Raw genomic sequence first — 72,089 nt, forward strand, 5'->3', positions numbered from 1 at the left:
AAAAAAGTCTGTGTCTTCCTAGATTTGCATTTGAAGATGGTGGATGATGGTGAAAAGGCAGAGTTAGATGGAAGGAGTGCTTTTTAGCTAAGAAAATTAGTATGATTCTAGACATGCTTGGAGATCACAATCCCTACATATAAAAGATCAGAGAAAGAAAAAGAAAAGGAAAGCTTCCCAAGTTACATGAAATTTCATGTACAGAGTATCATGAGGTAATTTAAAAGCAAAGACTCAAGGGAACATACCTTCACCAGGTAAAGCCCATACGCCAAAACAATGGGAGAGAAATTAACTGTGAAAACCTCTGCTGGAAGAGAGCAGGTGTTGGTGAAGTGAGACATGGGAAATGTATTTGGCAATTGAGGGGGAAAGGAAATGAAAGTGGGGAAAGGAAAGTATGGGGAGAGGAAATTCAAATTCACACTGTAGTCTGCCCGTGTTTTATTGGGTAAAATTTAAAAACTGGGAAACTGGCCATCACATTGTAGTCAGAAAATCATTTACGCACCTTATGGAATCCAATGACTCCTTGACAAAATAATAACAAATCTATTTTTATCTGCTCTTGGGGACTATCAACCACTTGGCTATTTCAGCTGTTTAATCACCTTCTAACTAATGTTAGTATTCTAAAAGAGGTAGTGCTGTTTGCTAGATAGCAATATTAATATCATTTTAAGAATAGGCTAGTGTTTTCACTGATCATTGCTCTTTGACTTTTCAGGTATTTTTCCTTTTTTAATGCAATTTCTCCAAAGTAATACATTTAATAAATTTAAATATTTTATTATTTATAAGAATTACTTGGGTATAATACATAAAAGCTGTTTCCAAAAATGAAAATTTTAATTACCTTTCAATGCCTGAGACTATTTAAACATCAAACATTTTATCTGTTAGTTAATAAATTTTTCAGAAAAAAATCACAGTTTTACTTACATATGATTCCAGTTGTTTCATCGGATATATCTAGGGGAAACAAATATGTAGGACGTTATGCCCACATTTAAATTTATATTGGAATTACTCCAGTGAGTTGTAATTACTTCTAATTATTCATTATATGAACATAATCACACTGTCCCTTATCTCAGTATCTTAAAGGAATGATAGCTGCTTATATTATAATTTAGTCATTAGAAGAATCTCTAGAAGATCCTAAGTAACTTTAGAAAATCCTCTTTTTTAAAATAATGACATGAATTCTAACATTTAAGTTATTTGTAGGAGCTTTTTATGATAGCTCACAATACAACTTGTACATTAAAATTGCTGGATTAAATATATGTGAGAATCAGTGAATATGATATACCTGGAGACCTACAATGTTCATTTGTATATTAAAGGCAATAAAAAGTTCTATCATAAATTACATTTAATTTTTTAAAATACAATGTTTCTCAAGCCTAATGGAACACTGAAAGCTTTTCTTATGCTACATGCACTAATATCTTATAAGACACAATTTGGGAAAAGCCAACTTGTTTCATAATAATATAATTAAGGGACCTAATATGATCCCCAGGAAAGTTAAGCAGCTGGCTCATGGTGGTGTCACAGGTTTATGCCAAGATCCAGAATCATCCGTACATCTCCCAACTACCAATTATTTACAATGTGTGTTACTATTGGCATAGTGACATTATGATTCTTCATTTTTTAGAAGTATTTTGTAACTTACTTTTCAATCTCCTGATAGCTGATGAAATAAGGTGATATCATACATTTCTCTTTCTACTTTTTCCATGTCATAAATGATTTGATAATATGGCTAAGAGACAAAAAATAATGGAAGATTTAACACTAAGCCCTGGTTTATCTGATCTAATTTAAAATGTCCCCTTCTTGTCCACATCCCACACTTACTCACATCCAACAGACACAAAGGCTTACTTAGATTTTCCCTTCTCTTTCCCTCATCCATCCCTGCACACATATCTGAGAAACACGTTAGCATTGGTTTCAGGATTTCCTCATGGACTGTGGAGCAGCTGTAAATACACAGTGGTATTCTAGCCAATTGCTCTAAACCGGGTGATATGATCATACTCGTTTCAATGACTTTCCCTGAGGTATGAGTTGAGATTTTTCCTAGGTCTCCTTCATCCTCATGCTGTATAATCTGGGGCTATGTTCAACATGACCGTTGAGCCTTCGCAGTGAATCTGTCCTGTGAAAAGATCAGTTGATACAGAGCATGGATCCCAGAGTCTCACCACAGAGTGGGCGCTCATTATTTGCACATCAGCATCTATCTCATCAGTTTCTAAGAAGCCACACTCACCCAGATGAAGCTCCAAACCCAGGTCTTGTGGATCACATATAACCCATTTTATTTATATATATATATATAAAATACATATATATATATATATATATATATATATATTGAGTCAATAAGCCTCAATTCCTGGACATCTATTTTAAACAAATTGAAAGTGGTGCTCTTTTTTCTGCAGGACGTGAATGCATATTGAGCTGAAACACCTACAGTTATTTTTTAACTATGAGGGGAGAATCTGAAAATCTGAGAAGATGAGAATGGAGCCAATATAGCATAAAGTGGATCCAAGAAATGGAGAGAAAGAAACTGAGTTTTGCTTATATTGTCTGATCAAGTGGTACTTGAGGCTAGTTGCTTCTAATCCCCCCCCCCCCCACCCCGAGACAAGAGTCTTGCTCTGTCGCCCAGGCTGGAGTGCAAACTGCGCGATTCCGGCTCACTGCAACCTCCGCCTCCTGGGTTCAAGCGATTTGCCTGCCTCAGCTTCCCAAGTAGCTTGGATTACGGGCACACAACACCATGCACGGCTAATTTTCGTATTTTTAGTAGAGACGGGTTTTCGCCATGTTGGCTAGGCTGGTCTATATCTCCTGATCTCAGATAATCCGCCTGCTTTGGCCTCCCAAAGTGCTGGGATCACAGACGTGAGCCACCACACCCATCCCCCTTCCTAACTTTTTAATAACATGAACCAATATATCTTTTTTCTCCCCTTTAGGGTATTTGGATGGGTTTTGTACTATCAGTAATGGAAAGTCCTAGCTAAAACATATTGCTTGCTGCTCTATCACGACATAGCTTTTTGCCATAGTATGGTCGTCAGCTTGGATTATGTCACCTTCAAAATAAAGGGGAAAGGGTAGTGCCTGAATGATGTATAATTCCCTTTGATTTGTAATGTTCTTTGATCCCTCCATGGTTAGCGGTAGTGGCAGGCACTCTGTAAAATAATGGCTTTTGACTTTGGAGTCTGAGCTCGGAATGTATTCTTTAAAAATCATTTTAACATGGTAAGAGTTATGAAAGACTTCTGCTTTACAAAGTCTACACGGTTCTACTCATTGATCCTTATATTAGAGAACTGAGGTTAATACATTTTGATATTTTTATCATAAAAAAAGTAGTTTTTATAAAGGTGTGATTTCAGGATTGCTTAGCCAGACCTCAGTCACGTCTGCAACTTGAGAAAATAAGAAGCCAAGGAAATTATTTCTTTTTAATAATGTTTAATATATATTCTGATTTTATGACACCAGTGAATCCACTTAAAGTAAACATATCCATGTTTAAGCACCTACCTGACAGAAGAAGAAAACGATATAATACATTCTGGGCAAGTGAGGTTATTCCTTCCCAGCCTGTCTCACTTTCTTCTTTCCTTCCTTCTACCCCTTGAATTTAGGGTGGTAGGTACTCTGCAAGGTATCAAAAATAATAGTGAAATATACTCAATGATATTTTTGTGGAAACATAGTCTAATAATGAAACTAGTTATACATCAAATAACATAAGATATGATTATTACACATAATGATAATTTCTTTGAGGGAAGTATACAGAGTGCCATGCTAGTGTGAAACAAGAGGCTCTGATCTACTGAGGAGGAAAATATCCCTAAAAGAGTGCTCATCGAACTCAGATCCATAGCAAAATTTGGAACTAAGTGGTAAAGGGGAGAGTGCTGCTAATGTACTTGTAGAGAGTAGAGCATGTGTCTGGCTCTGAGACAGGAAAGCACACAGCATGTTTAAAGGATTAAAGTAGGACAGTCCAGTGGGTTTGGAGTATAGACAATACCAGAGAGGCCAAAACTGAGGCTGGAGAGAGTTGGGGGCAGGTAGTCATGCAGAACTGTGTGTTCTATGTTAAATGGGTGAGGTCTTTATACTAAGGATAATGAGAAGTCACGAAAATAGGGAACTAGACCCGGGCGCGGTGACTCATGCCTGTAATCCCAGCACTTTGGGAGGCCGAGGCGGGCGGATCACAAGGTCAAGAGATCGAAACCATCCTGGCTAACACGGTGAAATCCCGTTTCTACTAAAAGTACAAAAAAAAACAAAAAATAAACAAACAAACAAAAATTAGCCGGATGTGGTTGTGGGCGCCTGTAGTCCCAGCTACTCCAGAGGCTAAGGCAGGAGAATGGCATGAATCCAGGAGGCGGAGCTTGCAGTGAGTCGACATAGCGCCACTGCACTCCAGCCTGGGTGACAGAGCGAGACTCCGTCTCAAAAAATAATAATAATAATAAATAAAAAATAAAAAAATAAAAATTGGAAACCAGAAGGAACATCATCAAATTGGGATTATAAAATATTACTTAGTAGTATGAAAAATGACTTAAGGGCATGTGTTGAGATCCATGAGAACATCCTAGCAATAGTTTAGACCAGAGGTAATGGGGGTTCATACTTGGGGATTGTGGGGTGGGTGGGAAGGAAATAAATCGATCTACACTGAGGGGTCCATGCAGAGGACTTCTTTGAGTTATATAGATCACTTACCTTTGACCCTCAGCATCTAGTACAATACCCAATTTTAAATAGCGAACAAAATAATTTTATTTATTATATTAATAACTTATGTACTATTTGATTTACAGAGAAGTGACTCCATAGAAATAATTATTTAAACAAATATTGACGTAGTAACCCATTCCTTCTCTCTCCCTTAGAAAATGTTGATATAAGCCTAGTAAAACATAGAATTGAGTAATTATTATGTGTAAGCAGCCAATGTAAGCTTATTTAGACTCAAGTCCCTGCATTTTACTTTGAGCTGTGTAGACAGTCATTGGCTGTGGTTTTTACTTAAGAACACAAGATTTTCTCACTTAAATGATGACTCCTGGAAACTATTCTAAATTCATTTACTTTAAACATCAGAAACCATTTCCAGGAAATAACTGAGTCTTTTTGACAGAAATTTATATCACCAGAAACTCAGACATTTTACAGAATGTAACAAATAATACAAATGTTGCATACTCAAAGGGAATTTTAATTTTAATTAAAGTCCACCCCCCCCCATTTTTAAACAAATCTTGTTAAAAGTATTTCATCTCCCTAAGATGTTTGTAATTTTACAGTAATATTCTCTAACAAGAGCCAGAAATGTCTGTGATTCAATGTCAATGTAACATCTTAAGTGCAAAAAGAAAGGCAAAAGTTATTTAATAATAATATGTTATGGCTGAAAGTGACCTGAGGTATTTTAATGAATAGATGTATTACATTTATTACTCTGATAAATTTGTGGAAAAGGAATCTCTTTTTTCCAATATTTATGAGATTTATCTCTAGTAAGAGACAATATTTAACATAAAATTATATTAAGTGTTAGATTAACTCCAAAGGCTAAATATAATATGAAGCCATTCATGCATATCTTACATTAAGACTTTAATGATTTCAGATCACCTTTGGTATACAAATTATCTCCTCTCACTTACTAGCACATCATTCCTTTTCCAGAATATCCTGTGAAATTTGGTTATAAAATATGCTGATTTTTGCCTATTCCCAAATTCATAGAGCATGTGCCTTCACTGGGTTAAAAAGCTGCACCAATGCTATCTACTTGCACACTGGAGAAACCCTACTTGCACACTAAAAAAACCCTCCTGATCCACCCTTGAAGATCTATTAGTTCTACTATTTAGGCTCTGCTTCCAGTTGGGAGACATGCCACCTGACATGGTTTGGATATTTGCCCACTCCAAATCTCATGTTGTAATGTAATCCCCAGTGTTGCAGGTGGGGCCTGGTAGGAGGTGTTTGGATCATGGGGGCAAATTCCTCATGAATGACTTAGCATCATCCCCTGGGTGATGAGTGAGTTCACAAGATATCTTGTTGTTTAAAAGTGTGTGACATCTCCACACTCTCTGTCTTCCCCCCTCTCTTACCATGTGACACGCCTGCTCCCACTTTACCTTCCATCACAATTGTAAGCTTTCTGAGGCCCTCACCAGAAACAGATGATGGAGCCATACTGGTACAGCCTGAAGAACTGTAAGCCAATTAAATCTCTCTTTGTTATAAATTCCCAGTCTCAGATATTCCTTTACAGCAATGCAAGAACAACCTAATACACCACGTCTTCATATTTTGCATCCTGAACCTCAACTCTGAGTGACCAATGGTAGTGTGGTCAAGACAACCGTTTTGGACATTAGCACACAGTATGAAATCTAATAACAGTTGCTGGCAAGTGCCCTCATATTTCCTCTTCATCCTTTTTAAAACCTTATAGTTCTCCAAGTTTGTCAACTAGAAAGGATGTACTGTTTTTCCCAGTATTTTTTCTACAATGTATCTACAGAATTTATCAACTGAGCAGCTTTCAAAATGCATGGCATTGAAAAAAATTTTATACAGTTTATGGCTAAAATCTTTCACATATTTTAATTCAATCTCTTCCATTTTTTTTTTCAATGAGGAACCATAGACGTGAAGAATGTAGATGACGCACTCCAAGTCACAGGGTAAATTAATGACAGGACTAGAACTGCAAAACATTTTAATGTCCTACAAAAGTAAAATTTTGTGCTCTACATACATAAGTAGGGGAGGGTTTTAAAGTCATAGTGCTAAGAAAAAAAGTTGAGAAACAGATTGATATGCACAACCGTATTTACATAAACTAAATTTCAGGCATTAAAGGGAACGTTCACATTAAATAAGTTAGGACATTTGCTTTTAGAGTGGAGGGAAGGAAATAAAAATGGAGCATAGGGAAAAAGTATAATAATTAAAAGCACAGTAGAGACTTTGCATGGATGAAATACAATAATGTGTCATGAACTGAATGTAATTCTCTTAATGATTTCTTCCTTGGGTGGCCTTTTATTTCCAAGACTAGAACTAACTAGCTTTCTGTCACTTGTAACCAAAACAATTCTACCAAATGCAACTTATTCCTAGAGGTTTTGTACACGTTTATAAAATTAATTGGTCATCGAAACCAAATGAAGTGTATAGATCTCAACTTGTCAACAGAGATAAATAATAGAAAGGTGCCAGTGAATACAGAGAGAAGGAAAATATCAAAAGCCTGAGTAGTCATCCTTTATAGCAGATAAACCATACTGTTATTATAACCAATTGGTGTAGTCGTGACACATGAACACAGAATCTAATTGTGAAACAGAATGATTTTGCTTGAAATGACATACTTTGGACCAATGTAGTCACAGATAGTTGTATGTGTTTTTATGAAGAGAAAAAAATACAACCATTTAATCAAAGGAAAAAGGTTAATTATGTTTGAAGATAGGCTTTTGAAGAACTTTTTGTAAACTAATATTTTTTACTTTTGTGTATCAGCGCAGAATTCTTTACTTCTACTTGAGAAATAAAGAAATAGATATAAAAATCTATTTAGAAGAAAAATAAATATAAAAATACCTTAATTAACATTGATTTTTTAATTAAAGTGACTTACATTGATATTTCACATTTAATATTTAAAAGTAGGCCATTAATGGACACTTTGCACATGATGTACCTCCATAACACTATTTTTGCTTTACAATTTATCAAATTAACAGATATTATTAACTATCTGAGGTTTTATAGAAAATGTAATTCAACATAAAGTCTCAAGATTATTTCTAAAATATCGTGTAGAAGTCCATGACATGATAGGAAATTAGTTCTCTAATAAAAAGATAAGACTTTTCTAGCTCCTTTAAGTTAGTGACTAGTTAGTCCTTTCTTGTGTGCTTTAAAATAATTTATAATCATATTATTGACATTGTAGATGCTGTATCAAAAGACTCAGTATTATAGAATTTGTCTCCCAAACACATTTCTACTTTATATTACCTCTGCTTAAAGTAACACTTATTCCTGGAAAATGCTGCTTCCAAATTTTACATTTTACATTTTAAATCCCCTCAAATTTATGTATTCAATGACTTTTAGTAAAGCCTTGGCATCAGCAATGTTGTCTGCTGGGCAAAGACACATCTATAACCCAAAGTATCTTTTATCAAAGGTAATCAAGGTGCAGAAAAGAAAAACAAGTTTCACTGGCAATCAAGACATGAACACTGGAAGGTCCATTATGCCGTTGGAACCAGCCTAAAACCATAACAGCTACATTTTTACTAAAAGCCCCTTATGCCAGTATGTGTGCATGTTGTTTCTTTTACTTATGCTACTTCCAGGGTCCTTTAGGTTTCCCTTCAGGCCCAATGTGCTTTATTTTGTTTGAGTGAGATTGTATGAAATCCTTTTGCAGACTCACTTACATATTCCCTAATCGCCTTTGGTTAAGTTTTGTTAAAATGATCATACATTATATGACATTGTAATATGAAACAGAAAAGAGACAAAATGATACTTTTGCTACAGAATTTAGAGATTTTGGCATACTTTTATATTCCCAAATGTTATTTATTTGTTTAGAGATTATTACCTTTTAATGGTTGTAGGGCAAGTCTGAAATTCCACTGGGTTTTGTACTTAAGTGCACTATTTTGAATCTGGAAAATTGTAAATAAGAGCATTCTGTATATCAAGTAACCTGATGAAAATCACTTATCATCTCTAAACTTCAGTCATCTCATTTTCCAAGTGAGGCAAATCCTTCTAATGGGATACTATGCATATTAGTTTTTAAAACCATTCATGTAATTTGTATTTATGCAAATAAATTTGGGGGTTTAAAATTTCCTTTCAAGATTATCTATTTCAAAAACCCTTATCTCAAATGAGATTGCCATCTAATTGCTAATAATGTATGTTTTTACACATAGAAGAAACTCAAATGATTTCAAGAATATTTGATTCAATAAGACCTTTATTGTTAAGTAAGCCCCCTTTATTTCCACTTGTGTCTTATTTCATAATCAATAGAATTTTCTTTCTTCTTCCCCACTCTACTCCATTGCTGTTTTAAAGAATATCAGCGTTTTTTTCCTGTTGCCAAATGGGTGACAGTGTTTTGCTGGGGAAAGAACACAGGTCCTCTGAGATTCAGTCCTGTTTGTCCCACTGTAGTTTTTTTTGTTTTTTAACAAGTTGCTTATCTGTCAGTGCATTAGTTTTTCTTCTCTATAAAATAAAGTTTCTCCAAAGGCTTTACACACACACACACACGTGCGCATGCACGCCTGTGCACACACACACAGTCTTTTTTTCCCTTCTACCCTTGCTCAGCTTCACTTATGGGAAGTATTTGGTGTTCTTTTTTAATCTTTTGCTTTCTTGACTCTACAGTTCTGTATTATTCTGGGTTATCTCATACCTTTCTGTTCCTGTCCTGGCTCTACCTCTCAAAGTCATAGGTTTTGTGAAGTTCTGTACTACTTTTTTACTCATTTTATCAAAATAGAATCTCAGCAAACAGTGGGAAGTCAGAAAGGAAGACTTGGACTGGGATTCTGGAAAAGCTGCAGGGTTGAGAAAATGCCAAACATTCATTATTCTAGACAAGATGGACATGGATGTCTGAAAGCAGGTGCTAAATCACAGGCCCATGGGAAAATAGTCATGTCCATACTGAAGGTACTTATCTGAACTTGGGTTTGGAGCTTGGAATATAGACACTGGACTTTACAGAAACATGTTTACAATGAGCAAAATGCAGAAAACTATTTCCCAGAAATCTGGATTACAGAGAACCAGTGAAAGTGAATAAAGTCAGATAAAGATCAACATCAACCTGATATGTACGGATCTCAATAATTACTGGCCAGGGTTGTGGCTTTTTCCATTACTATTTACCTCTACCTTACCTCAACCACCACAGCTGTGTTCTCACTCATGACATTGTCAATACCAAAGATCATCTCCAAAATATTGACTCTGTTTTCCAGTCTGTTCTACTGACTTCTAAATGTTTAGCTCACCTAATATGCTACTTCAACTCTTTGTGACCTCAGTCGATCTTCCATCCAGTGATAGTTTTACATTATTAAAATCATTTTCATGTATGTCATCTTCTCTCTTTCTACCAACTTAAGAGTCCATGGACTTTTATTGAAATTGCTCCTTTTTATACCCCATTAAATCCCTTAACCACTCTTCTCTTGTTAAATTCACCTGGAAATGCCTGAATTCTATTTAAATCTAACTATCTGTCTACCCTATGCCTACACACAAACACTGAACATCGTTATGTATATTCACGGTGCATGCAAGCATGTGCACACACACTATCTCTCTGTCTTTCTTTCTCTCTCTCATGCTGACTTATCTTACTCTAAGGTCATGACACAAATCATCAAAGTGGAAATACAACATGGCAGACAATCCTATTGTACTCATTTTGTATATTTTCTTTTATACCAAAATGATCAGTTTAAACCTCTTCTCTCCATAGACGCTGATGATTTGCATCTATCTCCCTTTTATGGTCTTCATTTACTCCTCCAAATTCCTGTCCCTTAGCCTGCCTTATATTTATTGGAAAATAAAAACAATCTAACAGGAACTCCTTCATATTCTGACCACCCATAAACCAACTCACATATAACTGCAACCATCTTGTTTCTGTGGATGAAATGTCCTATCCCTGCTCCTATCAATGCCAACCTGTCCATCTATACTTTCATTTTTCTCCAGACTGAAATTAAAACAATTCATTTATTCTTAGGCACAGAAATAAGAAGTTACTTCACCTTTAAGTTGAAATATTGTACAGTACTTTATGAAAGCATGTTTTCAATTGTGTCTGAGCTAGTAAATCAAAATTTCTCACTAAAATATGAAGCAAATAAATGTCACCTTGAGTTTTATCTAACTCTGATTGGAAACTCATAAAATATTTGGAATTTATTAATACTACTATTTATTTGTTCTATATTGAATTTCCATTTTTGAGTAAGATGTAATCTCCATGGTACTATAAAAGATCATATCGATTTTTGTTGTTTCTACTTTTGTGGTGGAAAAACAAAGATATTTTTGACAGTGTGTTCTAGTTCACATTGTTTATCACAAATTAAACTCAGGTTTCTTTTCTTACCTGGGCAAATTCCAAGTAACTTATTCTTCATTTTTATTCAGTCACCAAAACAATAACCTTGAACAACAGAGTGGGCTGTTCTAGAACAGTTCTGAAAGAACCACTCTAATAGTCTGTTCTCATACTGCTAATAAAGACATACCTGAAATTGGGTAATTTATAAAGGAAAGAGGCTTAATTAACTCAAAGTTCATCATGGCTGAAGAGGTCTCAGGAAACTTACAACTGTGGTGGAAGGGGAAGCAAACATGTCTTTCACATGTTAGCATCAAGGAAAAGTTAAGAGCAAGAGGGGGAAAAGCTCCTTATAAAATCATTAGATCTTGTGAGAACTCAGTCACTATCATGAGAACAGCAACATGGGGGTAACTGTCCCCTTGATTCAATTACCCTTCACTGGGTCCCTCCCATGACATGTCAGGATTATGGGAACAACAATTCAAGATGAGATTTGGGTGGGGACACAGCCAAACCATATCATTCTGTCCCTGGCCCTTTTCACACCACATTTCCTCACATTTCAAAACACAATCATGTCCTTCCAACAGTCCTCCAAAGTCCTTACTCATTCCAGCATTAACTGAAAAGTCCATGTCCAAAGTCTTATCTGAGACAAGGCAAGTCCTTTCCACCTATGAGCTTGTAAAATAAAAAGCAAGTTAATTACTTCCTAGATACAATCAGAGTACAGGCATTGAGTAAATACAACCACTCCACATTGAAAAAATTGGCTAAAACAAAGGGACTACAGGCCCCAGGTGAGTCCAAAACTGAACATGACAGTCACTAAACCTTAAAATTCCAAAATGATCTTTTTTGACTCCATGTCTTATATCCAGGTCACACTGATGCAAAAGGTGGGCTCCCATGGCCTTGGGAAGTTCCACCTCTGTGGCTTTGTAGGGTACAGACTCCCACCTGGCTGCTTTCATGGCTGGTGTTGAGTGTCTGGGGCTTTTCCAGGTGCACAGGGCAAGGTGTCAGCAGATCTACCATTCTGGGGTCTGGAGGATGGTGGCACTCTTCTCACAGCTCCACTAGGTAGTGCCCCAGTGGGGACTCTGTATAGGGGCTCCAAACCCACACTTCCCTTCTGCACTGCCCTAGCAGAGTTTCTCCATGAGGGCTCCACTCCTGCAGCCCACCTCTTGCCTGGACATCCAGGTGTTTCCGTACATTCTCTGAAATCTAGGAGATTCCCAAACCTCAACTCTTGACTTCTGTGCACCTGCAGGCTCAACACCACATGGAAGCTGCCAAGGCTTGGTGCTTGCACCCTCTGAAGCCACAACCCAAGCTGTACCTTGGTCACTTTTAGCCATGGCTGGAGCATCTGGGATGCAGCACGTCAAGTCCCAAGGCTGCACACAGCAGCGGAGCCCTGTAATAGCCCAGGAAATCATTTTTTCCTTCGTAGGCCTCTGGGCCTGTGAAGGGAGGGCAGCCATGGAGGTCTCTTGACATGCCTTGGGGCTATTTCCCCCATTGTCTTGGTGATTAGCATTTGGTTCCTCATTACTTATGCAAATTTCTGCTACCAGCTTGAATTTCTCCCCAGAAAACTGGTTTTTCTTTTCTACTGCATCATCAGGTGCAGTTTTTTCAAACTTTTATGCTCTGCTTTCTCTTGAATGCTTTGCCACTTAGAAATTTATTCTGCCAGATACCTTAAATCATTTGTCTCAAGTTCAAAGTTCCACAGATCTCTAGGGTAGGGTAAAAATGCTGCCAGTCTCTTTGCATGGCAAGAATCACCTTTACTCGAGTTCCCAACAAGTTCCTGATTTCCATCTGAAACCACCTCAACCTGGACTTTATTGTCCATATCACTATCTGCATTTTGGTCAAAGCCATTCAACAAGTCTCTAGGGAGTTCCAAACCTTCCCATATCTTCCTCTCTCCTTCTGAGCCCTACAAACTGTTCCAAACTCTGCCTGTTACCCAATTCCAAAGTCACTTCCACATTTTCAGGTACCTTTCCAGTAGCACCCCACTCCCAGTACTAATTTACTCTATTAGTCTGTTCTCATGCTGCTAATAAAGACATACCTGAGACTAGGTAATTTATAAAGGAAAGAGGCTTGACTCAAAGTTCAGCATGGCTGGGAAAGCCTCAGGAAACTTACAATCTTGGTGGAAGGGGAAGCAAACATGTCCTTCACATGGTGTCATCAAGGAGAAGTAAAGAGCAAAAGGGTGAAAAGCCCCTTATAAAACCATAAAATATCTTGAGAACTCAATAACTACCACAAGAACATCATCATGAGGGTAACTGACACCATGATTTAATTACCTCCCATTGGGTACTTCCCATGACACATGGGGATTATGGGAACTACATTTCAAAATGAGATTTGGATGGCGACCCAGCCAAACCATATGAGCCACTTTGCATTAAGGAGACCTGGCAAAAGTCCAAGAAAATCTAGTTGAGATGGCTAGTTAATGGCTCATAAAAAAAACTTAGCAATATGAAGTCTAAATGACTCTTATGGTAGAGGGGAGTAAAGAATCATGAGACACTGTCCATTAATGCTCCTTTTCTTATTTTTATGTTCTTCTTTTGTCTACAGTTTTAAAAAATGAATTATTGTGGGCTACTTAGGCACACATTTTTTAACATTTGTTTTAAGTTCAGGGGCACATGCAAGTTTGTTACATAGGTAAACTTGTATCATAGGGGTTTGTCATACAGATTATTTCGTATTTCAGGCATTAAGCCTAGTACCTATTGTTATTTGTCCTGATCCTCTCCCTCCTCCCACTCTCCACCCTCTGATTGGCACCAGAGTGTTTTGTTTCCCTCTGTATGTCCATGTGTTCTCATCATTTAGCTCCCACTTATAAATGAGAACATGTGGTATTTCGTTTTCTGTTTCTGCATTAGTTTGTTAAGGATAATGACCTGCAGCTCCATCCATGTCCCTGCAAAGGACATGATCTCATTCTTTTTTATGGCTGCATATAGGATTCCATGGTGTATATGTACCACAATTTTCTTTATCCAGTCTACATTGATGGACATTTCGGTTGATTCCATGTCTTTTCTATTGTGATAGTGCTGCAATGAACATATGCATGCATGTGTCTTTATAATAGAAATTTTTATATTTCATAGGGTATATACCCAGTAATGGGATTGCTGGTTCAAACAGTATTTCTGTCTGTATGTCTTTGAGGAATGGCCACACTGTTTTCAAAAATGACTGAACTAATTTACACTCCCACCATCAGTGTATAAGTGTTCATTTTTCTCCCCAACCTTATCAGAATCTTATTTTTTGACTTTTTTTTTTTTTTTTTTGGAGATGGAGCCTCGCTCTGACACCAGACTGGAATGCAGTGGCATGATCTCAGCTCACTACAACCTCTGCCTCCCAGGTTCAAGCGATTGCCCTGCCTCAGCCTCCCAAGTAGCTGGGACTACAGGTGTGCACCACCACACCTGGCTAATATTTTGTATTTTAGTAGAGTCGGGATGTCACCATGTTAGTCAGGATGGTCTTGAACTCCCAACCTCGTGATCCATCCACCTCAGACTCCCAAAGTGCTGGGATTACAGGCATGAGTCACTGCACCTGGCCCTGATGTTTTGACTTTTTAATTATAGCTATTATGACTGGTGTGAGATGGTATCTCATTGTGGTTTTGATTTGCATTGCTCTAGTGATCAGTGATGTTGAGCTTTTTTCCATATAATTGTTAGCCACATGTATATCTTCTTTTGAAAACTGTCTTTCATATCCTTTGCACACTTTTTCATGGGGTTGTTTTATTTTTTTTCTTGTAAATTTAAGTTCCTTATAGATATTAGATATTAGACCTTTGTCGGATGCATAGTTTGCAAAATTTTTTCCCCTTTCTGTAGGCTGTCTGTTTATTCTATTGATAGTTTCTTATGCAGAAGCTCTTTAGTTTAATTAGATCCCATTTGTCAATTTTTGCTTTTGTTGCAATTGCTTTTGGTGTCTTTGTCATGAAAACTTTGCCCATGCCTATGTCCTAAATGGTATTGCCTAGGTTGTCTTCCAGGGTTTTTATAGTTTTGGGTTTTATATTTAAGTCTTTAATCTATCCTGAGTTAATTTTATTATATGGTGTAAGAAAGGGGTCCAGTTTAAATTTTCTGCATATGGGCAGACACTTATGCCAGCACTATTTGTTGAATAGGGAATCTTCTCCCTATTGATTGTTTCCATCAGGTTTGTGGAAGATCGGATAGTTTTAGGTGTGTGGTATTATTCTGGCCTCTCTATTCAGTACCATTGGTCAATGTGCCTGTTTTTGTACCAGTAGCATGTTGTTTTGGTTACTGTTGCCCTTTACTATTGTTTGAAGTTGAGTAGCATGATGCCTCCAGCTTTGTTCCTTTTGCTTAGGATTGCCCTGGCTATTCAGGCTCATTTTGGATGCATATAAATTTTAAAATAGTTTTTCCAGTTCTGTGAAGAATCTCAGTGGTAGCTTAATAGGAATAGCATTCAATGTATAGATCGCTTTAGGCACTGTGGCCATTTTAATGATACTGATTTTTTCTATCCATGAGCATGGAATGTTTTTCCATTTGTTTGTGTCATTTCTGATTTATTTGAGCAGTGGCTTGTAGTTCTACTTGTAGAGATATTTCACCTCCTAGTTAGTTGTATTCTTAGGCATTTTATTCTTTTTGTGGCCATGTGAATGGGAGTTCATTCCTGATTTGACTCTCAGCTTGACTGTTGATGTTTAGGAATGCTAGCGATTTTTAAACATTGGTTTTATATCCTGAGACTTTGCTGAAGCTTTTTATCAGCTTAAGAAGCCTTTGGGCTGAGACTATTGGGTTTTCTAGATATAGGATCATGTTGTCTGCAAACAGGAATCACTTGATTTCCTCTCTTCCTATTTGGATGCCCTTTATTTCTTTCTTTTGCCTGATTGCCCTGGCCGGGACTTCCAATACTATGTTGAATAGGAGTAGTGAGACAGGGCATCTTTGTCTTGAGGCACACACTCTTTATTGAAGTTATTCTATCACCACATATACTGAGAGAATGGTTTACATCCATTTGATTGGCTTTTCAACTTTTGATCATAATCCATATAAAAATACTTTATGTACATAATCCATATAAAAATATTTTATGTAATTACAAACTAATACATACACACCTAAATATATTACTCTGTATATGTAAAATATGTATTCATATGTAATACATAATGAAAGAAAAATGTAAATTAAATATCATTACTATGTGTGATACAACTTTATATTCTCTATTCTATTCTTTTCAACTTTATATTCTCTATTCTATTGTATTAAATTATATTATATATACTGATAATAACCTACTAAACTAGTTGGTGCAAAATATGTCAGGTTGAAAGAGTGACCTCAATTTGAAAGAAGGGTATAGGAACCTCTTTCCCCTACAGCTAGAGAGACATTGAGCCTAAATAAAAATGTGAAGTTGGCCTATTTTGTGTCTAAAAACCACCTTTCCCTTTCTTTACTCAAAATGAAATTTTCCTTCTCTCCCTGTTTACCCCACTTAAATTCCAGAAACATACAGATGCCTCAAATGGAGAGCTGGGGTAGTAAGACTCAGATATCAGCCTTTGGCTCTTCTGCTGAAGGAACCTACGATCTAGTAGAAGAGACGGGAACAACACCCTGGCTGCTTTTCAGACTCTGAATAACGCAGTCATCTTCTTGCCTCAGAGCCTTGCAGTCTCTCATCACTCTATTGGGAAAACCCTTGCCCCATACTTTTCATTTTGCTAGGTAGTCAACATGATAAAATTCAGGTTTTGGTTTTAATGTACTTCTTCAGGAAGGTTTTCCCTAATACCACAGTAAAAACTATATCCTCTCTGCTAAACCATCCCACTGTAGCTATTTCCATGGTGTCACAGTGGCTGTGAGTTTAATATCCAGCTCCTCAACTATACTATGGAATATGTGATGACACACATCTTCTCTAATTGTCATTGTTTTATACCCACCATGTCACATAGTCCCTGGATTAATTGTAGTTAAGTGTTTGATAAATATTTGCTGAAAAAGTAAAGTTAAAACTATCATGCAACATTGAGGAAGGGGGTTCTTGAAGAGTAATATGTAGAGGTAAGGATTGTTAATGACCCTTTTTATTTGGATCCAAATTAGCTGCACAGTAGTTCATATTATTTGTTCTGTGGCTTCTTTGCAGAACTTCGGAAAATGCCTTTCCTTCTCATGATGGTAACCTCTTCTATTCTCACTCCTAAGTCTTTGCTTGTGTTTTCCGTCAAGCAGACATTTTTGAGTCATTTTAACTTTTTATTACCTCTTACTCCAACTGAAGACCAAATCAGTTTTTTCTACCTTTTAAATTTCTTAAACTGATTTTTTCTTTTCCATTCCTGGTGTCTATATCTTATTATCGTTTGCCTGAATTATTGCAAGTATTTTCTAACTAATCACCTTGTATTTCTTCTTATACCTCTGAAATAAATTTTTGTACTTCTTGTCAGAATTATTTTCTTAAAAATCAAATTATTTCACAATCACTTCCTTTTTCAAGATCCTGCAATGACAACTGCCTTTAGAAAAGCACAACCTCCTGAGTACTGCATATAAGATCTTCAGTGATCTGGCCTCTGCCTGTCATCCCAGTTCTACTCTCTGAGATATGTTCTGGGAATTTTTGACGTCCTGAAAATGCTACGAACTCTCAAATCTGTGCCTTTTTCATTGCCCTCTCTTTGCTTGGAATTGCCTTCTTCACTTTGTCCTAAAATCCCTCTTCATTCTTCAAAGGCCAGCTCAAAGGTCCACCTTCATAAAGCCATACAGTCCCTGTTCCCTTTAGAAACTGTTATTCTCCTCCTCCTCTTTGCTTCTGCAAATATTTTCAAATGCACACATAACTTCATTAAATCATGTCATATAGATCTTTTTCCATGTAAGCTGCTTGACATGACATGGCTCCCAGAATCTCAATCATTCTAGCTTTCTTTGGATGTTCCTTAAGAGTGTGTGCTTCAGAAAGAGACCACCTTAGTACAAATCCTGGCTTTGCCATTCACTACGCCTGTGATCCTAGGCAGTGTATTTATTCTATCTTCCATGTTTTCCTCTGAAAATGGGAATATTCATTATAATACATTTGGGACCCCTGATTATTGAATGAGATAATGCTTTGAAAATGCATAGAATAGTACCTGGTACTTATTAAGTGTTCAATAATATAATAATTATTAGCTATTTTATTATTGTTATAATTTTCATATTAAAATACGGTCCCGATAATTGATCAAAGCAAAGAGTAATAACAATGATTATCATCATCATGATTAAGACTATGATCATTGTTACTTCTACTACAAGCACTATTTTTTGAACATGAACCATGTGCCAGTCTTGGTGATAAGCATTTACAGGTGTTTCAATTAATCCTAAAATACATGGTGAGTGTGACTATTATTCTCTTTAGCAGAAAAAAAAAAACCACTTTGAGAGCTTAGGCAATTTTTCTAAGGACACATAGGTAATGAGTATGACAGCCAGGACTGAAGCTTTGGGTGGTCTCAGACAAACTTCTCTCATAACCTCTCTGTTATAATATCTCCCCAAGGGGCTAATACATTACTTCACCCAAATCTTAAGCTTCTGTGAATGCACTGAGAGCATCCTGTGACAAGTAGCAAAATATATTAAAAATTTAGGTGGGGCCATTTTACGTGAGTCCTCTTTGGCTAAATTTAAACCTAGTGATTCCAAAAATTATACTACTATATGTTCTTCCAGGGCCTAATGAGAGAGCCAGACTAAAAGGATTCTTCACTGTTACATGGAAATACAAAAAAGAGAATTACAAATAATGTAATGAATCATAAAGTCAAATATTTTTCATTCATGACACTAGTTGCTATTTCATTAAACTTTCAGTATTGACATAACTAATACCAATATATAGCTGTCGACCAATATATGAACAGTAGGAGGAAGAATAAGGCCAAATATGTTGAAATAAACTCTTAAATAATTGAGACTGTTACTACTATTTTTTAATAGACAGTTATTTCTTCCATGTTTATCTCTGGAAAGCCAGAACATTTTCTAGCAGCCAGAGAACAGTTTGAAATGACCATTTTCTTGATGACCGACAGCTGACCAGGAATGGTGACCCATGCTTAGAGCACTGGTCACTTTCTCATTGTTCACTTTGATATGAATGAAGGTCAGAGAAGTGTAACGCTATAAATCAGAAACTCCTATCATTTAAAAATACATTGAGACATATATAAAGTAAAAGTACATAGTTTACTACAGAAAAATGCCAATTCAACAAAACATCAAGAAACTTCTCAGTTCTATAAAAGCTTTTAAAAATCAGTAAACTATTTTTAAAACACAGCAATTTATATGTCCTGAGCAGTCTATTGCTATTGGAGATGTTGTCAAGGATACCATGATATTAAAAGATGTTATATGACACTGAGACTACTTCACTATTTCTTATTATATTGCTAATACCTTAATATGTGGAACTGTTGCTCACATATGCTTTATTGGAGGCGTTCCTGTCCCCAAGACGTACATATGCTTGTAGCTTAGCATTTCATAATAGCAAATAGTGCCCTTAAAAATTTTGCTTTAAACAATACGGCAGAAGTGATGGGAAAAAATGGCGGATAGGAGGCAGGGCTAATTTGCAGCTCCCACTCAGATGGACAGAGCAATGTGTGGAGACTGACATCATGAACTTTTCCTCCAAGGAACATACCAGGAAGGCTGAGAGAATCCACACACCCTTTGAAGGTAGTGAATTGCTACTCCAGGCTCCCTGGGGCAGCTGAAGAACTGTTTCTGCTTCCTTTTTCACCTGTGAGGCTTGTAGCCTGGAGTGAGTTCTCAGCTCAGCTCACAAGCTGCCTAGAAATAAACCTGATGCTGTTGTCGGTGCAGGCTGGGAGTGAGACTGGCCTTTCCGGCTGCAAGCTGCATAGAAGCTGAATGAGGCCTGTTGCTGTCAGCTTTTACCCACTTCCCTGGTGACCTGTGTGACAGAACAGAGACAGCCATAATCTCCCGGGAACATAACTCCATTAGCCTGGGAATCACACCTGCGTCCCCCACAGCAGCCGCAGCAAGCCTTGCCCAAGAAGAGTCTGAGCTCAGACACGCCTAACCCTGCCCCCACCTGACGGTCTTTCTCTACCCACCCTGGTAGCTAAAGACAAAGGTTATAATCTACTACAGCTGATGTGCTCTTGAAAGCGCCACCTTCTGGTTAGAGGCCAACCAACACTAAACCAGCGCTCTTAACAAAAATACAACCAAGGACCCTCACAGACTCTACTTCTCTCCCCCTGATACCTCCACTGGAGCAGGTGCTGGTATCTACAGCTAAGAGACCTGAAGAAGGATCACATCACAGCACTCTTTGCAGACGCTCCCCAGTATCAGCCCAGAGCCCCATAGCTCTGCTGGCTGGCTAGATCCAGAAGGTAAATAGCAATTACTGCAGTCTGGCTCTCAGGAAGCCCCATCCCTAGGGGAAGGGAGAGAGCACCACATCAAGGGAGCACCCTGTGGGACAAAAGAATCTGAACAAGAGCCCTTGAGTCCCAGATCTTGCCTCTGAAATAGTCTTCCCAAGTGAGAAGGAACCAGAAAATCAATTCTGTTAATATGAAAAAAACAAGGTTCTTCAACACCCCCAAAAGATCACAATAGCTCACCAGCAATGGATCCAAACTAAGATGAAATCTTTGAATTTCCAGAAAAAGAATTCAGAAGGTTGATTATTAAGCTAATCAAGGAGACACCAGAGAAAGGTGAAGTACAACTTAAATTTTTTTAAAAAATTGTATTGGATATGAATGGGAAAATCTCCAGTGAACTAGACAGCATAAATAAAAAACAATGACAAATTCTGGATATCAAAGACACACTTAAAGAAATAGAAAATGCACTGGAAATTCTCAGCAATAGAATCAAACAAGTACCTGAAAGAACTTCAGAGCTAGAAGACAAGGCTTTTGAATTAGCCAAATCCAACAAAAGCAAAATAATAATAATAAGTAAATAAATAAATAAGGAACAAAGCTTCCAAAAAGTTTGGCATTATGTTAAATGACCAAACTTAAGAATAATTAGTGTTCCCAAGGAAGAAGATAAATCTAAAATTTTGGAAAATATATTTAATGGAATAATCAAAGAAAACTTCTCTGGCCTTGCTAGATATCTAGACATCCAAATACAAGAAGTGCAAAGAAAACCTGGGAAATTCATTGCAAAAATATCACCCCCTTGGCACATAGTCATCAGATTATCTAAAGTTGAGCTGAAGGAAAGAATCTTAAGAGCTGTGAGGCAAAAGCATCAGGTGACCTAGAAAGGAAAACCTATCAAATGAACAGCAGATTTCTCAGCAGAAATCCTACAAGCTAGAAGGAATTGAGGTACTATTTAGTATCCCGTCTAACATTCATAAATAAAGGAAAGATACCATCTTTTTCTCACAAATGTTGAGAGAATTTGCCACTACCAAGCCAGCACTACAAGAACTGCTTTAAAATAACTCTAAATCTTGTAACGAATCCTCAAAATACATCAAAATATAATCTCCTTAAAGCATAAATCTCACAGGACCTATAAAACGACAACACAATGAAAAGAAACCAAGGCATTCAGGCAAAAAATAGTAGGATGACTAGAATAGTATCTCACATCTCAATACTAACATTGAATGTAAATGGCTTAGATGCTCCACTTAACAGACACAGAATTGCAGAATGGAAAAGAATTCACCAAACAAGTGTCTGCTCTCTTCAAGAGACTCACCTGACACATAAGAATTCAAATACACTTATGGTAAAGAGGTGGAAAAAGATATTTCATGCAAATGTACACCAAAAGTAAGCAGGAGTAGCTATTTTTATATCAGACAAAACAGACTTTAAAGCAACAGCTGTTAAAGAAGACAAAGAGCAGTTAAAGAAGACAAAATAATGTCCCTATCATGACTTTAATGATAAAAGGACTAGTCCAAAAGAAAAATATCACAATCCTAAATATACATGGACCTAACACTGGAGCTCACAAATTTATAAAATAATTACCACTAGACATAAGAAATGGGATAAACAGCAACACAATAATAGTGGAGGACTTTAATACTCCACTAACAGTGTAGCAGGATGAGCCACAGACAAAACTCCTCAGACACTGGGTTAAAGAAGGAAGGAGCTTTATTTGGCCAGGAACCTTGGCAGACTTGTGTCTCAAAAGCCAAGCTCCCCAAGTGAGCAATTCCTGTTCCTTTTAAGGGCTTACAACTCTAAGGGGGAAGGTCCATGTGAGAAGGTCGTGATCAATTGAGCAAGCAGTGGGTACATGACTGGGGGTTACATGCACCAGTAATCAGAATGGAAGAGAACAGTACAGGGATTTTCACAATACTTTTCCATACAATGTCTGGAATCTAGATAACATAACTGGTTAAATCAGGGGTCGATTTTAACCAGGCCCAGGGTGTGGTGCTGGGCTGTCTGCCTGTGAATTTCTTTTCTGCCTTTTAGTTTTTACTTCTTCTCTCTTTGGAGGCAGAAATTGGGCATAAGACAATATGAGGGGTGGTCTCCTCCCTTATCAGCACTAGACAGGTAATCTAGACAGAAAGTCAACAAAGAAACAATGGACTTAAACTCCACCCTAGAACAAATGGACTTAGCAGATGTTTACAGAACAGTCTACCCAATAACTACAGAATAAACATTCTGTTCTATGCAGAATATACATAATATACATGGAACAGTCTTCAAGGGTTTTTTTGTGATAGATCACAAAATAAGTCTCAACTAATTTAAGAAAATTGAAATTATATCAAGTACTCTCTCAGATCACAGTGGTATAAAATTGGAAAAAAGTCTCCAAAAGGAATCCCCAAAATCATGCAAAAACATGGCAACTAAATAACTTGGTCCTGAATGATCACTGGGTCAACAATGAAATCAAGATGAAAATTTAAAAACTCTTAGAACTGAATGATAATAGTGACACAACATATCAAATCCTGTGGGATACAGCAAAAGTAGCCATAAGAAGAAAGTTCATAGCATTACATGCCTACATCAAAAAGTTTGAAAGAACACAGAGAGACAATTTAAGGCCACACCTCAAAGAACTAGAGAAACAAGAACAAACCAAATCCAAACCCAGTATAAGAAAAGAAATAACCACAATCAGAGCTGAACTAAATGAAATTGAAACAACAAAAAACAATACAGAAGAAAAAATAAACAAAAAGTTGGTGCTTTGAAAAGATAAATAAAGTTGATAGATCATTAGTGAGATTAACCAAGAAAAGAAGAGAGAGAATCAAAAAAAGCTCAATTAGAAATAAAAATAAAACAGGTGATATTACAACCAATGCCATAGAAAGATAAAAGATGATTCAAGGCTAGTATGAACACCTTTACATGCATAAACTAGAAAACCTAGAGGAGACAGATACATTCATGGAAATATACAACCCTCCTAGATTAAAACAAAAGAAATAGAAACCCTCAGCAGATCCATAACAAACAGTGAGATTGAAATGATAATTTAAAAGTTATCAACAACAACAAAAAATTCCAGGATCAGGCAGATTCACAACTGAATTCTATCAGACATTCAAAGAAGAATTGGTAACCATCATATTGACACTATTCCAAAGATAGAGAAAGAGGAAATCATTGCTAAATCATTCTGTGAAGCCAGTATCTCCCTAATACCAAAACCAGGAAAAGACATAAAAAACAAAGAAAACTACAGATAAATATCCCTAATGAACACAAATGCAAAAGTTGTCAATAAAGTACTAGCTAACAGAATCCAATAGCATAGCAAAAAATAATACACCATGCTCAAGTGGGTTTCACACCAGATATGCAGATATAGGTTTACATATGCAAGTCAATAAATATGATACATCAGATACAGAATTTAAAATAAAAACCACGTAATCATCTCAATAGATGTAGAAAAAGCATTTGATAAGACCCAACATTCTTTTATGATTAAAAGCCTCAGCAAAATAGGCATAAGAGAGACATACCTTAAGGTAATAAAAGCCATCTATGACAAACTGACAGTCAACATTATACTGAACAGGGAAAGGTTGAAAGCATTCTCCTTGACAATGTCCACTTTCACCACTTCTCTTCAATCATAGTACTGGAAGTCCTAGCCAGAGCAATCAGACAAGAGAAAGAAATAAAGGGTATCCAAATCAGTGAATAGAAAGTAAAACTGTTTCTGTTTGCTGATGACATAATTGTATACCTAGAAAATCCTAAAGACTCATCCAAAAAGCTCCTAGAACTAGTAAATTAATTTAGCAAAGTTTCAGGATGCAAAATTAATCTGCACAAATCAGTAGCACTGCTATACACCAACAATGATAAAGTTGAGAAATCAAGAACTCAACCCATTTTACAATAACTGCAAAAAAAAAGATGGCCGAATAGGAACAGCTCCAGTCTCCAACTCCCAGCGCGAGCGACACAGAAGACCCGTGATTTCTGCATTTTCAACTGAGGTACTGGGTTCATCTCACTGGGGAGTGCCGTACGATCGGTGCTGGTCAGCTGCTGCAGCCCGACCAGCGAGAGCTGAAGCAGGGCGAGGCATCGCCTCACCTGGGAAGCGCAAGGGGGAAGGGAATCCCTTTTCCTAGCCAGGGGAACTGAGACACACAACACCTGGAAAATCGGGTAACTCCCACCCTAATACTGCACTTTAAGCAAACAGGCACACCAGGAGATCATATCCCACACCTGGCCAGGAGGGTCCCACACCCACGGAGCCTCCCTCATTGCTAGCACAGCAGTCTGTGATCTACCAGCAAGGCAGCAGCCAGGCTGGGGGAGGGGCGCCCGCCATTGCTGAGGCTTAAGTAGGTAAACAAAGCTGCTGGGAAGCTCCAACTGGGTGGAGCTCACAGCAGCTCAAGGAAACCTGCCTGTCTCTGTACACTCCACCTCTGGGGACAGGGCACAGTAAACAATAAACACAGCAGAAGCCTCTGCAGATGCAAACGACTCTGTCTGACAGCTTTGAAGAGAGCAGTGGATCTCCCAACACGGAGGTTGAGATCTGAGAAGGGACAGACTCCCTGCTCAAGTGGGTCCCTGACCCCTGAGTAGCCTAACTGGGAGACATCCCCCACTAGGGGCAGTCTGACACCCCACACCTCACAGGGTGGAGTACACCCCTGAGAGGAAGGTTCCAAAGCAAGACTCAGACAGGTACACTCGCCGTTCAGAAATATTCTATCTTCTGCAGCCTCTGCTGCTGATACCCAGGCAAACAGGGTCTGGAGTGGACCTCAAGCAATCTCCAGCAGACCTACAGCTGAGGGTCCTGACTGTTAGAAGGAAAACTATCAAACAGGAAGGACACCTACACCAAAACCCCATCAGTACATCACCATCATCAAAGACCAGAGGCAGATAAAACCACAAAGATGGGGAAAAAGCAGGGCAGAAAAGCTGGAAATTCAAAAAATAAGAGTGCATCTCCCCCGGCAAAGGAGCGCAGCTCATCGCCAGCAACGGATCAAAGCTGGACGGAGAATGACTTTGACGAGATGAGAGAAGAAGGCTTCAGTCCATCAAATTTCTCAGAGCTAAAGGAGGAATTACGTACCCAGCGCAAAGAAACTAAAAATCTTGAAAAAAACTGGAAGAATTGACGGCTAGAGTAATTAATGCAGAGAAGGTCCTAAACGAAATGAAAGAGATGAAAACCATGACACGAGAAATACGTGACAAATGCACAATCTTCAGTAACCGACTCGATCAACTGGAGGAGACAGTATCAGCGATTGAGGATCAAATGAATGAAATGAAGCGAGAAGAGAAATCTAAAGAAAAAAGAAGAAAAAGAAATGAACAAAGCCTGCAAGAAGTATGGGATTATGTAAAAAGACCAAATCTCCGTCTGACTGGGGTGCCTGAAAGTGAGGGGGAAAATGTAACCAAGTTGGAAAACACTCTTCAGGATATCATCCAGGAGAACTTCCCCAACCTAGTAGGGCAGGCCAACATTCAAATCCAGGAAATACAGAGAACGCCACAAAGATACCCCTCGAGAAGAGCAACTCCAAGACACATAATTGCCAGGTTCACCAAAGTTGAAATGAAGGAAAAAATCTTAAGGGCAGCCAGAGAGAAAGGTCGGGTTACCCACAAAGGGAAGCCCATCAGACTCACAGCAGATCTCTCGGCAGAAACTCTACAAGCCAGAAGAGAGTGGGGGCCAATATTCAACATTCTTAAAGAAAAGAATTTTAAACCCAGAATTTCATATCCAGCCAAACTAAGTTTCATAAGTGAAGGAGAAATAAAATCCTTTACAGATAAGCAAATGCTTAGAGATTTTGTCACCACTAGGCCTGCATTACAAGAGACCCTGAAGGAAGCACTCAACATGGAAAGGAACAACCGGTACCAGCCATTGCAAAAACATGCCAAAATGTAAAGACCATCGAGGCTAGGAAGAAACTGCATCAACTAACGAGCAAAATAACCAGTTAATATCATAATGGCAGGATCAAGTTCACACATAACAATCTTAACCTTAAATGTAAATGGACTAAATGCTCCAATGAAAAGACACAGACTGGCAAACTGGATAAAGAGTCAAGACCCATCAGTCTGCTGTATTCAGGAGACCCATCTCACACGCAGAGACATACATAGGCTCAAAATAAAGGGATGGAGGAAGATTTACCAAGCAAATGGAGAACAAAAAAAAGCGGGGGTTGCAATTCTAGTCTCTGATAAAACAGACTTTAAACCATCAAAGATCAAAAGAGACAAAGAAGGCCATTACATAATGGTAAAGGGATCAATTCAACAGGAAGAGCTAACTATCCTAAATATATATGCACCCAATACAGGAGCACCCAGATTCATAAAGCAAGTCCTTAGAGACTTACAAAGAGACTTAGACTCCCATGCAATAATAATGGGAGACTTCAACACGCCACTGTCAATATTAGACAGATCAACGAGACAGAAAGTTAACAATGATATCCAGGAATTGAACTCATCTCTGCAGCAAGCAGACCTAATAGACATCTATAGAACTCTCCACCCCAAATCAACAAAATATACATTCTTCTCAGCACCACATCGTACTTACTCCAAAATTGACCACGTAATTGGAAGTAAAGCACTCTTCAGCAAATGTACAAGAACAGAAATTATAACAAACTGTCTCTCAGACCACAGTGCAATCAAACTAGAACTCAGGACTAAGAAACTCAATCAAAACCGCTCAACTACATGGAAACTGAACAACCTGCTCCTGAATGACTACTGGGTACATCACGAAATGAAGGCAGAAATAAAGATATTCTTTGAAACCAATGAGAACAAAGATACAACATACCAGAATCTCTGGGACACATTTAAAGCAGTGTGTAGAGGGAAATTTATAGCACTAAATGCCCACAAGGGAAAGCAGGAAAGATCAAAAATTGACACTCTAACATCGCAATTAAAAGAACTAGAGAAGCAAGAGCAAACACATTCGAAAGCTAGCAGAAGGCAAGAAATAACTAAGATCAGAGCAGAACTGAAGGAGATAGAGACACAAAAAACCCTCCAAAAAATCAATGAATCCAAGAGTTGGTTTTTTGAAAAGATCAACAAAATTGACAGACCACTAGCAAGACTAATAAAGAAGAAAAGAGAGAAGAATCAAATCGATGCAATTAAAAATGATAAAGAGGATATCACCACCGACCCCACAGACATACAAACTACCATCAGAGAATACTATAAACACCTCTACGCAAATAAACTGGAAAATCTAGAAGAAATTGATAATTTCCTGGACACTTACACTCTTCCAAGACTAAACCAGGAAGAAGTTGAATCCCTGAATAGACCAATAGCAGGCTCTGAAATTGAGGCAATAATTAACAGCCTACCAACCAAAAAAAGTCCAGGACCAGATGGATTCACAGCTGAATTCTACCAGAGGTACAAGGAGGAGTTGGTACCATTCCTTCTGAAGCTATTCCAATCAATAGAAAAAGAGGGAATCCTCCCTAACTCATTTTATGAGGCCAACATCATCCTGATACCAAAGCCTGGCAGAGACACAACAAAAAAAGAGAATTTTAGACCAATATCCCTGATGAACATCGATGCAAAAATCCTCAATAAAATACTGGCAAACCGGATTCAGCAACACATCAAAAAGTTTATCCACCATGATCAAGTGGGCTTCATCCCTGGGATGCAAGGCTGGTTCAACATTCGCAAATCAATAAACATAATCCAGCATAGAAACAGAACCAAAGACAAGAACCACATGATTATCTCAATAGATACAGAAAAGGCTTTTGACAAAATTCAACAGCCCTTCATGCTAAAAACGCTCAATAAATTCGGTATTGATGGAACGTACCTCAAAATAATAAGAGCTATTTATGACAAACCCACAGCCAATATCATACTGAATGGGCAAAAACTGGAAAAATTCCCTTTGAAAACTGGCACAAGACAGGGATGCCCTTTCTCACCACTCCTATTCAACATAGTGTTGGAAGTTCTGGCTAGGGCAATCAGGCAAGAGAAAGAAATCAAGGGTATTCAGTTAGGAAAAGAAGAAGTCAAATTGTCCCTGTTTGCAGATGACATGATTGTATATTTAGAAAACCCCATTGTCTCAGCCCAAAATCTCCTTAAGCTGATAAGCAACTTCAGCAAAGTCTCAGGATACAAAATTAATGTGCAAAAATCACAAGTATTCTTATACACCAGTAACAGACAAACAGAGACCCAAATCAGGAATGAACTTCCATTCACAATTGCTTCAAAGAGAATAAAATACCTAGGAATCCAACTTACAAGGGATGTAAAGGACCTCTTCAAGGAGAACTACAAACCACTGCTCAGTGAAATAAAAGAGGACACAAACAAATGGAAGAACATACCATGCTCATGGATAGGAAGAATCAGTATCGTGAAAATGGCCATACTGCCCAAGGTAATTTATAGATTCAATGCCATCCCCATCAAGCTACCAATGAGTTTCTTCACAGAATTGGAAAAAACTGCTTTAAAGTTCATATGGAATCAAAAAAGAGCCCGCATCTCCAAGACAATCCTAAGTCAAAAGAACAAAGCTGGAGGCATCACGCTACCTGACTTCAAACTATACTACAAGGCTACAGTAACCAAAACAGCATGGTACTGGTACCAAAACAGAGATATACACCAATGGAACAGAACAGAGTCCTCAGAAATAATACCACACATCTACAGCCATCTGATCTTTGACAAACCTGAGAGAAACAAGAAATGGGGAAAAGACCCCTATTTAATAAATGGTGCTGGGAAAATTGGCTAGCCATAAGTAGAACGCTGAAACTGGATCCTTTCCTTACTCCTTATACGAAAATTAATTCAAGATGGATTAGAGACTTAAATGTTAGACCTAATACCATAAAAATCCTAGAGGAAAACCTAGGTAGTACCATTCCGGACATAGGCATGGGCAAAGACTTCATGTCTAAAACACCAAAAACAAGAGCAGCAAAAGTCAAAATTGACAAATGGGATCTCATTAAACTAAAGAGCTTCTGCACAGCAAAAAAACTACCATCAGAGTGAACAGGCAACCTACAGAATGGGAGAAAATTTTTGCAATCTACTCATCTGACAAAGGGCTAATATCCACTACCTACAAAGAACTCAAACAAATTTACAAGAAAAAAACAAACAACCCCATCAAAAAGTGGGCAGAGGATATGAACAGACATTTCTCAAAAGAAGACATTCATACAGCCAACAGACACATGAAAAAATGCTCATCATCACTGGCCATCAGAGAAATGCAAATCAAAACCACAATGAGATACCATCTCACACCAGTTAGAATGGCGATCATTAAAAAGTCAGGAAACAACAGGTGCTGGAGAGGATGTGGAGAAATAGGAACGCTTCTACACTGTTGGTGGGATTGTAAACTAGTTCAACCATTATGGAAAACAGTATGGCGATTCCTCAAGGATCTAGAACTAGATGTACCATATGACCCAGCCATCCCATTACTGGGGATATACCCAAAGGATTATAAATTGTGCTGCTATAAAGACACATGCACACGTATGTTTATTGCAGCACTATTCACAATAGCAAAGACTTGGAATCAACCCAAATGTCCATCAGTGACAGATTGGATTAAGAAAATGTGGCACATATACACCATGGAATACTATGCAGCTATAAAAAAGGATGAGTTTGTGTCCTTTGTAGGGACATGGATGCAGCTGGAAACCATCATTCTTAGCAAACTATCACAAGAACAGAAAACCAAACACTGCATGTTCTCACTCATAGGTGGGAACTGAACAATGAGATCACTTGGACTCAGGAAGGGGAACATCACACACCGGGGCCTATCATGGGGAGTGGGGAGCGGGGAGGGAGTGCATTGGGAGTTATACCTGATGTAAATGATGAGTTGATGGGTGCAGCACACCAACATGGCACAAGTATACATATGTAACAAACCTGCACGTTATGCACATGTACCCTACAACTTAAAGTATAATAATAATAAATAAATTAAAAAAAAATAACTGCAAAAAAATAAAATACTTAAAAATACAGCTAAACTAGGACGTGAATGGCCTCTACAAGGAAAACTACAAAACACTGTTGAAAGAAATCATAAATGACACAAACACATCTCATGCTTATGGATGAGTAGACTGAATATTGTGAAAATGACCATACTGCCAAAATCAATCCACAAATTCAATGTAGTTCCCATCAAGATATCACCATCATTCTTCACAGAACTGGAAAAACAAATTCTAAAATTCATATGGAACCAAAAAAGAGCCCACATCGCCAAAGCAAGACTAAGGAAAAATAACAAATCTGGAGGCATCACATTACCCGACTTCAAACTATATATAAGGTCATAGTCACTGAAACAGCATCATACTCGTATAAAAATAGGCATATAGACCAATGGAATAGAATAGAGAACTAAGAAATAAAGCCAAATACTTACAGTCAACAGATCTTTCAAAAAGCAAGCTAAAACATAAAGTGAGGAAATTACACCTTATTCAACCAATTGGGAAGCCACGTGAAGAAGAATGAACCTGGATCCTCATCTCTCACCCTATAAAAAAATCAACTCAAGATGGATCAAAGACTTCAATCTAAGACCTGAAACCATAAAAATTCTAGTAGATAACATTGAAAAAACTCTTCTAGACCTTGGCTTAGGCAAAGACTTTATAAGAAAGAATGCAAAAGCAAATGCAACAGAAACAAAGATAAATAGATGGGACTTAATTAAACTAAAAAGCTTCTGTGCAGCAAAAGAAATAATCTGCAGAGTAAACACAACCCACAGAGTGGGAGAAAATATTCGCAAGCTATACTTTCCAAGAAAGGACTAGTTTCCAGAATCTACAAGGAACTCAAACAAATCAGCAAGAGAAAAGAAATCCTATCAAAAATTGGGCCAAAAACATGAATAGACAATTCTCCATGGCCGAATAGGAACAGCTCCAGTCTCCAGCTCTCAGCGTGAGCAACAGAGAAGATGGGTGATTTCTGCATTTTCAATCGAGGTACCCGGTTCATCTCACTGGGGCATGTCGGACAGTCAGTGCTGGTCACTGGGTGCAGCCCAACTAGCGAGAGCTAAAGCAGGGTGAGGCATCGCCTCACCTGGTAAGTGCAAGGGGGAAGGGAATTCCTTTTCCTAGCCAAGGGATACTGAGACACACAACACCTGGAAAATCGGGTAACTACCACCCTAATACTACACTTTACCAAAGATCTTAAGAAATGCAACACCAGGAGATTATAACCCACGCCTGGCCCAGAGGGTCCCACACCCATGGAGCCTCCCTCATTGCTAACACAGCAGTCTGAGATCTAACTGCAAGGTGGCAGAGAGGCTGAGGGGGTGGTGCCCACCATTGCTGAGGCTTAAGTAGGTAAACCAAGTCACCAAGAAGCTCAACGGGATGGAGCCCACTGCAGCTCAAGGAGGCCTGCCTGCCTCTGTAGACTCCACCTCTGGGGACAGGGCATAGCTAAACAAAAAGCAGAAGAAACCTCTGCCTATGTAAATGTCTCTGTCTGACAGATTGAAGATAGCAGTGGTTCTCCCAGCATGGAGGTTGAGATCTGAGAACGGACAGACTGCCTACTCGAGTCTCTGTCTGACAGTTTGAAGATAGCAGTGGTTCTCCCAGCATGGAGGTTGAGATCTGAGAACGGACAGACTGCCTACCTGAGTAGCCTAACTGGGAGACATCCCCCACTAGGTGCAGACTGCCACCTCACATCTCACATGGCTGGGTACTCCTCTGAGACAAAGCTTCCAGAGCAAGAATCAGACAGCAACACTTCCTGTTCAGCAATATTCTATCTTCTGCAGCCTCCACTGCTGATACCCAGGCAAACAGGGTCTGGAGTGGACCTCAAGCAAACTCCAACAGAACTGCAGCTGAGGGTCCTGAGTGTTAGAAGGGAAACTAACAAACAGAAAGGACACCCACAACAAAACCCCATCAGTATATCACCGTCATCAAAGACCAAAGGCAGATAAAACCACAAAGACCACAAAGATGGGGAAAAAGCAGTGTAGAAAAGCTGGAAATTCAAAAAAATCAGAGCGCATCTCTCCCTCCAAAGGAATGCAGCTAATTGCCAGCAATGGAACAAAGCTGGACGGAGAATGACTTTGACAAGCTGAGAGAAGAAGTCATCAGTCCATCAAACTTCTCAGAGCAAAAGGAGGAACTATGTACCCAGCACAAAGAAACTAAAAACCTTGAGCAAAGAATGGAAGAATGGATAACTAGAATAACCAATGCAGAGAAGTCCATAAAAGAACTGACAGAGATGAAAACCGTGACACGAGGACTACATGACAAATGCACAAGCTTCAGTAACCGACTCGATCAACTGGAAGAAAGAGTATCAGTGATTGAAGATCAAATGTATGAAATGAAGTGAGAAGAGAAGTTTAGAGAAAAAAGAGTAAAAAGAAATGAACAAAGCCTCCAAGAAATATAGGATTATGTGAAAAGACCAAATCTATGTCTGATTGGTGTGCCAGAAAGTGACGGGGAGAATAGGACTAAGTTGGAAAACACTTTGCAGGATATTATCCAGGATAACTTCCCCAACCTGGCAAGGCGGGCCAACATTCAGATTCAGGAAATACAGAGAATGCCACAAAGATAATCCTTGAGAAGAGCAACTCCAAGAAACAAAATTGTCAGATTCAGCAAAGTTGAAATGAAGGAAAAAAATCCTAAGGGCAGCCAGAGAGAAAGGTCGGGTTATCCACAAAGGGAAGCCCATCAGACTAACAGCAAATCTCTCAGCAGAAACTCTACAAGCCAGAAGAGAGTGGGGGCCAATATTCAACATTCTTAAAGAAAAGAATTTTCAACCCAGAATTTCATATCTAGCCAAACTAAGTTCCATAAGTGAAGGAGAAATAAAATCCTTTACAGACAAGCAAATGCTTAGAGATTTTGTCACCACCAGGCCTGCCCTACAAGAGATCCTGAGGAAGCACTAAACATGGAAAGGAACAACAAGTACCAGCCATTGCAAAAACATGCCAAAATATAAAGACCATCGAGGCTAGAAAGAAACTGCATCAACTAATGAGCAAAATAACCAGCTAATATCATAATTAGGATTAAGTTCACACATAACAATATTAACCTAAAATGTAAATGGACTAAATGGTCCAATTAAAAGACACAGACTGGCAAATTGGATAAAGAGTCAAGACCCATCAATTTGCTGTATTCTGGAGACACATGTCACATGCAGAGACACATATAGGCTCAAAATAAAGGAATGAAGGAAGATCTACCAAACAAATGGAAAACAAAAAAAAGGCAGGGGTTGCCATCCTAGTCTCTGATAAAGCAGACTTTAAATCAACAAACATCAAAAGAGACAAAGAAGGCCATTACATAATGGTAAAGGGATCAATTCAACAGGAAGAGCTAACGATCCTAAATATATATGCACCCAATACAGGAGCACCCAGATTCATAAAGCAAGTCCTTAGAGACTTACAAAGAGACTTAGACTCCCAATCAATAATAATGGGAGACTTTAACATCCTGCTGTCAACATTAGACAGATCAATGAGACAGAAAGTTAACAAGGATATCCAGGAATTGAACTCAACTCTGCACCAAGTGGACCTAATAGACATCTACAGAACTCTCCACCCCAAATCAACAGGATATATATTTTTCTCAGCACCACATCACACTTATTCCAAAATTCACCACACAGTTGGAAGTAAAGCACTCCTCAGCAAATGTAAAATTACAGAAATTATAACAAACTGTCTCACAGACCACAGTGCAATCAAACTAGAACTCAGGACTAAGAAACTCAATCAAAACCACTCAACTACATGGAAACTGAACAACCTGCTCTTGAATGACTACTGGGTACATAACAAAATGAAGGCAGAAATAAAGATGTTCTTTGAAACCAATGAGAACAAAGATACAACATACGAGAATCGCTGGGACACATTTAAAGCAGTGTGTAGAGGAAAATTTATAGCACTAAGTGCTCACAAGAGAAAGCAGGAAAGATCTAAAATTGACACCTTAACATTACAATTAAAAGAACTAGAGAAGCAAGAGCAAACACATTCAAAAACTAGCAGAAGACAAGAAATAACCAAGAACAGAGCAGAATTGAAGGACATGGAGACACAAAAAGCCCTTCAAAAAATGAATGAATCCAGGAGCTGGTTTTTTGAAAAGATCCATAAAATTGATAGACCGCTAGCAAGACTAATAATAAAGAAGAAAAGAGAGAAGAACCAAATAGATGCAATAAAAAATGATAAAGGGGATATCAGCACCAACCCCACAGAAATACAAACTACCATCAGAGAATAGTATAAATACCTCTACGCAAATAAACTAGAAAACCTAGAAGAAATTGATAAATTTCTGGACATTTACACTCTCCCAAGACTAAACCAGGAAGAAGTTGAATCCCTGAATAGACCAACAGCAGGCTCTGAAACTGAGGCAATAATTAATAGCCTACCAACCAAAAAAGTCCAGGACCAGATGGATTCACAGCCAAATTCTACCAGAGGTACAAGGAGGAGCTGGTGCCATTCCTTCTGAAACTATTCCAATCAATAGAAAAAGAGGGAATCCTCCCTAACTCATTTTATGAGGCCAGCATCATCCTGATACCAAAGCCTGACAGAGACACAACAAAAAAAGAGAATTTTAGACCAATATCCCTGATGAACATTGATGCAAAAATCCTCAATAAAATACTGGCAAACCAAATCCAGCAGCACATCAAAAAGCTTATCCACCATGATCAAGTGGGCTTCATCCCTGGGATGCAAGGCTGGTTCAACATACACAAATCAATAAATGTAATCCAGCATAGAAACAGAACCAAAGACAAAAACCACATGATTATCTCAATAGATGCAGAAAAGGCTTTTGACAAAATTCAACAGCCCTTCATGCTAAACATTCTCAATAAATTAGGTATTGATGAAATGTATCTCAAAATAATAAGAGCTATTTATGACAAACCCACAGCCAATATCATACTGAATGGGCAAAACCTGGAAGCATTCCCTTTGAAAACTGGCACAAGACAGGGATGCCCTCTCTCACCACTCCTATTCAACATAGTGTTGGAAATTCTGGCTAGGGCAATCAGGCAAGAGAAAGAAATCAAGGGTATTCATTTAGGAAAAGAAGAAGTCAAATTGTCCCTGTTTGCAGATGACATGACTGTATATTTAGAAAATCACAACATCTCAGCCCAAAATCTCCTTAATCTGATAAGCCACTTCAGCAAAGTCTCAGGATACAAAAATCAATGTGCAAAAATCAAAAGCATTCTTATATACCAATAAAAGACAAACAGAGATCCAAATCATGAATGAACTCCCATTCACAATTGCTTCAAGGAGAATAAAATACCTAGGAATCCAATTACAAGGGATGTGAAAGACTGCTTCAAGGAGAACTACAAACCACTGCTCAGTGAAATAAAAGAGGACACAAACAAATGGAAGAACATAACATGCTCATGGATAGGAAGAATCAATATCATGAAAATGACCATACTGCCCAAGGTAGATTCAAAGCCATCCCCATTAAGGTATCAATGACTTTTTTCACAGAATTGGAAAAAAACTGCTTTAAAGTTCATATGGAATCAAAAAAAACCCCGCATTACCAAGACAATTCTAAGCCAAAAGAACAAAGCTGGAGGCATCACATTTCCTGACTTCAAACTATACTACAAGGCTACAGTAACCAAAACAGCATGGTACTGTTACCAAAACAGAGATATAGACCAATGAAACAGAACAGAGCCCTCAGAAATAATATCAAACATCTACAGCCATCTGACATTTGACAAACCTGACAAAAACAAGAAATGGGGAAAGAATTCCTTATTTAATAAATGGTGCTGGGAAAATTGGCTAGCCTTAAGTAGAAAGCTGAAACTGGATCCTTTCCTTACTCCTTATACGAAAATTAATTCAAGATGTATTAGTGACTTAAATGTTAGACCTAAAACCATAAAAACCCTAGAAGAAAACCTAGGTAAATACCATTCAGGACATAGGCATGGGCAAGGACTTCATGTCTAAAACACCAAAAGCAATGGCAACAAAAGCCAAAAGTGACAAATGGGATCTAATTAAACTAAAGAGCTTCTGCACAGCAAACGAAACTACCATCAGAGTGAACAGGCAACCTACAGAATGGGAGAAAATTTTTGCAATCTACTCATCTGACAAAGGGCTAATGTCCACTACCTACAAAGAACTCAATCAAATTTACAAGAAAAAAACAAACAATCCCATCAAAAAGTGGGCAAAGGATATGAAAAGACACTTCTCAAAAGAAGACATTCATACGGCCAACGGACACATGAAAAAATGCTCATCATCACTGGCCATCAGAGAAATGCAAATCAAAACCACAATGAGATACCATCTCACACCAGTTAGAATGGCGATCATTAAAAAGTCAGGAAACAACAGGTACTGGAGAGGATGTGGAGAAATAGGAACACTTTTACACTGTTGGTGGGATAGTAGATTAGTTCAACCATTGTGGAACACAGTGTGGCGATTCCTCAAGGATCTAGAACTAGAAATACCATTTGACCCTGCCATCCGTTACTGGGGATATACCCAAAGGTTTATAAATCATGCTGATATAAAGACACATGCACGCATATGTTTATTGGGGCACTATTCACAATAGCAAAGACTTGGAATCAACCCAAGTCTGATGAATCAATCATCAGTGACAGACTGGATTAAGAAAATGTGGCACATATACACCATGGAATACTATGCAGCCATAAAAAAGGATGAGTTCGTGTCCTTTGTGGGGACATGGTTGTAGTTGGAAACCATCATTCTCAGCGAACTATCACAAGAACAGAAAACCAAACACCACATGTGCTCACTCATAGGTGGGAATTGAACAATGAGATCACTTGGACACAGGAAGGGGAACATCACACACAGGGGCCTATTGTGGAAGGGGAATGGGGGAGGGATAGCATTAGGAGATATACCTAATGTCAATGACAAGTGAATGGGTGCCGCCCACCAACATGGCACATGTATACATATGTAACAAACCTGCATGTTGTGCACATGTACCCTAGAACTTGAAGTATAATAATAAAAAAAATAGACAATTCTCCAAAGAAGATATTCAAATAGCCAACAAACATGTGAAAAAGTGTGCAACATCGCTTATTGTCAGAGAAATGCAAATCAAAACCACAATGCGATAATACCTTACTCCTGCAAGAATCACCATAATCAAAAAATCCAAAAATAATAGATGTTGGCATGGATGTGTTGAAAAGAAAAAAAAACTTTTACAGAGTTGGAGAGAATGTAAACTAACGTAACCGGTATGAAAAACCGTGTGGAGATTCCTTAAAGAACTAAAAGTAGGCTATAATTTGATACAGCAATCCCATTCCTGGGTATTTACCCAGAGGAAAAACAGTCATTATACAAAAAAGATGCTTGCATACACATGTTTATAGGAGCATAATTCACAATTGCAAAAACAAAAAAATGAAACAAGCCCCAATGCCCATCAATGAATGAGTGGATTAAAAAAGTGTATATTTTATATACCATAAAAAGGAATGAAATGACATTCTAAGCCACAAGAAAGGAATGAAATTACATTTGCCACAACCTGGATGGAATTGGGGACCATTATTCTAAGTGAAGTGACTCAGGGATGGAAAACCAAACATTGTATATGTTCTCACACATAAGTGAGAGCTAAACTATGAGGTCGCAAATGCATAAGAATAATATAGTGAGCTTTGCAGACTCCAGGGAAAGTGTAGGAGGAGAATAAGGGATAAAAGACTATACAATGGGTCTTGTGCACGCTGCTCAGGTAATGGGTGCATCAAAATCTCAAAAATCACCACTAAAGAATTTATTCATATAACCAAAATCCACCTGTTCCCCAAAACTTACTGAAATTTTTAAAAAATTAAAAATAAATCAATGTAGCCAGACCTCATGCTAGAAAGAAATGGACAGTTGCATTTTTTCCCCAGCTCAGACAGCTAAATTATAATCACATGATTTTATCATTTGAGAATTTTCAATATTAATATTAATAAATTAGAATCAAAGATTTATGAAAGCTAAGGAAATAACATTAATTAGCTTTAACCGTTGGTAACAACAATATGAATAACTTTATTGGCATAGTAGGGGTAGAATTCTCTTATAAGTGAGTTGAAGAATGGATGAGAAATACCTAAATGAAAGTGAATTTCAAGAATTTTTGATAAAACTTTAACTGTGAGTAGAAGAAATATTTAAGGAGGTGCTTCAAGAGGGATGGAGGGAAGGAAGCTGTAGGAAATGAGACAAACATAAATATAGAAGTTATAAATTCAGAAGAGTAGGAATAACAAGGATAAAATAGCCTTAGATAGCAGGGGTACCTCTTTCGGAGCAGAATAAAAGAGGTAAAAAGTGTATGGATTTTGGTAATGTGTATGATGTGGTGAATTGTGACGAAGAGGGAAGCTAAGCATATTAATTCTTGTAGGCCATTCTTTTTTCAGTGGAAAATGCTAATAGTGTATGTGACTTGGGCACGGCGTGGTGCTTAAGAGAGATACTACCTTTCTACCAATACCACAGATTCACCGTTTCCCACTCTCTACTGTTTCCTGTATATTTCTGTTTGTATTTCTACTTGTTTGTTATTATTCTGCATTTCTACACGTGTAACTGAATAATAGCTGTTGATATGCTGCACTAGAAAACTAGGAAAAAAATCATTTTTGATGGGAAATGTTCTAAAGGGTTTCATAACATTGGTCGCATGTGTTGGTAATTTTGGGGATGTATTTTTCTGTCTGAATTCTTCATTCTTTTCTGAATTTCCTAATAAAAACTACTGTGAAATGCCAGGTGTTCAGATGGCTGAGCATACTTGCCATTTTAGGACTTTAGTGAAGCTGATACATTAAATAACAAGATAGAAACACATTTGGTCTATACATAAAATTAAGCCATTATTTATAATGAATGGGAATAGATAACTAATGAATGACTCTAATATGAAATGTCCATATGGCAAAAGTTTTGTCCCCCAAATCTTACAAGTCATTGTTATTTCCATTGAAGTATCTTTTTGCAGCATAAGATGGGGATGTTCTTAGAAATCTTCGCACTGGCTATCTGCCAAAACTTTTTCTGTCATCTTTCCAAAAAGATTCCTGACAGAATTTTGAATTGTGGTTTTCAAAAGTTAAAGTGCTTAAGAATCATTTGGAAGGCTTGTCAACAATTAAAACAGCTGGGCCCTACTCTCAGAAGTTCAATATCAGAAAACTGCTCTTGTTAAACAAATTCTCCTAGTAATTGGACTACATGCAGTCCTTGGAACACACATCTAAATGGTGAATATTTTCTATTTCTCTCTGTCAGCTTACCCAGAAGCAGGCTAAATATATTTCTTATAGTTACTACACATCTGTCGTCAGGTTTTCTAAACTAGTTGAAAGACTTCCTCATGGACTCCTTTGAAATTATCTTCTGTGAAGACCTAGCACCTATTCCAGGCCTATTCTGTTTTGCAAAATTATGCACTCTACACTTATTGGTGTTATTTCATTTATATACACATTATAATGCCTTTTGCATAACATTTGTACAGTTGTCTCTAAATGATAAAAAAAACACACTAAATTCAAGTTGATTGAAAATGTATTAACACATCCTTACCCTTTTAGAAAAAATATACTGAACATAATTTTGAAAAGACTTCTCTCGACATCCATTTTTACACTGTTAGACAATAAACTTTTTGTCTAATTTTTTTTTTTTACATTTTTCTGTGTCCTCCCTTAATGCAAAACTGTTAGCAGTTACTGTTTCTGCTGACATTATGCTTGCATTATGGACTCTTAACTCTCTTTTGAGAACCCATAGAACATTTTCTATAGTGATTTTATATCACTTTTCAATTTAATAATAGCTATTTTAACATGTCTTAATTCAGCCACTATAAGATAAACTTTTTGAGTAAAAACAATTCTGAATAAATAATTTATACTTTTCTTGTACTCAGCATCGTTTTGGTCCTAGTAGGTGCCCACTAAAAACCTGTGGAATAATTGAGTGAATTGTATGATAAATAAGAATCCAAAAGACTATAAATGAAGGGCTAGAATTAAAGTGCATATCCTTAGTACATGAGTTTTATGACATTTCTTTAGGCTGCTAAGAACATCTTTGGTGATACTGAGTTCCAGAAAATTAAGGTTGATGGAAGAGTAAATTATTGTGAAGTGTTGTTGTTGTATGTTTTGGCTCTAAAAATATATGTATGCTCCATATAATAGGTAAACTGAAAAATTAGCCATTTAAATATGTGTTCCAAGGACTGCATGTAGCCAAATTACTTAGAGAAATTGTTAAGAAGAGCAGTTTTCTGATATTGAGCATATTTTATGTAAACATTTTTTATTTTATAAATAAATTATCTCTCAACTCATTATTTGAAAGAAACATTATTTATTTGTAATCTACCAATTAAGTAAGCAAATAAACTAAACCAATTTCTAAAAACCTAACTTCTTCGAATACATATGTATAAAAATATGTCTTTATACACCCTTACTAACTTCTTATCACATTGCAGAAAATAGCCTATCATTACTCCATAAAATAATAAACTTTTTTCTTGTGTAAAGCACTTTCTAATATTCAAGGTTGACATGGTAAACTATCATTCAAATATACTGTTTCAAGAAAATATTTTACATTTACATTTTATTTGTTACAAAAATTCACACTTTAGTTGCTATCTTTAGCAAACTATCTTAACTGAAGACTCTAGCTAGATTTTATACTATGAATATTTTGGGCTGTAATTTGAAATCCCATGAGCTACCATCATGGGAATCTACTTACTTTTATGTGAGTCAATGATTTGTGTCTCTCCCTGGTTATTTGTCTGTTGGAAGAGAAGAAGGAAGATGACATATAAGTATTTTTTTCTCCACATTTGTGTACTTACAAGGAAAGAATTTGTCATAGATTCAAGTGGAAGATAATTCAGGTACTAATGGCAGTTCCCTAAATCAGGAATGAATGGTTGTTTTTTAGTATCTGCTGTACTCAGATAATGACCAGCTCATACATTCTGTCCATTTATTGTGTAGACAGAAAAGTTAAATTAGAAATAGAAAATAAAATTTTATAACATTGATTACTGTGCATGCTGTTTTTTTCAAAACAGATTCTTCTTTAGCACATTTTTGTTAGTTTTAGAAGTAAAAATAATTGATAAATTTCTCATTCTATTTCTATTCAACTGAATAGTTACTGGGGTTAATGATGGTGTCTGTGTGCATCTCTTGATATACCCTAGGTGGCGAAGCTCTTGATTTCTCTTCTTTACTGACTGGGTACATAGAAACTGCTATACGGTAAGTATGTAGAACCACACTCTTCATATAAAACACACATTTTATAGTCTTTAAATAGAAATTATAAAAAGCACATAGCACTAATTTAATTTAGTAGAGGTAAGGCATTCTCAAGTTATCTAATAGTTTAGGATGACCATGATAAAACCTGAACTAGATTTACGCACCTAAAATCTGCCTCTGCCTGTCCTTTGCTATTACCACAGGGAATTAAGGATGGGTGAACCCAGCCATGTTTTGGGTTCGTCAAACATCTTGAACTACTTTTCCAATGTTCTGGGTTAGGCAAAACCCAAAATGTGTTTTGCCAAGCACATTTTCCCTTAATTCTTAAACCCAGGAGTATTTTAAGGTAAATTTAATCCATATGCTTCTGATTCATTTACACTAAACTCATCAAAATGTTCTGTCTTAAGAGCTATTTGATGTTCAAGGAGCTTTTTGAATATTTTATAAGCCTTTTAAAGTCCTGTGTGTTGGGTTTTTACATTCAACTCAAGAGCAAGTGAACTCAGATCTTAAAATGATGACGTTTGGTTGCAAAGTCTAAAACATCAAGGTTTGTGAAGGTTCTAAACTTGGTTACGCATAGTTCAATCCTTGGTAAGAATATATATTAATATTTTTTTGCAGAATGTAGATTGCATAACAGAATGAGTAGTGAACAAATGCAAAATAGGGCATGGAAATATAAAGAAGCCAAGTGACAAATAATTCAAAGCAGATTGAATGTTCTTTAGCAAGAACCATGCATGAGCTAACATAATGGAGGATGACATTGCAGCTGTTTTCATTTTTCTTTCTTTTGGGAGGACTTTCTTCTTTTTGGACTGTATTTGGACTTTTCTGCAAGTTCTCTCTATCTTTTGGGCAGTTACAGAACTCATAGCTAGCATTCTAGCACTAACACAAAATAGAAGAAAATAATGTTTAATACCATAAAGAGTTAGCTTTTGTTATGAAAAAAGCTATAAAAATTACTAACTTCATTTCTTAAGATATAATCATACTATTACAACTTTTCAGTTTGCAAAGAAATAGGCATTGGATTGATATTAATTATTAAATTCACTATCAAATTCACAAATTGAATTTACTGTCATGTGCCAACTCCTATAAATTTAAACTGGATGATACTTACTAAAATTTGTAATAAACAATACTATATTTGATTACACATACATAAATTCATTTTTATCTCTCATCATTATTTCTATCTGATTCAGAAGACCAGACTGTACTTAAGATAAGTTAGTATATAACAGTAGTTGGGGACTTAGCTAAGTAAATAAGAAAACTCAGTGGTAAGAGAGAACAAGAGAAAGTAGAATGAAAAACTGTCATGGACAAATCATTTATCACAAGCTAAAAAATTGAAATCTTGTTCTTCTCAGTTACAGAAATGTCTAAGAACCAGACCCAGACATTGAATAAAGTTAAATAAAAAGCAATAATAATTTTAACATAAGCTTTGACAGTTGCACATGAGAAAAGTTTGTTTTTCCTACTGTTGTTGGCTTAAAAAGTATTTTAGTGGCTTTCAAAATGTTCTGTTGTAATAAGACACAACTGATGATAAATATCTTTATCATCATTATCTCAGTCATTGTATCTTTTTCAGCACTTTCTCAGGAATATTGAGGAGTGACATAGACGAGCACATTAATGGAGAGGGTGAGTTAAGAACAATGTATTACAATGAGATGAATTTCTTGACTAAAATGACATATCTGAATATTTCTATTATTTTTCCCTTTTTATGCCAATTTCTATTTGACAATGTCATACTAGTATTATAGTTTTGAAGAGTTAGGGCTTTGAAATTAATATATTTTAGTTTTTAATCCACACTAGCTGGTTCACATCAAAAGTGATTAAGCCTTTTTTTAGTCTCAAGTTTCTCTTCTGCAAAATAAGGACAAAAACACAGCATTCTTAAAATTATTGAAAATGATAAGGTAAATGAAGAGCTTAAAATCAAACAGACTTTAGAGCCAAATAAGCTCTCAGTAAATGGAACTTCTAAGATGGATAGTCTACCTCTGTTCAAATTCTTGGTGATGAATTATCCACCACCAGAAAAGTCAGTGCACATCCCATTTGTTCAGGTCTTTTTGCTCTGCTGACTTGACTATGCTACAACCCATAGGTTTTCAATCAAACACTGATCTATGTGTTTTTAGGAGGGTATTTTGCAGATGTGATTAAGGCCCATAATCAGCTGCTTTCAGTTAAATCATCCTATGTAACCTAGGTGGGCCTGTTTCAATCCAGGGAAAGGCCTTAAAAGCAGCGCTGATTGAGGCTTTCCTGATGAAGAAATTCCTGTAGATGGCAGGCAATATCAGCTCCTAACCAGGGGTTCCAGCCTGCCCTTCCTGACTGCCTGTCACATGGATTTTGATTGCCTAACCAATCCCCACAGTTGCATAGGCCAATTCTTTACAATAAATCTTTGAATATATATCTCCCACTGATTCTGTATCTTTGCTTGAACATTGACTAATACAAGCCCCAAGCATGAATTCATTCAGCAAATAGGAAAGGTTTTCTGTGTACTAAGAATTGCTCTAGTTACCAAGGATGTTATAAAGAACAAACTAGATATTGTCCCAATCATCATTTGAACTAATAGAGGATACTTCCTTATGCACATTTTTATAAAGATAATTATTCAGTTAAAATAATTAGTAATACTTTGAAGTAGAATTACAAATAGATGGAACTTTATTTCCATATTAGCTTTTTTAGTTTTCATATAGAAACAGTTAAATTTTTTTCTCTTGAATTTCAATTAGACTTATACTTTAATTCAACGATGTTTTTGCTTCTGTGAATCTAGATTTTCTGTTATGTGCAAGTATAGATTTTTCTCTATGTGGAAAAACATAAATATTACATTTTCTGAGTTTCATGTATTCATCGAACAAATATTAATTGAGTGCTTCTAAGTACAGGAAACTGAGGTGAATAAGACAGAGAAGGTCCATTTTACTTGCTTTAGAACCTATTACTGTTGCCTTAGTGATCATCATTGCCATTATATTTTTCAAATTATATTGTCATGTAGCTAACATGGAATGCTCATTCACGTGACTGTAACATAGGCCTCTTAAAACTTTTGGTGGGAAATATTTAATTGTGAAATATGTTTATCAGAACAATAAAAAGAGGCTTTGGAAAAACAGAGTTATCATTAAATGTTGAAAATAAGTATTAACATTTTGAGATTTGAGGACACACTTTTGCATATGCTTTTCATTTAAATCTTGAAGGAAATAAGCAAATGTTATCCGTAAGCAAATATCAAGGGAATGCAATCCTTGAAATAGAAAGTGTTTCATCTAATTTTTCTATTAAAAACGTTATTTTCAGTTGCTTCTACACTCTTCCAATATTATAGTCTAGTAAGCCTTTAAATCATGAGTATTTAAGCTCACAAAATTCATTACTGCTTCTCATTTATAATTTCATAAAATTCTTCAGAAATTAGCTATTTTATTGGAAAATAATCAAATGAATGTTCCCCTTTCTTTGGTTGTCCTCTCACTCCCACCTCTCGCCCCAAAAGCAATTAACAGGGCCATTTTACATGTCTCCTTCAATTTCAAATTGCCAAGTCCTTTAGTAGCCAATTCTTAGCCTAGAATTTGTCAGATGTTACTCAGATTGAAAAAATAACAGTTTTCTTCTATTACAATTGAAAATGCTTTCCTACTGAATTGGGTAGGGAAAAACAAAGTATATACATGTTTTTACTTAGAAACAATAGCTTTGGTGACTGAGAAAGCAAGATGTTTGCAAAAGCATTTTAAACGTCGATGACCAATTTGCAAATCATTTTTTAAAATTTAACTTTCCACAGACATGTTTTTTAAAGCAATGTTATTATAGAATTAAGGGGTACATGTGTAGGCTTGTTACATGGGTATATTGCATAATACTGCAGTTTGGGCTTCTAGTGAACCCATCACCCAAATAGTGAATATAGTGCTCAATGGGTACCTTTTCAACCCTTGCCTCTCCCAACCCTCCCCACTTTTGGAGTCCCCAGTGTCTGTTATTCCCATCGTTATACCCATGTGTACCCATTCCCAAACATGTTTTTAATTACCCTGAACTGAAAGGAAATATAATAGGAGAATCTCTGATTTCTCAGACTTTCACAATTTTGAAGGTTGTAAACAAGTTCTATGTTGTAATTTTTTTTGAAAAACACATTTTCTATACAATTGCAAGTGTCAACAGATTTCCAGGAGGAACACTAAAGGAACAAATTTTTTACATTATAGGATTATTCATACATAGTCAAACCATGTAACTACTGTAGAAATGAGAACAGTACATTTGGTAATTGATATTAAGACTATTACTTATTGTAGATCTTACCAATAATTGCCATGAATGGGCTGCCTGTACACTATGAAATCCTGAGGTGGTAAATTTTTACCTTTACAACAAGTTTCATATTACAGCCATTTACTTGTTTATAACAATTTAGTTATTTGTGCTTAATATGTGATATAAATAAATGGTATAAATTAATTTTACCATGCCTCATATGGACATCCTTAGATCCTATCAATTTACTCCACCATTCCCTAAAATTAGATTATTTTCTATGAGTCATGATGAGATTCATCACCTTATTGTGTAAACTTTCTGAGGTAACATCCTTTCTTTAGTTAGTCTAGTTTTATCATTTCTTGAAAATGCAAGTACCCACAAATTAATAATCCTAAAATCCTTATTAATTCTTACAGAAAAGGTTTTGTGTTAAAATAAAGAAATATAAAGAAAATGATAAAGATCCCAAAGCACCTCATTTAAATATGTGGCATACAAAAAGAAAAAAATAATAAAATAAAGTGATTTTACAAGTTACTGTCTTTCAGGTTTTACTTTTCACTGACATGCCCAAATAAGAAAAATGCTTGCATGCAACCAAACAATATGTTAATATGGAGTTTAGTAAGGGAGAAAATATTGAAGGCCAATCTGTAAGTAGTTAGAAGACAATAGAATCTTGAGCCTTCAGCAGCTGGGTCCATAATGAACAAATCATGCCAGACCATAATAATAGGCTTGTTTGATAGAGTTGCAAAACTAATTTGATAAAGAGGATACAACTGACGTCATATATTTGGGCTCCAGTGAAGCATTTGAAACAGTGAATTATGTACTTTTACTTACAAACTAATTATAATTGCCTTGGATGAAAATAGAGTCACATGGATTGAGAACTGGCTGAAACATCATAAACAAAAATAGTAGATCGCAATGAATCCACTTGGAGGATAACTAAATACAGTAGGTTTTCAAAATGGTCAAAAAGTTTTGTAAATCTCTATTTATTGGTTGTTGAAGAATATTCTTCCTCAATAATGTTGAGGTAGAAATATTTGGGGGGGTGCCCAGTATAATAACCAAATAAAGAAATTAGACATGAGTATAATGTTTCATATGAATTAATAACTAATTTAGAATTTATGAGTTTGGCTTACATCAACCTTTGAAAATCTTTGTCATGCGAAAAGCATGTATCATAATATTCAGGTAACAGCTGGTGCCTTAAGAGAACAGAGTATTTCAGAGTACCACTTGCTATTTAGGTACTATTAATTATATATTTTATCTGCTTATTAAAGTAGGTTAATTAGGTTTAAGTAGGTTCAATAGCACCTTATTAGAAACATATCAAAGAAATAAAGTGTCATTTTCTAATTTCTACAAATTTGTGCTTATATTTTCACCTATTTGTTCAAATTAAATAGATTTTACAGTAACAACAGAACAGTGTTAAGTATAAAAGATTGAAAATATAATATCTATAGACATATTTTTAATTTGCAGTAAAATGTCAGAAAATAGCTCTGAAAGTCTTCTTCATGAAAGAAAGAAAGAAATTACCTATGGATTTATAATAAAGTATAGTAGAACAGTTTTTCCAAAATGTGAACCATATGTTACTTTAGGAGTTACGTAATAGTGTTTTAAATTATATGTATTTGTGTATATGAGTAGGAAAAACAAGCAATTTAATCCATGACATAGATATTTATTTAAAATATATTTAAGTTAAAATAAGTCATCTCAAGAAAATATTAAGGAAAAATTTGTTCACTTAATATTTATCAGTATAAAGTATATAAGGATATAAAATATGGCCAACTTCAAGTAATGGGCAAACAAGACTAATATTTGGGAAATGTTGCAGATGAAAGGTCATTATTGCCTTATATTGAGCCAGAACGATTTTTAATGACATGAATGGGTAACACTGAAATGGTACAGGTAGGATCCCAATAAAAAATAAAATTAAAATGATAGGCAAATAAAAATAACCTACATAACATTCGAAATGGTGCAAAAATTTTATAGCTTCAGCAGATAATTCATTTATTTAAGCAATATTGTATTAATTGTTTCTGCATCACAGCAAAAGAACCTGAAGAGTATCCTGATGTTTACTAATATTTAACTTATTGAAGTGACATATTCTGACTCTCTCTCCCTTCCAATTTTTAAACGTTGATAGAATAAAATAAAAGCATATCAAACATACAATAGAAGGAATTATTGTCATGATTAGGTATAACTTTAAATGGAAAGAGTAAATTTGTTGCTTGTAATTCAATTCAGTTGAATAAAAAGTATTGCTCCAAGATTTTATTATCATTTATGTATTATTTTATATAACCAAAGAAGACAGGGGCTTGATGTAGTAGAGTAAAATGCACAAATTAAGTAAAAAGCATATTTAAAAACATTTTATACAAGCAGAAGCACACACACAAAAAACCTTTTGGTTTGCACAATAGCCTCCCAAGGGTAAAGATGAGATTTACATCACTGGTTGTACTCAAAATTCACCCTGATGAGCATTGACGCCAACATTTAAGAGAGTATTCTCATAGGAGAGATTAGATGACCTGTCATGCTTTTTCCATTTCTTATTTACATGATTTTGTTGTCCTAATAATCATTCTTTGTGAAAACAACTTGCTGGCAACCTGAGTGTTTTTTAGTTATGTCCTTGGGAGTTGCTTGTCTGTGTTGAGCTAGAGCCCAGCTGTCATCTCCAAACATGGTGAAATTAGGAAATGGCACACTACCTAATCCTATCCTTTCCTTGAACATTCTACTTGAAGCAATAATTTTAATAATTCTCAGCTTTTGGAGCTGAAAAACAAGCACTACAACTTACCTTACAAATAGTATAGCAATAATGACATAAACTCTATCTATAAATTTCTGCTTCACCATAATTCTTTGTTTGAATAAGGTTATGACCCTTGCCTTACCATAATTTTGTCTCAAATATTAGCATATATTCATCAATCCATTAATTTTTTCACTTAGGACAAGTTTCCTAAGTGTCTATCCTGCTAGCTGTGCTAGATATTGCAGACACAGTGATGAAAAGACACATATTTTTCATGGCACTGGAGGGCATAATTAGGTCAATGAATACTGTGGTTGATGCTTGTGTACTCCCAACATGTATTTGCTGAAATCCTAATTCCCAATGTGATGGTATTAGAAGGTGGGACCTTTGGATGCTGATTAGGTCATGATGGTGAAGCTTTCATAAATGGGATTAGTGCCCTTATAAAAGAGGTTCAAGAGAGACCTCGTTCCCCTTTCACCATGTGAGTAAGGCAGTGCCATCTATAAAGTAGAGTCCTCACAAGATGCTGAATCTGCCAGCACCTTGATCTTTGCCTTCCCACCATCCAGCATTGTGAGAAATAAATTTCTATTGTTTAAGCCACCTAATTTATTGTATTTGTTATAGCAGCCCAAACAGGCCAAGACAATGAACAATTAGCAATACAAATAATATTTATAAGATTAGAAAGTAAAATGTTTTGGAGGTAGATTGAAGAGACATCCAACCCAGCCTTGTTGATCATAAAGGTGATGATGAATTGTACTCAGAACAAATTATGAGTGTGTGTGTGTGTGTATGCATAGTACATATATGTATGTGTGTGTGTGTGTGTGTGTATGCCATAAAAGCTACACAAAGAGTACAGCTGTCTGAAAGGTCCAAAGAAAGAGAGTATGAAACGTTTAATGCGTTAAAAGATGTTGAATATACTAGAGAGCAGAGTGAGCAGAGTTTGAGTGGAGGATAATGAGACAAGGCTGGAGGGGATCTGTCTTGGTCTGTCTTGTGTTTTTATAACAATATCTGAGACAAGGTAATTTATCAGAAACAGAAATTTATTGGCTGACAATTTTGAAGACCTGGAAGTCCAATATCAAGGTGCTATCATCTCACGAGAGCTTTCTTACTGTGTGATCACATGGTGGTAAGCAAGAGGGCAAGAGAGGGCAAGAGGGGGCAAGAGGGCAAGAGAGGGCAAGAGGGGGCTGAACTTACCCTTTCATAATGGTGCTAATTCCACCTGTGAGGATGGAGCTCTACAGGCCTAATAACCTCTTAAAACTCCCAACACTGACTACTGTTACAATGGCAATTACATTTCAACATGAGTTTTAGAGAGGACAAATGTTCAAGCCATTGCAGGCCCCAAGTGTTGTGTACTAATTCCAGAAGCAGTATTTGTATACACTATGCCACCAGGTGAAAGAAGTCAGGATCTAAGTTAGAATAGAAACAGTGAGGATGGAAAGAACTATCTAGGAGATAAATTAAACAGAAGTTGGTGATTGGATAGCAGAGTAAAAGGGAAAAAGAGACTTTTGCTTGAACAATTGCATGGGTGGATAGTGCTGAACACAGAAGGAGGAGTCAGTTTCAGGTTGACTTGAGGTAGTTTGAACTTGTTGACTTTGAGGTATACATGGGAACTCTAGTGGCTGGTTCTAGTAGACAGTTATATATGAAGGTTTGCAATTCAAGAGAAGAATCTGGATTAAGGTATATATTTTGAAAGGATAGTCATTGAAGCCATGGGAGTTGAAGCATAATGACAAGAGAGAACACGTAGACTGAGATCAAAAAAGGGCTTAGCATACCCTGAAGATCAGCAGTAATTGAAAGATGAACATAAGAGGAGGAGAATACAAACTGGTATGAGACACAGCTACCAGACAGAGTAAGCTTTTAGGAAACTGATTGATATACTGAAAAGTTAGAAAGCAGTATTAGACATAGCAATAGCTCCTGAAATAATTTTTATAATCCTAAATTTGAAAAACAGAAAGGAAAATTAGTCATTTTTTCTGGTTTTATGTAGTGCTATAGCTGTATAGTTGTACAATCTTAGAACTATAATAATTATTAAAGAATATCTGTAAGTCGATTTTATAAATTACTTTCATAATCCAGGTTTTAGATTAACATACATGTGATTAAGATCCCATTTTCCGAAATAATACAGAAATGTGTAAATCACAGGTAAGCAGAGGAAACTCAGCCAGGTTTTTCTTCTTATACACGCACACCATACACACACACCTCACATACCAAATGGATGCAGAATACTTTTTCTTAAAAGAGACAAGAAAATGCTAGTAAATATACTTCTAAACTTTCTATGTAAGGAGATAGATAAGGATTTGTTCTTTTTTATGGTTAAAACTTAGTATTAATTTTCGAGAAAGTAAATGAAAACATGGAGGAATAGAAAAGATACAGAGAGCCCTAATTTCTTTAATCAAAATATTAGTATTACCCCATTCTTAAACACAGCTGAAAAATGCCAATATGAGTTTCTTTTTTTTTCTCATCCAAGCATATTATGAAAATAAGAATAATAAAATGTTGTGCTATTGGCAGAAGAAAGGAAACAAAAAGATAAAATTATGAATGAAAAGTTATTTGTATTCTGTGTAAAATATCATTATTTGCTCTTAAATACTGGTGTTTTCTTGGTACTTTAGGAGTTCTTCATAACATAGATTGCAGTGAAAAACTCTGTACATTGTTCTGAATTTGAAGATGATGCTTTTTTTAAATCACTGGCATGTGATTGTGTATATAGAAATCCAAAACGTGAAGCAATCAGTCCATCAATTGGTTATTTTGTTTACACAAAATCAGAAGAGTTCATTTGACTGATTCCCCTATTCCTAGATGTTTGGGCATTAAATATGTAACCCAGATGTCAGCTAGGACCACCTTGTCCTCCTTGAGATATAGATAAGATTGGCTTGAATCATGATAACACTTTGTGGAAGGCTGAAACCCTTACAAAATATGTGAGATTCAGGGAGCTTGAGTTCCAATGCTTCCTCTTCCTTCATCCTTCTCTTTCTGTGTTTGTTTCCTCTCTCTTTTATCCACCACATGATTTCAGATTTATACTCTGAACTTTTAAAAAAATGTTCACAAAACAGAAATGTAGCTCACTCACATGAAGCATTTGTAAGCATAGAAATCCTTTTAGAAGGTTGTGACAAGGGGAGATTAAGAGGAAAGAGCATTTACACGGTTACAAGAAAAGTAACTTCAAAGTTAGTAAAAGTCACTCTGATTTCTTCAACCATCCTTCTGGATGGGAATTTGCACTGGCCCTTTAGCCCTTCTGGAATTGTGCTATGGGATAAATTGATGTGTTTATATATACAGGTATACCTGATTTTATTGTGCTCCATAGATACTGAACTTTTGACCAATTGAAAGTTTGTGGCAATCCTGTGTCAACAAGCCTCTGTTGGCACCATTTTTCCAACAGCATGTGCTCACTTCATGTCTCTGCATTACATTTTGAAAATTAACACAACATTTCAAACTTTTACATTATTATTATATTTGCTAGGGAGATCTGTGATCAGTGATCTTTGATGTTACTATTGTAATTATTTTGGAGCACCACAAACCTCACTCATATAAGAGGGTGAAGTTAGTTGATAAATGTTGTGTGCCTTCTTACTGCTCCACCCACTGGCCATTTCCCTGTCTCTCTTCCTCTCCTTGGGGCTCCCTATTCCCTGTCACACAACTATGTTGAGTTTAGGCTAATTTGCAATACGATAATGGCCTCTAAGTGTTCAAGTGAAAGAAGAGTTGCGTGTCTCTCACTTTAAATTTAAAGCTAGAAATGATTAAGCTTAGTGAGGAAAGCATCTCAAAAACTGAGACTGGTCAAAAGCTAGGCCTGTCTTGTCAAATAGTCAAATTATGAATGCAAAGGAAAAGTTCTTAAGTTAAAAGTGCTACTTCAGTGAACATACAAATGATAGGAAAGCAAAACAGCTTATTGTTAACATGGAGAAAGTTTGAGTGGTCTAGAGAGGAGACCAAATGAGCTACAACATTCCCTTAATCCAAAACCTAATCCAGAGCAAAGCTGTAACTCTATTCAATTCTACGAAGGCTAAGAGAGGGCAGGAAGCTGCAGAAGAAACGTTGGAAGCTAGCGGTGGTTGTTTCACAAGGTATAAGGAAAGAAGCCATCTCCAAAATACAAAAGTATAAGGTAAAGCAGCAAGTGCTAATACAGCAAGTTATTCAGAAGGTCTAGTCAAGGTCACTGATGAAGATGGTACACTAAACAGATTTTCAATGTAGAAGAAACAGTCATATATCAGAAGAAGATATTACCTAAGATTTTTGTAGCTAGAGAGGAGAACTCAATGCCTGGCTTCAAAGGTTCAAGAGACAGGTTGACCCTCTTGTTAGGCGCTAATGACACTGGTGACTTCAAGTTGAAGCCAGTGCTCACTGACCACTCCAAAAATGTTAGGGCCTTTAAGAATAATGCCAAGTGCACTTTGCCTATGTTCTCTAAATGAAACAACAAAGCCTGGATGATAGCATATCTGTTTACAGCATAGTTTGCTGAATATTTTAAGCCTATGGTTGAGACCTAATTCTCAGAATAAAAATATTTCTTTCAAAATATTGCTTTTTATTGACAATACAACTGGTCACCAGAAAGCTCTGATGTAGATATACAAGGAGATTAATGTTTTCATGTTCACTGGCACAACATCCATTCTGCAGCCCACAGATCAAGGAGTAGTTTCAAAGTTCAAGTCTTATTATTTAAGAAACACATTTCATAAAGCTATGGCTGCCATATATAGTCATTCCTCTGATGGATTTGGGCAAAATCAATTGAAAACCTTCTGGAAAGAATTAATCATTCTCGATGCCATTAAGAACATTCATGATTCATGGGAGGAGGTCACAATACTAAGCAGAAGTTTGGAAGAAGTTGATTCCAAATCCTGTGGATGACTTTGAGGGGTTCAAAACTTCCAGTGGAGGAAGTAACTGCAGATAGTCCAGAAATATCAAGAATACTATAATTAGAAATGGAGAAGATGTGACTTAATTTCTACACTCTCAGGATAAAATTCAAAAGGATAAGAAGTTACTTCTTATGGATGAGCAAAGTAATTGTTTGTTGAGATAGAATCTACTGGTGAAGCAGCTGTGAATATTGTTGAAATGACAATAATATTACATACGCTTAGTAGATAAAGCAGTGGCAGGGTTTGAGAGGACTGACTTCAATTTTGAAAGAAGTCCTATCATGTGTAAGAGGCTATCAAACAACATTACATGCTACAGAGAAATATTTTGTGTATGAAGAGTCAATTGATGTGGGAGATTTTGTTGTTGTCTTATTTAAGAAATTGCTACACCACCCCAATCTTCAACAAACACCACCCCGATCGGTCTGCAGCCATCAGGCAAGATCCTCCACCAGCAACAGAATTAGGATGCCCTGAAGACCTAGACAATTGTTAGTGTTTTTAGCAACAAAATATTTTTAAAGTATGTATAATTTTAGACATAATGTTATTGCACACTGAGCAGAGTACAGCATAGCATAAAGATACCTTTTATATGGACTGAAAACACCTCCCAAAAATGAGACTCACTTTATTGTGATACTTCCTTTACTGCTATGGTTTGGAACCAAACCTGTGATATTTCCAAGCTATGCCTCTATATACACTGATATTTAAATGACAACATTGTTTGTAATGGTTAAAATAAGAGATGATTGTTTCCTTATACAACAGCATGATTAAATCAATCAAGATAATCCATACAGTATAATTTTGAGCAGTCACTTAAAAAGAATGAAAATCTACACATTCTTAAAAGTCTCCAAAATGTATTATGAATTGAAAAAAAAATCAAGGTGCAAAATGATGAATGTAGTAAGTTCCCATTTTTGGAAATATATAAACATGTTTGGAACTGGAAGGATACCAAAATTTATTATGACAGTTCCTTTTAAGGGGAGGTTCTGGGTTAGATGGAATGGGCTTTCTTTTCTGTTTTATAACTTAGTATTGTTTAATAAAATTTAATTTATATTATTTTAAATTAATTAATAATACTTGATTTAATTTAGATACATTACCTTATTATCTCATTCAGAATAACTCAACCACTCTTTTATGAGTATTAGAAAAAGAGTTGCTACTACAATAAAATCCCAAGAACCTAACATACTCTTCTCCACTTCACACTCTAAGCTCTGGCCACCGTGGCTTTCTCCCTGCCTTGTCAATTTGCCAAGTCTATTCTCAGAGCCTTTGCACTTGCTCTTTCCTCTGCTTAGCTTGGAATTCTCTTCTCCAGCTGCCTTTCTTCATTTGAGTCTCTATTTAAATGTCACTTCTTCAAAAGATACCTTCTGTGACCATCCTGTTTACCCCAAGTTCCCTAATCCACCTAGTCATCATTTTCTAACCCTGTTTCACCTGCTTCATTTCAGGTGTTATTCCTTTAAATTACATATTGTGTTTCCCTGTGTGGGTGTGTTTTCCCTGCTAGAACATTAACTTTATAAGATCAATGTTTTATCTATTGCTATAATTTCAATGCCCAATAGTAAGCTCTTAATTAATAAATGCATGAGCAAATGAATGAAGGAATGAATAAAAGAAGGAGTTCACATGTGCCCTCTGGGTCTCATCTTTTATAATCTAGGAGCTTACAAAAACAGTTTTCTTTTTAAGATGAATTCATGTGTCAAATCTTAAACATTACATTTATTTTGAGTATTTACTTGCTCCACATAAATTATAGGACTCAAGACTTGAAGTAGGTTTTGACACAATTATTAAAATAATAGATATCATCTAGGATTTTGGGAGGCTAATATAATTCTCAGGAGGCTGAGGCAGGAGAATCGCTTGAACCCAGGAGGCGGTGGTTTCAGTGAGCCGAGATCACACCACTGCACTCTAGCCTGAATGACAGAGTGAGACTCTATTTCAATAATGATATTAATAATTCTAAAAATTTGAACCATTACTGTGTGCTGACGCTTGCATTTTGAAAGGTAATCTTCCCAGTAATCTTATGAGCTGAGCCCTATTAGGATATTCATCTTCTAGGAAGGAAAGGGATTGCTCAAGATCATGCAAGTACTTACTAACCTCAAATTCCCAGAGGACTCAGGATACCCTGATAAATTTTGCCATCAATTGTCGTCCTTAAACAAGGTATAGCAGGGAAGGGGATGGCAGCATCTGCTAAATGTTTTTAACAGAAATAGTAACGTGATAAATTAAATTATAGATGCATGCTAAGAAGAAAAGGTTCTGTTGTTCTCAACACATTCATATTCATTTCATAGAATCATCAAGGTAAACAAATTTTCATTTTTTGTTTATAACAATTCCTAGTGTTAGGGAATAGTTTATAGACATGGAACAGATGGAAATAAAATAACATATTTTAGGGAAGACGTATGGACTGTGTGCTCCAGGTAAGACTGCCAGCCTTACCATTTTCCCTTAACCCTTGACACTGCCAGTCTCCTCACTAAAAACTGAATAAGGGACAAAATCCAATAAATAATCTATAATTAGAATTAAATAGTCACCTTGTCCTCAGAATAAATCTCATTGTGTCTTACATTTCCTTTTGCTCTCAGTTAACACCAGAAACGGCAGCCTCCAAGGTCTTCCATCACTCTGCAAATTCTTACCACACATGGCTCTGCGTATCCCCTGACCTGACCCAATCCTCACTCCTCCCTAATCTCTAAATTCCTCCACTGTATCTACTGGATATCATAGTCTAAAGTCAGCAAAATCTCCTATTTTATCAAACTCTTTTGTAAACATTTTTCTCTCGCTCTCTTTTTTTTTTTTTTTTTTTTCACTAACTAGATTCTCTCGGGGACACTCAAGTGTGGCTTACCCCTCTTTCATACCATACTTCACTAGGCCTGGAGTTATTCTGGTAAGCAGAGTAACTCCTCCCCCTGTCCCCAAGGATGTCCACATTTAAACCTTAGAATCTGTCAATATGTCCCCTTACATGGCAAAATGGACTTTGTAGATGTGCTTAAGAAACTTGAAATGGGAAGATTATTTTGAGTTATCTAGGTAGGTCCATTGTAATCATTTGGATTCTTATAAGAGGGAGGCAGAAGTGTTGGAGTCAGGGAGAGACTGACTGAAGATGATAACCGCTAGCTTTGAAGATGGAAGGAGTCAGGAGCCAAGAAATGCAAGCAGCCTCTAAGAAGCTGGAAAATGCAAGGAAACAGATTTTTCCCTGAAGCCTCCAGAAGGAATACAGTCCTGCTGACACTTTGATTTTAGCCAGTGAAACATGCTGCAGACTTTTGACCTTGAGAACTGTAAAATAATAAATATGTGTTGTTTTAAGACACTAAATTTATGGTAATCTGTTACAGCAACAATAAGAAACCAACACAGATGTCTTTCTTGCTTATCTTTGTTACTTCCAGACCATAATCCTCAACCCTCTTAAAGACCCCTAGCTCCTTTGAGGTATGTGCCATCAGGCTAAACCATCTGCCACTCCTTATTGCTGTCATCTGCCAACCCTCTCATTATTCCATTTCATTCATTAAAAGTATCTGCTCTCTTCTCACTGTCTTTCCACCATATTTTTATTATCCTTTATGCTGGCATCCGCATCAGTGTATGATACACCTTCCAATCGGATATTGCAATTTCTTGACCTTCTTACATTCAAAGATGTTTTCTTCTGCCTCCTCCATCCCCAATCTTAGAATCATACCATAAACCTTATCAGAAATAGTGACAAAAGTACTTCCAGATTCTCAATTTAAGGCTTTTTACTCTCACTTTTCACATATCATTCTATTTTACTTTCTCCAGTACTTTTATTCTAATAACCTCCTGAGCTGCCTCAGATCTGGTTTATTGACCTACCTTTTACCATCTATCACCTCATCATGCCCTCACTTTGGGTTTACCGTCCTAGATTAAAAGAATGTTCCATCATTATATCATGTCATTTTATAAATCCTCAACTCCCTCACTTGTTTCTCCCTCCACAATACTACCATGACAAAGCTCAAATCCACATCAAGTCTTAGCCATTTGACTTATTCTCGTAACTGGAAAATAACACATCATCCTGCTGACTGGATTCACTTGAAATACATGACCATAAATATCTATTGGTTCTTAAGTTTCGCCACTAATTCTGTTACATTTTTTATAACTACATTTTTTCTGTCCTCAACACATCAATTCCCCCACCTCTTATTTTTCAAGTTAAGAAAGCAATTAAGAACTTTATGTAACTAGCACTAAATCTACCTACCCGCTTGCATCTGCTCGTACGTAACGGTGGCTTTGTTCCTATATGAGGTCAATCTTTCTTCCTGTGTATTACCCAAGTTCTTTGCTCATGTAATTATTCACTGTCTCTCCTGCTCTATTATGTTATAAATCTTATTAAAATTCATAGCACCATTAATTCCAAATCTTTAATGTTTCCTCCCCTACTGAGATATTTTAGCACACAAACATACTATAATGTCTCTCAACTAAAAATAAATAAACATTATCCTACTATTCCCCTTTACTATTTCTCAATTCTCCCCTTTTAATAAAACTTCTCAAATAATTGTCTATATGGACTATCCCCATCTCTTTATCTTGACAGCAAATATTCTCTCCTTTATTTCTAAAACAGTTTTTCACTTGGTTTCCCCAATGATTAGTTTGTTCTAGCATTTCTATAAAGAAATACCTGAGGCTGGGTAATTGATAAAGAAGAGATTTAATTGGTTCACAGTTCTGCAGGCTGTACTGGAAACATGGCATCAGCATCTGCTCAGCTTCTGGGGAGGCCTCAGGGAGTTTTTGCTCATGACAGAAGCCAATGAGGGAGCAGGCATCTCGCATGGCAGAGTAAGAGCAAGAGAGAGTGGAGGCGGGGGGTGCCACACTTTATAACAACCAGATCTCAGAAAAATCACTCAATATCTTGAGGACAGCACCAAACCACGAGGGATCCGCCCTCAGGATCCAAACACCTCTCACCAGGCCGTGCCTTTAATGCTAGAGATTACAATTCAACATGAGATTTAGGTGGGACATTCAAACTATATCAAAGAGTAGCACATATGCGTGGTTTTCTTTCTGCATCTTTGAGCCTTCCTTATCAGTTTCCTCTGCTGGATCTTCTTCCTTGTCCTGCCCTTTAATGTTGGAGTGCCTCAGCACCCAACATGCAGAGTCTTTCTCTTTTCCATGTGCTCTATATTCTGTGTATGTGACAGCCTTTAAACATTCTCAATGTAATCCTCACAAAAATCTTATGAAATCTTCTTTTACAGTTTAAGAAACTGGGGCTTCAGAGATAAAGTAATCCAAGACTACAGCGGTACAAATGGCTGGGCAAGACTCAAAGGCAGGCCAGTCTAACTACGTAACTTCCCTTTCCAGCCACTTCCCTGGTTCTTATGTCATTGTCATACCTGCGGTTTGTAGTGCCTGCAGTGAAAAATCCCCACTTGGAGTAGAGGTAAAGTGAAAATAAAGTAAGCTTAAATACAGGTTAGTTTTCAATGTCTGTGCCTCATGCCTTCTTTGTCATTTTTGCTACCTCTTTTCTCCTTTGGTATAGTGACATGGATAGTTCTTTCTAATGACACTGATTGCTTCCTTTACAACCTTTACCAGAAACTTTGAAAGTTGGACGTTTTCCTGAGGCAGAGATTTGAGTACGGTGGCAGGACACAAACCAGCAGCAGTTGCAGAAGAGCGCTTTGCTCTTTTAGTGAGCACCTGACTGTTTCTCTTATTGGCCAAAACAAATATGACCTAGCAAATGCTTGACTTCTTAATAGCTGTGAGATTATTCATGAATAAGTCCCCTAATTAATTTATAATTATGTGCAGTTTATTGCTTTATGAGACTAAGAACACATTAAAGACTTTTGAGTTGAGGCAACCTCAGGTGGGCCATCCTCCAGCATATCAAAGCTCATTCTTTCATAAAGCAAAGCCTTTTTACAGATCAAGGAGAATTTTACTTTCCTAGCTATTGCTTTTAAATTAGTTATGCAAGAACTTTTTTGTAAGTATTCAAGATTCTTACTTTTTAAATATATATCTTTTGGAAACCACTTAAAAGTGAACAACTATTCATTCTGTCTGGCTCTCAGTGTGTGTGTGAGTGTGAGTGTGCATGCATATGCACCCTTGATTTTTCTTATCTCCTGATTTTTTAAGGTAAATGGTATAAAGATTTAACAATAGTTTATTGTTTATGAGGCATTTCCATTCTAGAATATTATACCTTAAAAGAATTAAAGCTTGTGTGTTTGGTGAGTTCATCTGTTCCTAATAGTCCTTTGTATACCACTAGTTTTTTTTTTCTTTTTCTTTTTCTTTTTTTTTTTTAGACCGAGTTTTGCTCTGTCACCCAGGCTGGAATGCAGTGGTGAGATATCAGCTCACTGCAACCTCCGCCTCCTGGGTTCAAGCAATTCTCCTGCCTCAGCCTCCAGAGTAGCTGGGACTACAGGCATGCGCCACCACACCCAGCTAATTTTTGCATTTTCAGTAGAGATGGGGTTTCACTATGCTGGCCAGGCTGGTCTTGAACTCCCGACTTCAGGCATCTCAAAGTGCTGGGATCACAGGCATGAGCCACCCCCCACACTGGCCATATACCACTAGTATTAATATTATAAAAATTGGCAATTTTTGTAAAAGGAGTTCACATTTAGTGAAGGTCTACTGTTTGTATTTTACACACATCTTATTTAAACTGGGCTTGTTTCTGAGCCTACTTCATCCCAAAGCAATTTCTGGGTAGAAGGTGAAAAATGTTTTTTTCATAGAAGAAAGTCAGCCTACCTAATTTACTTGTAGGGAATATGTAGTATTATTTAACTTTTTAATAATTTCAAGCTATTTCCTTACTTTGGCATATAGAAAGTGCAAAAGTCTTATAATTTTCTCCTTTTCTTTAATTTTTGTGTGTGCTGGTTATAAACTGTTTCATCAAACTGGTAGATACCTAATTAACAAATTGCCTTGTTGATTAATCTGGCCCATTAAAATTAATACAAAGAAGATCTTCATGAGATAAATTTAGTAAGTTTAATATTTTTTGATACCATGCACTGTTGCAAAGGATAAAATCAATCCATATTTATTAATTCACAGTGAATAAAGAGATCTCCCACATAATTATATAATATTTAAAATTGTGTAATATTAATAATTACACTAATCAAGGCACATAAGGAAAATCAAAATGTCTCCACACGAACATTCTTTAAAATTCAATGTGGAGTTAAGAAATCATGTTATTAAAGGAAAATTATTGTAAATATAAAACATATCAATTGTTTTCATAATGCTGATTTCCTTTGGGGAGTAGCTCACATGTTAAGCAATATTTTGCCACTGGAATTAATTACTTAAATGTCAGCCCTATCAGTGAAACAGCTAAAAAGTAAAATTGACAGAAATTTGCATCATGCACTATGAATCTCTGACCATGAATTTGGTCATATGCTGGAATGAAAGATTCCATGTGCTAATCGTCTCACTGAGAAACATTTATTTACTAACTAACTTATTAAATAGTTATGTATGAGAATTAATTAAATATAATCTGTGACTTTGGACAAGTTTCTGAACACTTGAAGCTTAACATTTACTTTTTTTTCTGTCTGCAGAACTGGAGTTGTCATAGCTACTTCATTTATTTATTGTGATGAAATGTAATTATGTATGTAGAACAGAGGGTGCAAGCTGAAAGGCTCCGTTAAATCTGGTCCACAGAACATTTTGTTTGGCATGTATGCTGATTTAAAGATAATCTCAGCCAATATTTGAAATTGAGAGAATTTCATATAAAACTGAAGATTTCTGATTTTTCTTAAAAATTCAGAAGATGTGCCAGCAGTGAGCCTACATTCTTGGAGGCAACAAATGTGTGTATATCGAAAGGCCTAAAATGTTAAGTACTTTCTTGTCAAGCTTGAGCTGCTCAACCTATCTGTAGATTCCTTTGGTTTCATCAGATAGGCGCCAACCGAGCAGCAAAGGATCCCCAACTGGGGAGCCCTTCTATAAGCTGGTCTAGCTACGCTTTACCCAGCTCTTCATTTACCAGGTTTCACCTACATACCAGCCTGCTAGATGGCTCAATGAAGTCAATCACATCCACCTGTGGGAACCAGGTGGTTCCTTCTATGACTGCAAAGCCTGTCTCTCACAGTCCCTGCTGGCTCACTCTGCTACAAGTGCAACCCTGTGTGGCACTCCTCCCCCAGGCTATCAGTATTGCAACTAATAGACTGCTGTCAATCACATCTACCCAGTGTCAGGTGTCATGTATTTGGCCGTATCATCCTGTTGAGGGCAGGAAATCCCATCTTCACAAATGAATGAGTAGGAGATTGTCTAAATGAATGGAGCTTAGTAGTAGCTGTGTCTTTAGAGAGGGAACTTGCTTGCCAGTTCTTCACATTCATGTTCAGTCTCCTTTACTCGTTGATTTTGCCTTACTGGCTGTCATAGACAGCTGCATTGTTGTATTGTGTATAACGCAATTCTATATACATAAAGCTCTTAATATGTGTAGTTAATAGATTATATTATAAGAAAAGGTGGCATTTGAGGTAGACCTTCAGGGCAGAGAATGTGAGGTGGAGGTGGAGATAGGAAGAAGGTCGGGTGGGGGGATTCATTACAGATAATTACTTCCTTGTAATGTGTTGACTTAGATCTCCTTCCCAAGAGCATGAAAGTCTTTTGCCTCAGTTGTGTTAGAGCCTGAAACTCCTAGCCGTAAGTTCTATTATCATCCCTGCTCTACTCTCATTCAACCAATGCTGAGAATAATCAAGGCACAACATATTAAGCAGAGGTTTGGGAGATGAGAGTCCATTATGAGAGATCTGTTAATGTGAGAATAGAGTTTCTTGCAGAAAATAGAAGAATATAGTGTTGGAGAGATAGGGTAAGACCATATTAAACATCAGCTTCCTCTGAGCAGTTTGTGCTGTATTTTCAAGCCAACGTTTCAAGAAAGGGTGTCTGATTTATGGTCAGGTCGTCCTCTAGCCATGTGGAGGATGTGTGGGAGCCAAGTTTTCAAGTTTTCAGTGGAGCCAAAGAGTTCATTGGAGGTGTTATAGGCATTCTTCAACCACATAATTCCAATGCAGTTTTTAAAAGATAATTTAACATTTTCGAACAGATTAAAAGCCATGCACAGAATAAGAATTTTTGAATGTTGGAGACCTCATGGTATTGAGAGGTGCTGTTGGCTTAACTCCTTTGTTGAATGTGCTGAACTTGGGGTAAATCTCCCCTGGCTGCTTTTGCACATTTATTTGAGGCACTTATAAAAATATATTTGATTAGGGAGTTTACTGCTCCACATTGGTTTTGATTTTGTGCTCTTTGTTTATGTAGATGTTTGTGTATTTAACCTATTTTGCCCTGTGAGAATATTCAAGTAAAAATATTGTTTCCAGATCCATGGTTTGAAATCACACATCTGGCAAAGGAAGGCACATCAGCTGGATACAGGCTCTCACCATACTTTGTCAGTTGCACAGTAACAAACAAATGCTTAATGCCTAGAATGGAGGTAATATTATATTGTACTACCTTTTGCACTTACATTAAGCTCTATTTAATATTTGTCCATTTTATATTTGCAATCTCACTGGACATTTCAGTGGCCTCCTTTTTGCCTAACATTTATCAATAACATATGTATTTATGTTTTATTGGAGAGGTAACATAATTACCCTTGAAACTAGAAGTGAATTTTTAGTTAAAAATAAGTTTAAAACTAACATTTAAAAATTGATGGCCATAATAAAAATGATTTGGCTGAAAATAATGTGTAAGTTGTAGCACGAACTAATTTCACAACTAATGATGAACACCATGAAAACAGAATAGAACATAAGAATGAGAGTTCATGGTTTTGATTTTTTTGTTGTTTGGGTTTTTTTTTTTTTTTTTTTTTTTTTGACAACCTACTGTATTATATACGTTGCCCTAAGTTGTGATATGAATCACACTGCCTTTAGGCCTAGGCATGAGCAACCTCTGCTGTGGGTCCCATGCTTTAGAGGGTTTTATTTTTGTTCTTTATAGCTGCATCCCTTTCCATAAAGCAAACAAATTCATTAAATTAAAGAATAATCCCAACTCTTTTCCAGACCATGTTCTTGGTGTCTGTATTCCAGAATTCTCTGCCCACAAATCTACTTCCAAGGTCTACATGGAGATCTTACCTGGGTACATCTCCCTGAAACATCTATGCTGCTGATTTGTATACCCCCAGGACTGAGGAGTGGCCAAGGGGTGTCTTTTTATTGATTATTTCCGGAGCTTTGACATGTGGCCAAGATAACTACTTACATGCATGAAAAGCACCTCAAGGTATAAAATGAGGCCAGAGGCAAGGAGAAAAGCTGATCAGACTTCAGACTGGGGCCAATTGATATGATGCCACCATATCCCACAACAGGACTCTGTGGAGTCCAGAATCCTAAGTTCAAATCTAGTCATCCACATCCATATGGAGGTATATTTCTCAAGGTAGCGTCACGGGATACTTGGGGTGTCCCTTCACAGCTGGAAATCTATGTGGCTCGTGGTGCCTTCTGCCTGAGTATTGCTTGCACCCAATAAGCTTTTTCTGCCCACTTTGCCTGGCAGGCTGCATTCAACTCACACTACTTGCTCAGATCCCACAACTGCCAAGGGCGAGTGAGGTGCGGAGTGGCAAGGGGTATGTGGGTAAGCAAGTGTGGGGTCTTGCCACTGTGCACAGCCAGGCATACTGGCTTCTATAGCAGAGCAGGCAGCTCCAGGTGCCAGCACAGGTGCCAGCTCTATGCAAGGCTGCAGCTGGACCAGATGTACCACACATGGCTTCCACTACGGGCACCTGTGTTTGGATAAGGGGATCACGGTGGGACCTGGAAGCTTGGAGATGCCAGGAGCTGCGGAGCCCCAAAGAGGTTGTCACAGCCCTGGCTTGGGGAACCCCTAGGTCAGGGCTCCCCAGAGGCCCACAGCTCCTCTCTCCTTCCTGTCACCCATAACATGCCAAGAGGGGTTGCGGTGTGTTTCAGTCCAGCCATGCCGTGGGTCCTGAGTTCTTGTCCTACCTCCAGGAAGAATGAGGTACACGACAACTGGAGGGTGAGAAAAGTGGAGAGAAACTTCATTCAGTGACAGAACAGCTCTCAGGAGACCCAAAGTGGGTAGCTCCTTTCCGCAGCAGGTCATCCTGACGAGTGTCCTGCTCTCATAGGAGAGAAGGCCTAGAGTGAGTGACTCCTTTTTGCAGGCAGGCTATTCCAGTGTCTGTTGGGGTCTAGCTGAGTCCAGGGTTTTTATGGTCTCAGGAGGGAGGAAGTGTGTGCTGATGGGTCCATGGGCAGCCATGAGTGGGCCTGAGAGAAGCACCATAAATTCTCACTTTGGGCCATAAACTCCATCCAGAACTGGCAGCCCGGCCTCCAGGGTTCAGGCTGTCCTTGGCTTGAAAGTGGGGTTTCACCAGGGACCCGCCCCTTTCAGCCCAAGAACCTGTCTGCTTCCTGCCATCAACATGTCATCCACTATGCCCAGTCTGTTCATGTGGAGGAACACCTGCAGTTCAGTGCCAAGCCACCCTTCAGCCCTGCTCCTGGCCTCCCTCCCTGAGCTCGTCAGTGCCCATAGCTTCAGAGGTGGCCAAGGGAGAGTAAGGATGGGCTGGCATGTCAGGACTGCCTCAAGTGTGCCCATACCTGGCTAGATGGCAACAATGCCTAGGTTAAACTTCAACTTTGCTCCAAAATCAAAGTGAGTGCCAGGAGCAGAGAGAGACCAGGGAGCAGGAGCAGGCGCTTCCAAGCCCGCAAGTGTAGGGGGCTGCTTTCTGAGCCCCTGAGAGTGCAGGGATGCCCAGGTCTAGAGTCGCGGCTGAGCAACTGCAGCTGTGCTTGGGAGTGCAGGGCTCTCACCCCTTTAACTTGGTAGGGGACAGGGCTCCTGAGTGTTCCTGGCCTCCACCAGCTCCACCACCCCTGCTGGAGCTGGTGTCCCTGCGGTGACTGCTCCAGACAGGCCACCACCATCAGTAAGAGACAAAACATTTTCATTATGATATGGGAGTCTTCATTTATATTCTCGTTCTAGGTCCTGCAAATATCAAAGGTTTTTCTGTATGAGATAAAATTCATATTATTCTTATAATAATCCTATAGGTAGACACTACTGTTTTCTGTACTTTAGAAGACAGAACCAAGACACAAGATAACTGCATAGCTATCTGTGGCCACACAGCAGTGAACAAGGTTTTGAAGAAGGCTGGTGTTGACATCCTAAGGTATCTTAACTACTGTACTGTGCTGCTTCCCAAAACACTGCACCAAAACTTCTCACAGAAAATTCCTGGACAACAAGAAAGCAGATGCCAGTAATTTATTGATTCACCTTTTATGGTAATAAAAATTACCTAAGTCCATAATATATTTTATGCTGTAAAATTGATGTTTTTATAGCCCCTGATGTTATAATGTCACTTTGTAAGAAAACATTCAGCACATAAAAAAGGCTCTTCTCTTTCATCATTTACTGAACAGCTTAATGTTATCAACACACACACACACACATAAACAAAATTCAAATGTCTCAATAAAAATTTGTAGATCTATTCAAAGTAAGTTGCATTGCAATGAAGTAGGCATTATCCTACACACAGATTTATGAAATCTACTTTTGACATTGTAATGAGTCTTCTGCATACATAAATTGCTAAAGAAATCATTGCCTAATAATTATGTTTCAGAGAAGAATCAAATAATGTACAACATACTAGATGCATCTCTTTAAAGGAAAGAATGATGTGGAATCTTTATAATTTACCTCTATGAGAGCATAGGATTGCTGATTTTTCTATTTTGATTGATTTTTTTAAAAACATAGCCATGTGAGACCAAAGTGTGAATCTCTCTTTTTTTAGAAAAATAAATCACACAGTAATTTACAACAGAAGAAGAAAAACTTAGTTTTAGAACAGTATCCAGTAGATTGGCAAAAGTGTAGTGATGCCAAAAGATGTAGTATAATGACACTTTAAAAATATATGTAAGTCCTGGAGATGAGCTAACTGTTAAGAAGATGACAGTGTCTTTCAAAACAGTGTCAGATAATTCCACATAAATTCTTGATTTATTATGTACAATTTTAAGTTTCAGATTTTTTTAGTTACCTGTAACTAAATTAGTTACCTGTATTGGTGGTGAGTTACAGAAATTTTCCTCTTTATGCTAATTAGATAAATGTCTTTGGGCGAAGTACTGAATCAAGTATCTAAAATGAGATGGGAAAATGCTACCTTTTAAAGACAAGAAGTAAATTCTTTAGCCAACTACCTCTTAAGCAAAGCTGTGTCATTTTGAACACCTGAATATGTTAAAGAGTTGAATGAATTTGACTTAGAGCTTCAGATAAAGTTTCAGAAATGAAATTAAAACTTCTGAACCTAACGTTAAAACAAAGTAAATATGACTGCTTTGAGACATTGAATGGATAGCTGATAAATATCCATGGATAAATGGTAAAGTTTTTAATATTTGAAAATATATACCATTGACTATTTCATACTGCTACAAAATGCATTTGAAATTTATTTTCTGGCCAAGGAACCTATTCATCCATTCTCTCCAAATTAAATACTTACTAGAGAAATATTTGCACTTATTAACCTTGTAATATGAATTAGAACCAAACTTGACCTTCCTATATTCTTTTACACTTAAGAGTCTGTTTAATTGCCTGATTTATCTGCATAATTCAGAATTTTCTTGATACCGTGTACTGAAGTAAGATTTAGAAATATATTTTCTTGATACAGTGTAACTGAAGTAAGATTTAGAAAGTTGAGGTGACAGTTGTCACCCATAACACTGATTAATATAGGAATGAGTCGATTATAAATTTAAACCTTTTGTGGAATTATGTTACTAAAATATCTCTTTTTTTAAAAAAAATTGTGGGTTCTGCATAGAACTTTATTAAAATTATGGCTCGGCTGTTCAAATACTTGATGAGAAGACAGAAAGCAGCAAAGGACATGCAGGAGTTTGAGCAAGAGCTGCTGAGGGCCAGAACCAGGGTGCAGTATGGAGAGGGAGAAAAAAAGGAACCTGGGCTTAAGAGTTTAACAGTCACCCCATAATTGTCCCTATCTAAAAAAATGTGTCCTATGTAACTTTGTCCTAGCACAGCTGCTGATTTGTTTTGATTTACCCAAAGAATACTGGACAATCTCTAAAGAAAATTATGATGTTCATTCTAAGACCCGGTGCCAAATACGGTACATAAAAGTCCTTTCTTCTAAGCAGGCTGACCATTTGAACATGGGTAATTATAGAAAGAGAAAATAATCAGGTCTGTTGTTTCCACTTAGATAACTGAAAGTTACCTGATCATGGGAGTATCCTCATGTCCTCATGTCTCTTTATTCTTAACTAACACACATTCATCTATTATTTACTGGTAAGTGCCTCATAAAGCTAATATCCTATATTGCTTCATATAAAGGAAACCTTTTATTACCTCACTACATCCATTAAGCAATTTATTCTTTAAAAAAAAACTTCACTAGTGAGTGAAATTTTAGTTTCATATGAAACAAACACAGAAACAAGACAAATAAAACAACTTTCTTATCTATTCCCGTATTTTTTTTCAGTTGTTTCCCAAAAGCAGAGTACTGTGTCTTTGTATTCAAAAAATGGGTCATGGTTAAAAAAAACAAAAAGGAAAAAGAAAATGTGTAGTTCCTGGGAGATCTCTGGTGCACACCAACATCTTTAACTTAGTATCTTCCTCCTCCTCCAAGGTGCACTGATAAATGACACCTCTTGCCCGAAACACCCAACCCCGCTCCCCAGCAGCATAGCCGTGGTCTATGTTGATCTGTTGACTGACAAAATTTTACTGCTGAAATTCTATTTGGTGGAACATTATCAATTGGCTTTTAATTTTAGAACAGTATTGCAAATGAACTCAGTGATTACCCATCACATTATTAATACTTTGCTGTTCTGCTCTTTAAGTCAGAAAAGAGGATGTGAGGTATTTAGCAAAGGAACTGCTCTGAAGGTTAAAAACCCAAGCAACAACAACAAAAAAACATTGTTAATGTGGCCTCGTACCTTCAAATTACGCCCATTGCCTATGTGCAAAGATTTTCCCATTTGGCAGACCGCAAGAGCTGAAACAAATGAATGTCCTAAGTGTTCCACTTTTGAGAAGAAATAAAGATTATTTGTAATTTCACTGAAGGGACTGCTTTTTTTCTTTCACTGTGACTTCATCTGTGTACAGAATGTGAAGTTGAACATTGAAATAGTATCTTGATAATATTACTTTAAAATCTCACTTTACCTGACTGTATCAAATAACCATGGGTGGTTGAAGAGAAATTTGAGCAAGCCGAATAACTAATGCTCTCAATCTTTACAGTCTCTGCGAGATCAAATATAAATTATGTGTACTTTTATTCTTATAAATAGGTTTATTAAACTCCTTACTGAGTGTATTTTTTTCTGACCTAGTAAGTGAGGTATTATCTGAGGCAAAACAGCATGGAGAGTGTTTATTTACCAGATGGGGAGGATAAGGAAACCAGGATCTCGTAACGGACTTGACATGAATGGTGTGTACTGTGCCCTTTCCTTTGGAGCTTCAGCAGCTACTAAATCCTGCTGTGCTTCCTATTGCTGGCTGACAAGAAACAGAAGCCTCTTCCCACAAGTGACTGGTGGCAGATGGATCAAGCCACTGAAATGCTATGCCCCAGACTTTAATCTGTCCAGCTGAACTGGGTCATTACAGAGTGTGCTTTCACACACTGCTGCTCTTAGGCTGCAATTTATGTGTAGTGTGGGCAATAGTTAGTTTAATTTAGCACATTTATTTTAAACACCTACTATATGCCTGACAAGGTGCTGTGTGCTTTTCAAATGTTTAAAAAAAAAGGCATGGACCCAATGTATTAGCTTGTTGTATTTCATTTTTAAAGGGAGTAATGAACATAAATCTAAGAGGACATGTAATTGAAATAAATCAACATACCTTGGTCCTCAATTTTCCTTTAGATTAGCAAACTCATTCATGAGTAATTAATGACCTCATGAATTACAGTTATGGAAATGAACAGAATAAATATGAATAGGTATTTAGGGTAAGAGAGTAATACCTTTTAAAATCTCAAAAATTTTAATTGCACATATGGAATTTTAAGTAATGGTTATTATTATTTACTTTTTGGATTCAGACTTAGAATTACAGAGAACAATATAAAAACAATTTTATATTGTTATAATCTCCTATCTACTTGTTTATCTATCCATCCATTTATCGATTCATCCAACACATATCCATCCATCTGGTTATTTCTTTTTATCTAAAGTTTTCTTTAGTGAAAATTGAGTTTCCTAGTGATTTCTCATATAAAACACTATAATTTTTTTCATTTATACCTAATAATTAAAAGAATTGAGCTCTGGATCAGGCATATTGCCTAGGATTTTTTTCCTGAGAAGGCTGGCTCCTGGGTAGTACTGCCTGAAAAGGATGCTGGCAAAAGTATCCAAAATACCAAAGGAAAATCTTATTCTGGAGATTGTACGAGCCCAGAAAGTCCTTCCTCTAAACGACTTGCCCACTTTTGCATCTGTTGCCATCTTTTCATTCTTAAGCACTTTGAGAAACATAAACTGTAAAACATGACCTGTTTTTAGACTTATGCCTTAGCCCAAGTCAGGGAGAAAAAGTGGGGGAAGACTTGTGGGCCTATTTTATAGATGTGAGTGTATGAGAACATCTTGTTGCATCCAAGATGGAATCAGCTAAAAGTATTTATTTGAAAAAACCCAACAGGTAGGCTAATTTGGTGGATGAGTTAAATAAAACTCAAATTATGTTTGCTATTTCATAGACCATTTTCTATTCAAGTGTTCAGCAATAAAATAAATGGTCTGGCCTCTTTGTTTTAGACAATTCTATGAGTCTAAAGACTAACAAGACGATTTTATCTGAGATTTAAGGCAAATTATATGTCAGTGACATCTTTTTAAGATAGACTTTCACTTTATGTAAATGACAAGTTAATGGGTGCAGCACACCAACATGGCACATGTAACAAACCTGCACATTGTGCACATATACCCTAGAACATAAAGTATAATAATAAAAAATAAACAGTAAAAAGATCAGTGGTTTTCAGAGGTTATTGCAGCAGAAGGGATGAAAAAGTGAAGCACAGAGGAATTTTAGGGCAGTGAAACTATTCTATATGACACTATAATGGTAGATACATGCCATTATACATTTGTCCAAACCCACAGAATGTACAATACCGAGAGTGAACCCTAATGTCAACTGTGGACTTTGAGAGATAAGGATGTATTAATGTAGTTTTATCAGCTGTTACAAATACACTACTCTGATGGGGGATGTTGATAATAGAAGAGGCTATGCATATGTGAAAGGAGGATGGAAAATCTCTGTACTTTCTGCTAAATTTTT

The sequence above is a fragment of the Theropithecus gelada genome, chromosome 6, assembly GCF_003255815.1.
Source record: "Theropithecus gelada isolate Dixy chromosome 6, Tgel_1.0, whole genome shotgun sequence".
Lineage (NCBI taxonomy): Eukaryota > Metazoa > Chordata > Mammalia > Primates > Cercopithecidae > Theropithecus > Theropithecus gelada.